This window comes from Capricornis sumatraensis, chromosome 7 (genome assembly GCF_032405125.1).
Source record: "Capricornis sumatraensis isolate serow.1 chromosome 7, serow.2, whole genome shotgun sequence".
NCBI classification, from domain to species: Eukaryota; Metazoa; Chordata; class Mammalia; order Artiodactyla; family Bovidae; genus Capricornis; species Capricornis sumatraensis.
In genome coordinates, this window is record NC_091075.1 from 5,265,536 (window position 1) to 5,337,624 (window position 72,089).

Sequence of the window (72,089 nt, forward strand, 5' to 3'; positions counted from 1 at the left end):
ATTTGCAATATTTTGGCATTCATTTATTACTGTGAAATAATAATAAATATGTATTTTGTCTCCTCCCTGGTTTCTGACTCAGACCTCCTTAATCCCTTGGAATTTCCTGCATAATAGAGACATCTTTTGTTCAAATGACACTATTTTTGGTGGGCTACTAGATAGCTTTGGGATGGGGCTGGGCACCAGAAAGACTATGACATAGTTAGCAATCATCTTCTGGGAGGGGGTATGAGAGGTGGAAACTGAACTGATGATTGATTATGCCTACATGAGGAAGTTCCATAAATTATCTCCATAAATCTGTAAATTCCCACATTTGAAGAGCTTCTGGGTTGGTGAACATGCCCACATGCTGAGAGGATGGTGCACCCCAACTCTAAGGGACAGATGCTCCCGCACTTGGGACCATCCTGGACCTTTTCCTATGTACATAATAATGCCTCTTCATCAGGATACTCATCTGTATCTTTATAACATCTTTGAAAATTAACCAATAACTATAAAGAGTGTCCCTAAGTTTTATTAGGCATTACTGAATGCTAACAAACTGAGGAAAAATCATAGTAACCCCAGATTCACAGTCCATTGACTGACAATTGGAGGCTTTTGACTGGTGTCTGAAGTGGGGGCAGCTTTGTGGGACTAGGTCCTGGCCTGCAGGATCTGCACTAATTCTAGGTTAGTGCAGAACTGAATAATTAGTGTCAGAATTGAATTGTAGGACACTCAACTTATGTCCCAAGAGTTGGAGAATTAGTAGCTGATGTGAAAGAAAACCCCACATTTTGGTGTCAAAATCTGTGGGTAGAGGAACAGATTTTTTTTAAATCACTACCTTCAAAAATATTTCTAGGGTAAATTTGAAAACTGTGCAGGACTCTGGCCACCATACCATGTGAAAAAGTTACTTCTTAAATTGTTTTCTGAATACCTAACTCCATGAAGTTCTGGGTTTTAACTCCTTGTGAATGTGTCTCATTTACATTGAACTGCATCTACAGCATGAGCCTGACTTATGAACAACTTATATGTAGTACAAGAAAATCATTAAAGCACTCAAGATTCTGTAGATCCAATATTGTCCTGCCTAGCCCTTGATATTCCACCCCTTAGTAAACTTATTTATACTAGAGAAAGAGAGAGAGATTTGAAACACCATAAATGAGAATTCATTCCCATTAAAGTCTTTATCATTTATGATTTAGAATGCACATAATCTGAATGCAGTGTTCCAAAGAATAGCAAGGAGAGTTAAGAAAGTCTTCCTCAGGGATCAATGCAAAGAAATAGAGGAAAACAACAGAATGAGAAAGACTAGAGATCTCCTCAAGAAAATTAGAGATACCAAGGGGATATTTCATGCAAAGATGGGCTCGATAAAGGACAGAAATGGTATGGACCTAACAGAAGCAGAAGATATTAAGAAGAGGTGGCAAGAATACACAGAAGAACTGTACAAAAAAGATCTTCACAACCCAGGTAATCACATGGTGTGATCACTCACTTAGAGCCAGACATCCTGGAATGTGAAGTCAAGTGGACCTCAGAAAGCATCACTATGAACAAAGCTAGTGGAGGTGATGGAATTCCAGTTGAGCTATTTCAAATCCTGGAAGATGGTGCTGTGAAAGTGCTGCACTCAATATACCAGCAAATTTAGAAAACTCAGCTGTGCCCACAGGGCTGGAAAAAGTCAGTTTTCATTCCAATCCCAAAGAAAGGCAATGCCAAAGAATGCTCAAACTTTACTGCACAATTGCGCTCATCTCACATGCTAGTCAGGTAATGCTCAAAACTCTCCAAGCCAGGCTTCAGCAATATGTGAACCGTGAACCTCCAGATGTTCAAGCTGGTTTTAGAAAAGGCAGAGGAACCAGAGATCAAATTGCCAACATCCGCTGGCATGGAAAAAGCAAGAGTTCCAGAAAAACATCTATTTCTGCTTTATTGACTATGCCAAAGCCTTTGACTGTGTGGATCACAATAAACTGTGGAAAATTTTGAAACAGATAGGAATACCAGACCACCTGACCTCCCTCTTGAGAAATCTGTATGCAGGTCAGGAAGCAACAGTTAGAACTGGACATGGAACAACAGACTGGTTCCAAATAGGAAAAGGAGTGTGTCAAGGCTGTATATTGTCACCATGCTTATTTAACTTATATGAGAGTACATCATGAGAAACACTGGGCTGGAAGAAGCACAAGCTGGAATCAAGATTGCCGGGAGAAATATCAGTAACCTCAGATATGCAGATGACACCACCCTTATGGCAGAAAGTGAAGAGGAACTAAAAAGTCTCTTGATGAAAGTGAAAGAGGAGGGTGAAAAAGTTGGCTTAAAGCTCAACATTCAGAAAACGAAGATTATGGTATCTGGTCCCATCACTTCATGGCAATTAGATGGGGAAACAGCAGAAACAGTGTCAGACTTTATTTTGGGGGGCTCCCAAATCACTGCAGATGGTGATTGCAGCCATGAAATTAAAAGACGCTTACTGCTTGGAAGGAAAGTTGTGATCAACCTAGATAGCATATTCAAAAGCAGAGACATTACTTTGCCAACAAAGGTCCATCTAGTCAAGGCTATGGTTTTTCCTGTGGCCGTGTATGGATGTGAGAGTTGGACTGTGAAGAAAGCTGAGTGCCGAAGAATTGCTGCTTCTGAACTGTGGTGTTGGAGAAGACTCTTGAGAGTCCCTTGGACTGCAAGGAGATTCAATCAGTCTATTCTAAAGGAGATCAGTCCTGGGTGTTCATTGGAAGGACTGATGCTAAAGCTGAAACTCCAGTACTTTGGCCACCTCATGCGAAGAGTTGACTCATTGGAAAAGACTCTGATACTGGGAGGGATTGAGGGCAGGAGGAGAAGGGGACGACCGAGGATGAGATTGCTGGATGGCATCACTGACTCAATGGACGTGAGTTTGAGTGAACTCCGGGAGTTGGTGATGGACAGGGAGGCCTGGCCTGCTGCAATTCATGGGGTCGCAAAGAGTCGGACATGACTGAGCGACTGAACTGAACTGAACTGAACTGATGCACATAATGGGGTTCCACATCTGATGCAAATAAATAGCTTCTATTGGACCTTCTGGCTCAGCTGGTAAAGAATCCACCAGCAATGTGGGAGACCTAGGTTTGTTCCCTGGGTTGGGAAGAACCCCTGGAGAAGGGAAAGGCTACCCACTCCAAAATTCTGCCTTGAAGAATTCAATGGTTTGTATAGTGAGTGGGATCGAAAAGAATCAGACACAGCTGAAAGCCTTTCACTTACTATTAGACCTGACCTTCCCACAGATAACAGTTATATATATATATTAGACAGCAAAAAAAAACAAAAAAAATTGATGACCCAGAGCTAACTTAAAGAGGCTTTCACCTGCCAAAGATGAAACTATTTGACCTTCTTCAATAATGACAGTAAAATCAATGAATCAGACCCCATCAAATGTGTTTAAATTCATGAGTTGATCACTTTTTGACAGTCAGTAAACAAAGAGATAGTATCAAACATTCATCTTGTTTCCTGAGAAAACTGTACCTTTGGTTATCAAAATAATACATATAAGAGAGTACCTTTTCATTAATCTATTTAACTAATACATGTAAAAGAAATGATAAAACTAAAATATCACTGTTATATAGCCCTTTACTTCCCTGGTGGCTCAGACGGTTAAGCATCTGTCTACAATGCAGGAGACCCGGGTTCGATTCCTGGGTCGGGAAGATGCCCTGGAGAAGGAAATGGCAACCCACTCCAGTACTATTGCCTAGAAAATCCCATGGACAGAGGAGCCTAGTAGGCTACACGTAGTCCATGGGGTTGCAAAGAGTTGGACACGACTGAACGACTTCACTTCACTTCACTTCATAGCCCTTTATATCCCTTTATGTAGTTGCTTCAATCGAGTCTGACTCTGCAAACCCACAGACTGTAGCCCACCAGGCTCCTCTGTCCATGGGATTCTCCAGGCAAGAATACTGGAGTGGGTTGCCATGCCCTCCTCCAGAGAATCTTCCGAACCTAGGGATCAAACTCATTTCTTGGGTTGCCTGCACTGCAGGGTGGATTCTTTACCACTGAGCCACCAGGAAGCCTTATATCCCTTTAAAGTATCTATCTATCTATATATAGTCAACATATACTATACTTTACAGTATATATATATGTATGTGTGTGTGTGCTGTATATATACATGTATATACTGTGTATATATATATATATATGTATATATACATATACACATATATGGTGTTAGGAATATATGTGTTATATATGTGATCTTAGGAAAAATGAATGCTTAATGTCCTTTCTACACATACACACATACCTGCCCCCCACACACATATTTAATGCCAATATAGGTATATGCTTGGAGAAGGAAATGGCAACCCACTCCAGCATTCTTGCCTGGAGAATCTCAGAGACAGAGGAGCCTAGTGGGCTGCCGTATATGGGGTCGCACAGAGTCGGACACGACTGAAGCGACTTAGCAGCAGCAGCAGCATAGGTACATGCACACATATATACGCTTTATGCATCTCCCTCTCTCTGTATATACATATATACACATTTGACCCTTGAACAACATGGGGGATAAGGGTGCCAATACCCACATAGTCAAAAGTCTGCATGTAAATTTGGCTTCTCCAAACTTAACTATTAATAGGCTGCTGTTGACTAGAAGTGCTACTGATGACATTATTAATTAGCACATATTTTGAATGTTAGACATATACTGTATTCTTACAATAATCTACAGAAAAGAAAATGTTATTAAGAAAATTATAAGGAAGAGAAAATACATCTACAGTACTGTATTGTGTTTATTGACACCATAAGTTTACATTGTCTGTTTACAAGATGAATTATCTGTCAATATTTTCTTGTGTGATACAAAACACTGTAGATATTGTATGTATGAGTAACACTAGACATCAAGAATGAAAAGATGATGTGAAAGAAATTCTTATGTATCTATAAGTATGAAGATTTACGTATTGATAATGAGGTAGCAGCAATATGATTGTTTTGTGGTGACCTAATGTAATCAATACAATCACTTCACACTAGCCATCAGTGAAGACTACACACTAATGAATAAATCATAAAATTTTATAGCATACAGTGTTATTAATATTCATTACAGCTTTTTAAAGCCTCATCTATGATGACAGTCTGATATGCAAACTTTCCAAATATGAAAGAGAGGCATATTATATAGTAATTCTTTGAAAGCAAAGTTCCACATTATTAATCTTATGTTAAATATCACTCACCTTATGCTTATATAAGGGTAGGTTACACACTTTAGTACCTCTTGCACACCATGTTCTACATGATACTTAGGCTATGATGATAATGACGACAGAAATGTCTCTTACAGTTCTTGCTGTACAGCTATTAGATTTTCACATGAAGGCACTCACACACACAAAAGAGGCATGAAGATTATTTACTAATCAGTAAATGGTGGTGGATCACCATAAAGGTCTTCATCCTCTTCATCTTGAGTAAGCTGAGGAGGAGGAGGAAGAGAAGGTGTTGGTCTTGCTGTCTCAGGGGTTGCAGAGGATATAGAAGGTGATGCAGATGTAACTTTGCAGAAATACATTGTAATCTATGTCTGATTTTTTGCTTTTGTCATTTCTCTAAATATATTTTTGTATTACTGTTTATCATGTTTGTTACACCAATTGTCTTACTGTGCATACTGTTCGTTGAACCCAGGGTAGGCAAGGGCGAGTTAAGAGGCTGGAAGGAGACTCGAGGAGCTGTAGGATCTGCAGACATTTTTATTCTCTTCTGGCTGACACAGAAACTGAGGCAGCAGATATACCACAACACAACATAGCTACATACAAACCCTCTCCTGGCTGACGCCGCAGTTGTAGCAGTAGACACGCTGTATTCTCTCCTCCCGTGGCTGACCCAGCGGACACAGCCCTGACACAGCAATAATGTCACCACTTTCTTAAGTGGAGCCCATATATCCATACCGGCCACAAAACCCGTGACCTAGTGCATACCTCGTGACGCACATGCTCAGTGCTATCTCAGCTGTTAGGACAAGTGATCTTAGCTGTTACATAACCATTATTTACAAAACGTGACGTGGAAGAGCCTGAATATGCCATCTTGGCTAATTTGCTCTCTCCCCACAATTTCTCTACAGATTCCAATCCTTTTGCTATTTGCTTTGTTTCATAGAAGGGTCCATGTCATAGAAGAAGTCAAAAGGAGTCTAGGATAATTAGAACCATTCTGACAGACTGTCTGATGCCAACTTGTTTCCTGGCACTGCCTCTTCCACATCCTCCTACTTCTTGTCTGGCACTGCTTTGCAAGCACTTATCTCTGTCAAGTCATCTTCTGTTAATTCCTCTGGCTTAATGTCTATTAGCTCTTGAATTTCTCAAAGATCCATATCTTGAAAGCCCTCCCTCTTATCTTTTTTTTTTTTTTCCATATTCATAGACTCTCTCATGACCTTGCTTGGCTCTATCAGAAATCCTGTAAAGTCATGAACAATATCTGGATATAGATTTCTCCAGCAGGAATTTGTTGTTTCAGACTCAGGGTGTTCATAGTCTTTACTATAACAACAATGGCATCTTCCATGGTGCAATCCTTCCTAGACTTCCACAATCTTCTATCAGAATTCTCTTCTGTAGTACTGAAAATCCTTTCCATAGATATCATAATAACCTTTACAGGTCATTATCACCCTCTGATCTATGTGTTTAAGGGCAAGTAGACAGCTTCGGTGCCTTCATTCTTGAACTCGTGCAGTTTTGGGTGGCCAGAGATGTTGCCCAATATCAAAAAAACTTTAAAAATCAGTCCCTTTTGCTCAAGAGATATTTTCTTACTTTAGAGACAAAACACCAATGGAACTACTTCAAAAAAAAAAAAGTGTTCTCATTGTCCTGCCCTTCTTGTTGTCCAGCCTGACGACTGCTGGCTGGTGTTTATTTTCTCCCTTCAAGGCTCAGGATTAGCAGCTTTATAAATAAGTACTGAACTGATCATAAATCTGACTTTGTTTGCACAAAACAGTAGAGTAAGCTTACACCTTCCTGCCTCCAACCCTTCTTTCTTCTCTTGCTTATTAACAAATATCTTTTATGGCAATTTTTCCAGAAAAGGATCATTTTATCTGCATTAAAAACCTGTTCAGGCAGATGCCCTTTCTTTTCAATTGTCTTAATGTTATTTTGGAACTCATCACTGACTCTTGGTGTGCAGAAGTTTCTTCTGTTCAGTTCAGCCAATCAGTCATGTGTGGCTCTTTGCGACCCCATGGATTGCAGCATGCCAGGCCTCCCTGTCCATCACCAACTCCCGGAGCTTGCTCAAACTCATGTCCATGTAGGCAGTGATGCCATCCAACCATCTCATCCTCTGTCATCCCCTTCTCCTGCCATCCATCTTTCCCAAGATCAGGGTCTTTTCCAATGAGTCAGTTCTTCACGTTGGGTGGCCAAATATTGGAGTTTCAGCTTCAGTTGGGATCTTGCTCCTGTTATCTTGACATTTTTAAAGGCAAACTTCTTTTCAAAAATTATCAAACCATCCTGTACGGGCATTAAATTATCCATCTTTGGATTGTTCATCTTTCTTTAGTTGTCATATAATGGCCTCATGTTAGTCTAGAGGTGTGAATTTCTTATAACAATCCTGTATCCACAAAAAAAGCTAATTTCATGGCTGCAGTCACTGTCTGTAGTGATTTTGGAGCCCAAGAAAATAAAACTTGTCACTGCTTCCACTTTTTTCTTATTTGTCATGAAGTGATGGGACCTGATGCCATGATCTTAGTCCTGTGATGTAGTCCACCGGCAAGGACCATCAAAGACTGCTGATAAAAGATATTCATTAATACCTAGAAGAGGTCTTGGTAGACATCAGGCATTCAATACATATCTGAACAGACTCATCTTCATATATGTTTCTTCATCATTTAGCCATTTTAGATGCTCTTTGTACATTTCCCTTTGGGCTTTTGCTCTTTGGGCTTCCCTGGTGGCTCAGAGGGTAAGGCATCTGCCTGCAATGCAGGAGACCTGGGTTAAGTCCCTGGGTTGTGAAGATCCACTGGAGAAGGAAATGGCAGCCCACTCGGTAGTCTTGCCTGGAAAATTCCATGGACAGAGGAGCCTGGTAGGTACAGTCCATGGGATCACAAAGAGTTGCTCATGACTGAACAACTTCACTTGTGCATTCCCCAGTTTTTTTTTTCCCCCACTTAGTGCTTTATTATGCATAATAATGGGCAACATACCTAGCAGGAAATTTTAAATAACAATTAAAATTTAATTTACCATCTCTTTTAATTGAATACTTTAAAATTATTGTTGAAATTTAGTGAGGGTGACCGTTTCTAACTTCATCTCCATTTATTTTAGCCATGCTTTCTTTGTGGAGGTGTTATAAACGAGGCAATCAAGTCAAACACCAGGAGAGAAAAGGAAAAAAAAAAAAAAATAACCAACTCTTGAGCAACTGAGAATAGACGGAACATAAATTGTTTAACTCACTAAGCAAGTCTCCATGGAGGAAATTATTATGCACAATGCCTCTAAAACCATAATCCTCCCCTTAATGACTTCTATCTACCAACATATTCAAACTTCTCATCTTTCAACTATTAAGAACATTCAGTCATTTCTGGTTAGGGAAGATAAATGGCTTCCTTTGAGTTCAATAGTTTAAGAGCGTCAATAGATTAAGATTAAATTAGTTAATCCTGTTTAACTAAACTCATCTATTTAGGAACCATAATATCTATGGTTTGACAATTATTGTACATTTGCTAAATAAGATACTCTGACAGGATAAACCCACCCTTATGGCAGAAAATGGAGAAGAACTAAAGAACCTCTTGATGAAAATGAAAGAGGAAAGTGAAAAAGTTGGCTTAAAGTTCAACATTCAGAAAACTAAGATCAGGCATTTGGTCCCATCACTTCATGGCAAATAGATGGGGAAACTGTGGAAACAGTGACAGAATTTATTTTCTTGGGCTCCAAAATCACTGCAGATGTTGACTTTAGCCATGAAATTAAAAGACGCTTTCTCCTTGAAAGAAAAGTTATGACCAACCTAGACAGCTTATTAAAAAGCAGAGACATAACTTTACCAACAAAGGTCCATCTAGAAAAAGCTATGGTTTTTCCAGTAGTCATGTATGGATGTGAGAGTTGGACTATAAAGAAAGCTGAGTGCCAAAGAATTGATGCTTTTGAATTGTGGTGTTGGAGAAGACTCTTGAGAGTCCCTTGGATTGCAAGGAGATCCAACCAGTCCATCCTAAAGGAAATCAGTCCTGAATATTCATTGGAAGGGCTGATGATGAAGCTGAAACTCCATTACTTTGGCCACCTGATGCGAAAAACTGACTCATTTGAAAAGATCCTGATGCTGGGAAAGATTGAAGGCAGGAGGAGAAGGGGATGACAGAGGATGAGATGGTCAGATGGCATCACTGACTCAATGGACATGAGTTTGAGTAAACTCTGGGAGTTGGTGATGGATAGGGAGGCCTGGTGTGCTGCAGTCCATATGGTTGCAAAGAAGGACACAATTGAGTGACTGAACTGAACTGAACAGGATAAAATACCTCCCTATGTTTTTATATTTGTCCTTAGCGGCAAGTTTTCCCCCTTTGGACACTAATGTTAAATTGATTGTGCTAATGAAAGTGAAAATAGCTATTTCTTTTAAATAAGAGGTCATTTTTAAACTGAGACTTTTTTGTGTTGGGTCTGAGGTAACACTATAGTCTTGAATTTAAGCATTTAAAAGGGAAAGTGTTTTTTTTAAAATTTTTTAAAGATTTTTTTAATGTAGACCATTTTTTTAAATCTTTATTGAATATGTTACAATATTGCCTCTGTTTTCTTGGCTTTTTTTTTGGTCACAAAGCACATGGGATTTTAGCTGCTTGACCAGGGGTTGAGCTCATACTCCCTCACTAGAAGGCAAAGTCTGCACCACCGGACCAATAGGGCAGTCCTGGGGGGAAGATTTTAAATCATAAAAGCTTTCTTTTCCAAAAACAAACCTTGATATTCTGTAGTTTTACCACATGCTATAGAGCAGAGAAAAATGAAGATTTTATTAGTAAGCGACATTCTTAGTAGGCAGAAAGAAGCAGAAGACCTTACAGTAAGAAGAAGAAGGAAAGAGAAAAGAAAAGTGAACCAAAGTTTTCTCTGCTATCATGTCAAAATTTAGGACACTCATATAACCCCAGACATATTAGAGGAAAGCTAAAAGCAGAGAGGCTTGTACCTAGTTTTGTGTTAGAAAATCTAGAAAGAAACTGAAAAGCAGATGTTTTTTGTCACAACATGAGATGACATAACAGTATGGATGGGGAGGCTTGTAGTGATTGGCAGAGAATGCCCTGGGAACCCCAAGCTGCCTCATTTCTAGGTGAGTTATGTGAGCAGTACATTCAGCATTATAGTAATCCAAGGCTATGCCCCAACCACTGATGCTGAAGAAGCTGAAGTAGGATGGTTCTGTGAAGACCTAAAATTCCATATAGAACTAACACCAAAAATAGGTGTCCTTTTCATTATAGGGGACTGGAATGCAAAAGGAGGAAGTCAAGAAGTTCCTGGAGGAACAGACAGGTTTGGCCTTGTAGAACAAAACAAATCAGGGCAAAGGCTAACAGAATTTTGCCAAGAGAGTGCTCTGATCATAAAATACACCCTCTTCCAACAACACAAGAGAGAGCTCTACACATGGGCATCACCAGAAGTCAATATTGAAATCAGATCGATTATATTCTTTGCAGCTGAAGATGGAGAAGCTCTATACAGTCAGGAAGAATAAGACTGGGAGCTGACTGTGGCTCAGATCATGAACTCCTCATTGCAAAATTCAGATTTAAATTGAAGAAAGTACAGAAAACCATTAGGAAGCATTACAACAAACAAGGGTAGTGGAGGTAATGGAATTCCAGCTGAGTTATTTAAAATCCTAGACGGTGATGCTGTTGAAACACTGGACTCAGTATGCCAGCAAATTTGGAAAAACTCAGCAGTGGCCACAGCACTACAAAAGGTCAGTTTTCATTCCAACCCCAAAGAAGGGCAACACTAAAGAATGATCAAACTACAGCACATTGTGCTCATTTCACATGCTAGCAAGATAATCCTTCAAGCTATGCTATAACCGTACATGAACTGAGAACTTCCAGATGTACAAATGGGACTTAGCAAAGGCAGAGAAGCCAGAAATCAATTGCCAACATCTGCTGGATCACAGAAAAAGCAAGAGAAATCCAAATAAACATTCTCTTTTGCTTCATTGATTGTGTTAAAGCCTTTGACTATGTGGATCACCACTGTGGAAAATTCTTAAAGAGATGGGAATATCAGACCACCTTCCCTTCCCTCCTCAGAAACCTGTATGCAGGTCAAAAAGCAACAGTTAGAAATATCAATAACCTCAGATAAGCAGATGATACCACCCTAGTGGCAAAAAGTAAAGAGGAACCTAGAACTTCCTGATGGTGAAAGAGTAAAGTGAAAAAGCTGACTTAAAACCCAACATTCAAAAAAGTACGATCATGGCATCAGTCCCATCACTTCATGGCAAATAGATGGGGAAACAATGGAAAAAGTGACAGACTTTATTTTCTTGGGCTCCAAAATCACTGCAGGTGGTGGCTGCAGCCCTGAAATTAAGAGATGCTTGCTCTTTGGAAGAAAAGCTATGACAAACCTAGACAGGGTATTAAAAAGCACAGACATTACTTTGCCAACAAAGGTCCATATAGTCAAAGCTATGGTTTTTGAAGAATTCATATACAGTTGTGAGAGTTGACCCATACAGAAGGCTGAGTGCCAAAGAATTGATGCTTTCAAACTGTGGTGCTGGTGAAGGTTCTTGCGAGTCCTTTGGACAGCAGGAGTTCTAACCAGTCAACCCTAAAGGAAATCAATCCTGAATATTCATTGGAAGGACTGATGCTGAAGCTGAACCACCAATACTTTGGACAATTGATACAAAGAGCTGACTCACTGGAAAAGCAAAACAAACACAACTCTTTCCCTGATGCTGGGAAAGATTGAGGGCAGCTGGAGAAGAGGTCAACAGAGGATGAGATGGTTGGATAGCATCATTGACTCAATGGACATGAGTTTGAGCAAACCCCAGGAGGTAGTGAAAGACAGGTAAGCCTGGCATGCAGCAGTCTATGGGGTTGCAAAGAGGTGGACATGACTTAGCAACTGAACAACAACAAGGAAAATGATAATAAATTGATAACTTGAGCAATCATCAATGATAGGAAATAAATATTTTCCTGTGGAGGTTCCAAAACTGTACACACTGTTGGCAATTAAATTTATGACTTAGGCCTATATCCAAGGGGGAATTCCCTAGTGACAGCAATAAAGAATCCACCTGCCAATGCAGGAGATGGGGTTCCATCCATGGGTTGGGAAGATTCCCTGGAGAACGAAATAGCAACTCATCCAGTATTCTTGTGTGGGAAATCCCATGGACAGAGGAGTATGCAGTCTCAGAGTCAGACAGGACTTAGTGACTAAACAAGAACAACAACATATATGTGTCATTTAGTTATGGTTTTCTGGGCATACTGAAAGTTTTCTGTATTTTCAGAAGTAAAATATTAAGAAATCTGTGAAGTAAAAGTGAAGACTAGACTAACAGATATTCCTCATATTTGAAATTAAATGTCTTAGGAAAAATAAGATTTTTTTTTACTTAAAATTTTGAACAAAAAATGCTGAGATGGTTAAATACAATTTTTATTTTAAGCAAGAACTTACAATTCATTGGTTTACAGACAAGCTGAAATAGAAGGTAATATAACTACTCTCTAAAATGAAATTACAGACTGGATTGACAATGACTTTACACAACTAAATGAATTTATCTTACATAACACATTAAAATCATCTTCTATATATTATGAACTGACATCCAAATCCACAGCTCTTATACATAAGTTCCGCATGTTAACAGAATTTGTTGATTTTTAAATACATAGTTACTATGAATATATTTTAGGTGATCACCACACTTTTTTTTCTCTTTAGTCAACACTGAGAATTATGACATATGCAGACAGTGTATAAGAGACCTTAAGTCAGCTTTGATTCCATTATTAAGAAATCCATACAGAATTGGATTAAGACAACAGGACATCATGCCTAGCAAGTGACATATGCAGTACACCAACTTGAAATGTCTGTTTGAGATCAGGTTATCATTAAAATCGGTCACCACGTGGAAAAGGTGTAGAGGCATCCAGCTCACCGCAAACACTAGTATCAAGATAGTCAGTCTGTAGAAAACACTTCGAGATCTCTTTTTAATTCTCATGATAGACTGGTTTACTCTCATTTCATGAACATCTGAGTTTTCTTCCGGTTTCACCTCAAAGCAGGTGGGCACCCCTGGTATGAACTTACTGGATGAAGGGAGTGGACTCTTCCTGGAGCCCGCGTGCTCCAGAAGCCTTCCGGGGCGGTTCTCCAGAGGCGGCCTGGCTGGGGCGGGCAGCACACAGGCCGTCTTCTTGCTGTACCGCCTTCTGTGCTTCCTGATGAAGGAGTAGCTCCACCTCTGGCTGCTGGGGAGCTTCACTTGGGGCCCACTCTTTTGGGAAGGATGGAGAGTTAAGTTGATCATCTCCTTTTCTTCCAGTTGGTTTTCTTTGTTGGACAATCCACAGCTTATACTCCTGCAGACGCTAGTATGACTTACAGTTAGACAAACTAAGGGCAGAATATACTGAACAAGCAATAAACAGATAGTGAAAGCAATTCGATATGCATCAGATGGCCATGACTCGACACATAGATACCTGTTGCTCAGCAATGCCGAGCCAAAGGTCTCCTGAAGTTCCACGAGGCTGTGAAACACTGGGAGAGGAGAACACATCGCAAAACCCAGTGTCCAGACAGTGGCGATCAGGAAATAGCCATGGTTAGCCGTTAAATGATTAGATACAGGATGTTTGATCATATGATACCTGACAATGGCGATGGATATTAAAATTAAAGTGGAAACCAGAACCGTCACACATTGAAGGAAAGGCATAATGTGACACATGACCCTGCCAAACATCCACTGATCCAGCAAGACCGAGGTCAGTGTGAAAGGTGAGCAAAACAGCACAACCAAGATATCAGAGAAGGCCAGGTTCCCTATGAGGAAGTTGACTGTAGTCTTCTGATTTCGCTTCCTCATGAGAGCCATCAAAATAAGTAGATTCCCCATGAAACCAAGAAGACTTACAAGCGTATAGAGTCCAATCAAAAAATACTGCAAGTCATCAACACTGCTTTTATAGTCATCCCAGACTGGGAAATCAGAGTTCTGAAGAGCAGCAGTATTGTTCTCACCAGCAAATGTTTTGTTATAATAATCCTTGAGCTCGGAATCCATATTATACTCCTGCTTGGAATAGAAAGATATTAGTTAGGAACCAAAAAAAAAAAAAAATCATGACAACTATAAATTAATCCTTTGAGAAGGAAACAAAATTTTACCATTTTCTCTTGTTACCTTATTAATTTACCAGGAAAGGTTAGTGAAGTCTTTACCTGGCACCAAGTACCATGCAAATATCAGCCATAACAATTATAGTAAGTTTAAATCTTTCATCATCATTTCTGTGATGTATTGACTCACGTTAAAACAGTAGACAAAAAAAATAGACCTTTTTTTTCACTTATGTAGGAAAAATGTAAGGGAAAGAAAAGGAAAATGTGGATAAGAACTTCAAGATATCTAATTATAATAGCTAATTAATACTTTGTCTAGTGGAGATACATGTTGTAGTCATATCTTAGACATTTCTTCCTATCCTACATCAATCAAGGTCAAACTTGAAAGTAACCTACCCTAAACTATTCCTTGATCTATTCAATTGGATGTGATCTCCTTTGAATCCCCAAATATTTCTGTTTATAGAATCTGAGACTATATGACACAATTTGCTTTGCACTGCAAGTATAATAAAAACCAGGTTATCTTATTTATGTATAAGCAATGGGAAAGCAGAAACTGTCCTTTACTCACTGTGATATCGACCATAAAACATGGCACAGTAACTTCATCATGGCACTGTTAAGTAAATATATGTGGGAAAATGAAAAATTCAAACCAGAGTCTAATATCCCAAATATATCAAGTTCATAAAATCTTCAGATTTGAGCTTCTCAAGTGTAGATACACTATCATAGGACCTACATGTACAGAGTAGGCAGTCAGTAAATGTTTACGTGAACACAATCTTGACAGCAAAATCATCCTGTGATAAATTCTCAGTTCTCTGAGACCTGAAGATTATGGTGAATTAAAGCACTGACCAGCTAGCTGCTGGTATATTTAAAAACAAAATTTACTTGTTTATTTTTTAACTTAAAAATTGAAAATATATTTCAGCCTTAAAAACATTGAATAAATTCATTTTGTTTAAGGAAGATATTATAGCATAAAGAAGTGATACTAATATGCTGCTGCTGTTGCTGTTGCTGTTGCTGCTAAGTCACATCAGTCATGTCCGACTCTGTGTGACCCCATAGATGGCAGCCCACCAGGCTCTCCCGTCCCTGGGAGTCTCCAGGCAAGAACACTGGAGTGGGTTGCCATTTCCTTCTCCAATGCATGAAAGTGAAAAGTGAAAGTGAAGTCGCTCAGTCATATCCGACTCTTAGCGACCCTATGGACTGTAGCCTACTAGGCTCTTCCGTCCATGGGATTCTCCAGGCAAGAGTACTGGAGTGGGTTGCCATTGCCTTCTCCAGATACTAATATAACATATCATAAATTTTGTCACCTCAGGGATATTAATAATATTAATACCACAATGATATTACTTATTTACTGTTACATATTACAGATTCTATATTATTGTCTAATGAAGTACACAATTGCCTATAATATATCAAGAAGAGGCAAAAGGAAAACCTTCTTCCCTTTAAAAACGCAAGTGCTTCCCATTTTTTTCTAAACAAGAATATCCTATAGAATACTCAGGATAGCAACAGTTAGTTAATTCTGATGAGTATACCTTGTAACAGAGATCCTGATATAGATAGATGTAGATAGATAGACAGATATATATATATATATATGGATATATATGGAGATACATATATCTTAACAAATCAGCGTAAGTTTATCAATCTATTTCTAGATCTACAGTTGGGTAATTATGTTAAAAACTATAAAAATACATATATATTTAAATTAATAGTAAACAATTATCTCCTATTTATAAGGGATATATAGATCCTGGGCCAATAAATTTCCAAAGGGCAAATCTTATTGTGCACATACATTTGTCGTAAATAACTTTTCAAGTATACATAGAGCAGTTTTCAAATAGCATGATATAAGCATTGTTGTACTATGAGAAACTTAAAAGTTTTTTTCACAACTTCTATAACAGATCCTACATTATTAAATTTCTGAAGGCCAGTTGCATTCCTTTAAAGTGAGACATCACTCAGTCATGTCCGACTCTTTGTCCATGGAATTCTCCAGGCCAGAATACTGGAGTGGGTTGTCTTCCCTTCTCCAGGGGATCTTCCCAACCCAGGGATCAAACCCAGGTCTCCCACATTGCAGGCAGATCCTTTACCAGACAAGCCACCAGGGAAGCCCCTTGTAAAGCTAAATGAATTCAAAAGTTCAGGATCTTATTCATTTATTCTCAGGTATTAATCAATAATTTACGCTGATATTGTCTCAAGTTGAAAAAGATAACTGGTAAGTACGATAATGACTCACCAGGCTTACTGAGTCATCCCACTCATCATATTCCCAGTCAATGGGCTTCCTGCCGCTCCCCTGGACAGGTCCATAAGCTTTTAATCAGAGCAGCCTGGATTGGCCTTCCTGCCTCATTTCCTGAGCTCCAGTGACCCCCTGGCTCCATCTGGCTTCTTCCCCATCCTATTTACACTATTTACACTCACAGTCTGTAAGGCTGCTTGTTGCCATGATTCCTTTATACTCAGCTGTTCTTCTCTGGATTCACTTTTTGAAAACAGTCCTTTTTAGCTGAACATCATTAGCTACTGATTGTCCCCCCTGTGACCCAAGGCAAAGACAGAAGAGAAACTGGACAGTATACTCCATAAGGGCTTTGTGTTTTCCGGGGACATGTACTTGTAGGGTAAAACATCTTGAGAGTCAAAATTACTGTCCCAAATGTGAAGGAAGAGGAGAAGCAGCACTACTGGTGATGACAGAAGAATGTGGCGTGAGTCTAAAATTCAGAGTGCCTCCAGTGCATGCTCAGGTCTCTCTGTGAGACTGATGGAGAAAAGGGAAAATGTCCTAATTATTTTCACGATTTTGATGATGCTTAATAGAGTATGTTGTACATAGTAGATGCTAAATAAATACGTAACTTAGTCAAATTACAAAAGTAGTTTAATTTTCTCAGCTTTAAAATAACAGAAATGAGTCACCCTGGGAACATGGACAAATGTAGCATAGAGTGTGACTATATGTGTATATATGTGTGCATGTGTGTGCTTAGTCATGTCTGACTCTTTGCAACCCCATGGACTGTAAACCACCAGACTCCTCTGCCCATGGAGTTTTCCAGGCAAGAATACTGGAGCAGGTTGCCATTTTCTCTTCCACAGAATCTTTCCCAACTCAGAGATGGAACCTGGGTCTCCTGCATTGCAGGCAGATTCTTTACCATCTGAGCCATGGTTCTAGTATATGTGTATATATAAACATACATGCATACATATATGTACATATGTATAAACATGTTATATATATACAATGTATACAATAATATATGTATATATTCATGTATTGAATATACACAGATATATTAATACATATTAATATATTGAATATTGAATGTCTATTTATATTCTATATTCATATATATTTAATATTCAATGTATGAATATATAGAATATTGAATATACATGCATATATGTATGTATGTCTATTTACATATACACATATATTAGAACCTTTGAAATTAGACAAGGTTTCAAAAGGCCCCCAAATGAAATGAAGAGTACCTACATAGGCAATTGTGATAATTTACCATGTTTCAACTAAAAATTATGATCAGGCCTCATTATAAAATGTGTCCACTTTATTTCACTTATAGTGTGTTTTTACAAACTGAAGGTTTGTGGCAACCCTGCATAGAACAAGTACATCAGCACCATTTCTCCAACAGCACATACTTACTTTGTGTCTCGGTGCCACATTCGGTAATTCTCTCAATAGTTCGAATTTTTCATGACTACTTGTTATTTTGACCTGTGGTCAGTGATTGTTGATGTACTATTGTAATTGTTTTGGGACACCATGAACTGTATCCATATAAGATGCGACTTAATCCACACACATTGTGTCTGTTTTGACTGCTCCACTATCTGTTCCCCCACCTCTCCCCCTCTCCTTAGGCCTCCCTACTCTCTGAGACACAACAATATTGAAATTAGGCCTGTTGTTAATTCTACAATGGCCTCTAAGCATTCAAGTGAAAGAAGAGTTTCAAGTCTTTCACTTTAAATCAAAAGCTAGAAAAAATTAAGCTTAGTAGGCAAGGCATGTCAAAAGCCCAGATAGGCTGAAAGCTATGTTTCTTATGACAAATAGTTAGCCAACTTGTGAATGCAAAGGAGTTCTTGAAGGAAATTAAAAGTGCTACTACAGTTAATACATGCTGCTGCTGCTAAGTTTCCTCAGTTGTGTCCAACTCTGTGCGACCCCATAGCGGCAGCCCACCAGGCTCCCCCGTCCCTGGGATTCTCGAGGCACGAAAGTTAATACATGAATGATTAATAAAGAAACTGCCTTATTGTAGATACAGAGGAAGCTTTAATGGTCTGGATAAAAGATCAAACCAGTGACATTCCCTTAAACCAAACCCTAATCCAGACCAAGGCTCTAACTCTCTCCAATTCTGTCAAGGCTAAGAGAGGTGAGGAAGCTGCAGAAGAGTCTAAAGCTAGCAGAGTTTGGTTCATGAGGTTTAAGAAAAGAAGCCTTCTCTATAACCTCAAAGTGCAAGGGGAAGCATCAAGTACTGATACAGAAGCTGCAGCAAGTAACCCAGATTTAGCTCATATATATAATGCAGGTGGTTACATTGAACAGGTTTTCAACGTAGACAAAACAGTCTTATATTGGACGAAGAGGCCCTCTAGGATTTCCATAGCTAGAGAGGACAAGTCAGTACCTGGCTCCAAAGCTTCAAAGGACAGGCTGACTCTCTTGTTAAGGGCTAATGCTCTAGTGACTTTAAATTGAGCCAATTAATGTTTATTATTCAGAGAATACTGGGGCCCTTAAGAATTCTGCTCAGTCTATTCTGTCAGTGCTTAATAAATGAAACAATAAAACATGTCTATTGAAAACATGGCCTACCAAAATTTTAAGCCTGCTGTTGAAATCTACTGCTCAGGAAAAAAAAAAAAGTTCCTATCAAAATATCACTGCACATTGACAATACAACTGGTCACCCAAAAGGCTGATGAGATGTAAGAGAATTCATGTTTTTTCCATGCCTGCTAACATGACATCCATTCTGCAGCCCACAGATCAAAGAGTAATTTCAACTTTCAAGTTTTATTACTTAAGATAGAATTTTGGAAAGCTATAGGTGCCATAGATAATGATTTCTCTGATGGATTTGGGCAAAATCAATTGAAAAACTTCTAAAAGGTATTCATCATTCTAGATACCATTAAGAATATTTGTGATTTATGAAAACAGTCAACATGTCAATATGAACAGGAGTTGGAAAGAAGTTGATTTCAAGCATCATGATGACTATGAGGAGTCAAGACTTCAGTGGAGGAGGTAACTGCACCTGTGGTGGAAACAGCAAGTGAAGCCTGAAGAACTAACTGAATTGTTATAATCTCATGATAAAACTTTAAGGGGTAAGGAGTTGTTTCTTATGAATGAGCAAAGAAAGTGGTTTCTCAAAATGGAATCTTCTCCCAGTGAAAATGCTGTGAAAGTTGTTGAAATGACAACAAAGGATTTAGAATATGACATAACTTTAGTTGATAAAACAGCAGGAGGGCTTGGGAGGACTGACTCCAACTTTGAAAGGAGTTCTACTGCAGGTAAAATACTATTGAATAGCATTGTTTGCTACAGAGAAATCACTCCTAAAAGATACGATTAATGGGACAAATTTCATACTTTAAAAAACTGTCACAGCCACCCCAAGCTTCTGCAACCATCACTCCCCTGATCAGTCAGCAGCCACCAACTCTGAGGTAAGACCCTTTACAGCAAAAAGAATCTATGACTCACTGAAGGCTCAGATGATAGCTTTTTTTTTTTAGCAATAATGGATTTTTAATTAAGGTATGTACATTGTTTTGGGGCTCCCCAGATGGTGCTAGAGGTAAAGACTTGCCTGCCAATGCAGGAGGCATAATAAGAGACACTGGGTTCGGAAGATCCCCTGGAGAAGGGCATGGCAACCCACTCCAGTATTCTCTGTCCATGGGATTTTATCCATGGAATTCTCCATGAGGCCCTTGGGATTCTGTTCATGGGATTCTCCGTGGGGTTTGGAGAATCCCATGGACAGAAGAGCCTGGTAGGCTATAGTCCATGGGCTTGCAAAAAGTCGGACACAACTGAAGCTACCTAGCATGCCTGCATGCACATTGTTTTATTAGACATAATATTATTGCATGCTTAATAGACTATAGCGTAAACATAAGTTTTATATACACTGGAAAATGAAACTCATGTGACTTGCCTTGTTGTAATGGTCTGGAACCAAGTCTGCAATATGTCTGAGGTTTGCTCCAAAATATCTTCATTGATAAAGGCTATCACATAAGAACACAAAACTGAAAAGGTAAAAAATATTTACAACATTTATACTTAAATGAAAAAGAAGGACATCAGATTGTATAGTTGGTGGCTGGTACAATTCTATTATAATATATGCACATAAATATTGAACTCATTAAATAAGGAAAAAACCACTATGTCATAAAAATGTCATCCTGAATATTAACTGGACATGACAAAACTGAAGGCAACACTTCTATCCTGCTCTAAAAGACACTAATTTACACATAATTTAAAAGGGAGGCCTTTTTTGTTAATGAATAGCTAAGAGAGATCAGTTGTTCCTATATTCATTCAACTAGCATTTATTGAACATCTAATATGCTAGGTGCTTTGCTAGGCTGTGGCAGAAGAAAGATAACTGATACAAAGTATGATGTGAAGAATATTCTGAGAGATAAATTAAAGGTCTCTGATGAGTTGTTGCAGACTACAATTGTCTCATACACCAAAGGCCCTCGATGGATGACGAATAAATGAAAGAAAGGCATTCTCCTGATGTCTTTTTTCACTACAGTTTGAACACGTATTTCTGGGGAATCCTATAAATATTTATTTGTACCTACTGATAGATTATCTTTTTTCCCTTATGGTTTCTCTCACCTCACATTCATTCATTCACCATTCACTTATTCATTTTATTTTGCTGTGACTATGTAGTTAAACTTTCTGTGCTCTTCCTGTAGCCCCACTCCACCCCAAGTACACACATAGCACCAAGGATCATGCTCGACGCTAAAGCAACCTTCTGTAAATTTTATCTTGGATGGATAACTTCTCACAACTAAATAATGGATATTGCAAATGAGAAGGGGCAAAGAGGGAATGTTAAACTTTCTTTCAAAATGTCTCCTTGTAGCCTGGGAACATTTTGCACATCAGGAAAATTCTCTCTAATAAGATTCAAGTCTTCTGTTTCTTTACTTGAAAAATTTATACCATAGGAATAACTTTAAAATGAAAGGTGAAAAAACATAGAGGGCTTCTCTCCTTAAACTTACCCCCTAATTTCTCTTACTTCCTGAAAAACACAACAAACAAGCCTATAATAGAAATGGAAATCTTTTTAATAACAATCTGCTTTTCAACAAGTGTTGTGATGAATGTGTACAATTTTATGCAGCAGAAATATTTTACAGATAATAAAAATAATATTAAATGTGAACTTTTCATCTTAGATCACTAGAAAAATTATGAAATAAAGAATGTTTTTAAAATGTAATATTATTTTTAGAAGAAATCCGATATTGACTATGTGAAACCTTTTGTGGTGCATAATTTTTGGTCACTTTTTTATACCTGGTTTTAACCCCCCTCCTCCACTCAGAATTCCCAGGCTGAAACATCAAACTTTTATCCTCAGTGTAACAAGTTAAAGAAACAAAAGTTCCTGGTCCAACTGTGGTGACGTTTTTTAAAAAGCAGTATCTTGTAAAGACACTGTAATTTTGTTATATTGTAATTGTTTATAAAAATTGATCTATATGTGACGCCAAGACTTATGGAAACTTGTGAATAGACTTTCAGTGTTTTAACAGATAGTTCTTAAAAAGAATGGGAGGAGCTGCATGGAACTGAGGACATAGAAGGACTGGGCTTATACATTTAAATAGGTCGCTTTGCTGTGATCTTTTCCTGTCTTATGGAAATACACATCTTTCTTCTCAAAAAGGTTACTAATCACACAAAAAAATAAAATATGTGCAATTGTTTCCCCTCTAGCAATGATAAAATATCACCTGTTGCCCACTTTGCTGTGATCCTGGGACAATGGCTATGTTTCACGTTCTCAAATATCCCCATGATCTACTTCTAAAGCCAGAATCTGGGAAATGTGAATTGTAAAGAAATACTGTTCCGGTCAGCTGATAAACACGCAGGCACAAGCCACCCTCTCTCCCCATTTCTAACATCAGTTTCTTTTCTCTTGAGAAATCTGAAATTTAAAATTGCATTTGGGAGGCAAATTTCGCTGAGTGCGCCTTAGGTGATTTCCACGGTCTCCCAGCAAAGGTCCGCAAACTCGAGGATGAATTCCCAGCCTCAGAACTGGAGGCTCTGGGACGTGTCGGGATACCTGCCCCCGGAGCTCAGACCCGGGCGCACCGCCGCGGGGTTCCGGGCGTCAGCGCGCGGCGCTGCAGATGTTCGGCGCCCCAGGCCCGCGCCTGGAGCCCCCCGGAACCCCAGCTCCGAATTTGCCGGGCTTCCCCGGGCTCGCCCTCTCCGGGCGCCGCGTCCTCCCTGCACCAGTGCTCGCAGGACCCTAGACACACTCTTCCCGCTCAGCTCTGCTCACCCACGCCCCGGCCACCGGACTCGCACGGAAGCGCCGCTGAATCCTTCCTTCTCCCTCCGCGCCCCAGAGGCGCCCGCTCCCAGTCCGGACCCCTGATTTCAAGCCCGACCCTACGGGCACCTCAGGGCGCCTCGGCTCCCGGGATCGCGGCTATTCCTGCTCCCGGCGGCGACAGGGACTGGGGCCGCCAGAGTAACGGACCGCTCCCGCCGAGCTCCCCGGCCCTGCTCCCCGAACCCGCTCGGGGCGCCCCCTACCTTCGGATCGGTGGGGGAGAGGAGGCAACTCGTCTCCCGGATAGGGCCCGCCAAGGCTGTGCAAGGAGGTGGGCTCGGGACCGCTGTGGGCGCAGCAGCGCCGTAGCTCGGGCTCCCCGGGAACCCTTCAAGGCCCAGGTTTTCTCCTTGCTCGAAAACAGAAAAATAATAAAAACCCAAAGCAAGCAGAGCGCCGGTCTTTCTCGCACCTTCCACAGTGAGGCGGGGAGGCGTCTGGGCGGGGGTCGCCTAACCTTCCCGGGCGCGGGGTTGCGAAGACACCCGGCGGAGCGGGGCCGGCTTCCTCCCCGCGCGGCGCGGGCGGCGCGTGGGCGCCAGGCGGGGAGGCTGCTGCCGAACCCTCGCTTCCACGGGCTGTGCCTGGCAGCTACAGACGACGGGGAGGGAAAGAGTTGTCATAGGTTAAAAAGACCAGACAAACAAAACTTGTCCTCCGTATCTGCTCAACGTGATTTCCGTCCTCAAGATGTCCAAATCTGTATCCATCCTGTAGGTTTGCCTTATTTTTGATTATCAGTTGTCAGGAGCCTGTGGTTTCTCTGTGTGAGAGGGTGTGTGTGTGGGGGGTGTGTGTGTGTGTGGGTGTGTGTGTGGGTGTGTGAGAGAGAGAGAGAGAGAGAGAGAGAGAAATTAGGGATGGACCGGTAATAAACCCCTGTGTCCCTATCCTTTGAAGTAAAAGTCTTTTCTTTTAGGCTACCTGAGTCTCTAAGGCTGCTTCAGAGCTAATAATTAGGAATGTGAAGATGTAGAAATAAAGAATAGCTGTTGGACTGGGGAACTGGTAACAATTTAGAATAAATGGACCACATGGTAGAATCATTAGGTCCCTGAAAGATACAGGCAAAGGGCTGACACATTCCCAGGTTGTTTTTATAGGAAGCAGATCCCCACCAGATGAAAATTTATGACCGTTAGAATATAGACGCTGGACTGTTTGAATCCAGAAGGTTGATGATGCTTGAAATTTAATATTGATGACAACCAGTTCCAAGAATCGTGCATAAGCTGGTCACTCACCCAGCAGCACTCCCTCTCACACTGCTTTTAAAACCCTTTCCCTGAAAGCCATCTGGGATTTGATTTTGAGCTGCCCATTCTGCCGTGCCTGGCACCTGCAATAAACACTGCAGGTTCCTTCACGGCAACCTAGTGTCAGTAGACTGGCTTTACTTGCGAGGGTGAGCAGAACCAAGTTTTATTGTGTAGCAGGAAGAGGGTCACAAAGAGGGTCTTTGCCCATAGCTAGGTCTGAGAAGGGGTGTGCTTATTAATGCACACTTTAAACCTGAAAGCTGCTATGTGACAGTCACAGTATCCCATGTCTAGTGATGAGTGCAATCCGGTGGGAATAGCACTCTCTAAACTGGAGAGCACTGTGTCCCCTGGGAGCAATGTTACTTGCAAATCTAATTTCTGGGGGCAGTAAATATTAACTACTACCCCAGAAGTCAGAGAAAAAAATTCCTGTGCCCCTTTTCTGCTGAATTTTAGTATTTGATATTCAAGGGACCTGTACAGACTGTTGTTGCAGCAGCCAGAGCCATCCAAGAGCTCACGTATATAAATGTCCTATTTCATTTGTCACTGTTTTAACACAACAGACATTCTGAGAACACCCATAGACTTGTGTGGTGGGTGAAAGGAAAGATGAAAGTGTCAAGAAGCTATGCCTGGGGAGAACAGAAAGCTTGGTTCTTAGACTTCCTTAACTCCAGCATCTATACTGTATACTGCCATACCTGCCATGTAAATTTCTACCCTTCTATCCTCTGTACAGTTACAATACACCCCTACTTCTGGGACACGTGGGCTTTAAAACAACTTCCAAAAGAGGCCCCTTGTAACTATTGTCTGGGAGGGGGGAATGTCCCCCCTCTCACTTTTGGAGTCCTTGTGGCTGGACTAATGATAAAATGGACACAAAGTATATTTACAGGAGAAAAAGAAGTATATTTTAATTCATTTGCATGGAGACCTTGTAGAAATGAGACCTCAGAACTGGCTAAACCAGGAAGCTTTTACACGTTTTAGACAAACAATAAATTTGTGAGAAATTGACAGGACAAGGGAGTTTAGGCTTTGGGTGCTTAATTAGTAAGGCATCTAAATAGAGTTTGTACTTGGAGCAGTAAATACAAGAAATAATGTGGTTTGTTTATACAGGCTCAGTCATGTCTGACTCTTTGTAACACCTGGACTGTAGCCTACCAGGCTCCTCTATCCAAGGAATTTTCCAAGCAAGAGTACTGGAGTGACCCAGGGATCGAACCCAGGTCTCCCACATTGCAGGCAGACGCTTTACCATCTGAGCCACCAGGGAAGCTTTATACAGGCTGCTCTGCCCAGATTTCCTGTCTCTGGTGATGAAGATATCTTTCTTCCTCCACAAGCAGGGAGAGGACCTGTCACAGGACAGATTATTTCTTGATTCCAGGGAGACAGAAGAGTCAGAGTGTCTCTCTCACACTGGTCTTTTTTTTTTTCAATAATTTTTTAAAAGTCTATTGAATCTTCTATAATATTGCTTCTGTTTTATGTTTTGGTTTTTTGACCAGGAGTCATGCAGGATCCTAGCTCCCCAACCAGGGATCAAACCTGCATCCCCTGCAGTGGAAGGCTACGTCTTAACTACTGGACCACTAGGGAAGTCCCACATCGGTCATTTAAGTAATTTAATTAGAGGTAACAAACATGCCATCTTGGCATATTTTGAGGTGGCCCACCATGAGCCCTAACTCTATCTTCCAAAAACAAATACAGCTGGTCTATGCAATAAGCTTTTGTATGTTAAAAAGAAAATTGTATTTTGTTCTTTCCACAAATTTCGGTTTTTTTCTTTTGATGATATGAATCTTTAGGTTGGAATTAATTATTAGAGAAAAAAAAAAGGACAGCATGTCTTTGAGATGCAGGTTGTGTTTAAGCCACCATTTCTGTTCTCACCACACGCACAAACATGCAAGCCTCAAAAAGAGAGTCAGAATTTCTGCTTTAAATACACATTTGCCATACATCATTAGAAATCCTTTCTTTTGAAAAGAATTGTCAATTTGTAAAATTTCAACAATTTGTTACATAAAGAAGATATGAAGATAACTGTGCTTTTATTTTCAAATTTCTCAGGAAGGATTCAAGATGAATCATTATAATTCTGTAGAGTATAATAGTGTAATTTTGTTTCTACTTGATGGAGTGTCATTCAAACAGAGGAAGTATCAACACTACCCCTGGGAATAGATATAGTAATGTCCACCTCTGTTCTATGTATTTTTCCCACTCACTATTTGCAAAATGCTCATTTGGGAAATTAAGTTGGGTTTTATGTGTGTTACAAAATTAAACTGGCCATTTTCCAGTTTTCATGGTTCTTTATCAGTTATGGAAGGAAGCATATCTATAAAGGTAAAAGTTAAAATTGCTCGGGAACTCCTGAGACAAATTATTGAATAATAAAACACTCCAGACAATGCCTGGGGTAACTTTTCTCTGAGGAACGTCTGTTGTTTTTATCAAAGTTATTGCTGCTTTTCAATAACAACTACCATTTGTGGAGACTAGTTACTGAAGTGCTTTGATATAATCTCAAATGATATGTGATCTCAAACATTAGTTATAGTGGGAGTAAATCAATGAAAGAAAATATTTTAGTTGTATTATTTTCTCTGAGAATTTTTGTTATATTCACTAAGGGTAAATGTTTCTTTGTCCACTGTTTCTATCATGATAAATTTAAATCTTTAATTCTTAAAAGGTATGGAAAGGGCCATTTCTGCGTATTAAACATATTTTTATGAGCTCACTGATGCATTGATTTCCTTGGAATCTAGTAGATTGTCATCTAATCAATATTCAGGACTTAAGGCAAGGAACTAACTTATAATTGTGAAATACATTCAATTTAACTAATGAAAGCTAGTTTTTTAAAAAAAGTTACTCCAAAGTATTTGCATGCACAGAGTCGATTTCTCAGGGAATTCAATTATAACTTTGAGGTGCTAAGAGGAAACTATAAACATTTCATAGTCTTCTGACAAGCACTGTGCTACTTAAGTAAGCAAAACTCTTTCTTTTTGATGCCCTAATAATTAAAGCACTAAATATAAATCAGTGACTGATGCCAGTTTTTTTCTCAAAGTAATTTTTCATGGTAAAAATACCTACATACTTACATGTGACAAACATTCATATAGTTATATAATCACATATCACCTATGTGTTTGTATGCTCATCATTTGTCAGAATACCTGGATTGTAGCTAGGTTTTATCCCAAATTAATCATGGTTTTAGACATACAATTTTATCTTTTTAGTCTTTACTTTTTTTTGTCTGTAAAACAAAATATTTTGACTAGCAGATCTGGAACTCCCTTTCTTTAGGCAGGAAGTTAGCTGAGAGCAAGGAGAGGTGCTCCTTCAGCTAAACATCTAATAGCCACCTAATCCCCACCCCCACCTAGCAATTTACTAACCCTGCCCTAACATACCCCCATCAGTATTCCAAAATAGTCAAGAGGCTGGAAAAATTCCCCACAGGCCTTCTGGCAGGACTTTCCCTACTCTGAGACATGCCCACACCTCACACTATCATGTACTAAAGCAACCTTCGGTGACCATTGGATTTATTAACTGCTCATAAATATTCCATGAATACACACATCTAGTTATAACAGACTGAGTTATGGGAAGGACATGCTACAGTAGAATTTCTTGTTATATAACCTGCAGCTGTCAATTAAGACTGTCAATGAACAACTCCCTGGATTAGGCAAATGGCCACTGCCTTTCAATCTCTGTACCCCAGCTCTTCAGGGCCATTGCCTCCCTTGGCAGGACCCACCTCTCTCTTGAGGTGTTCTTCTGTTCTTTCTTTCCTTATTGTCAGTAAACTTTCTTGCAACAGGTAAGAACTTAGGTTTTTTGCGTCCTTACGGAGAACCAGAGCCCATGGCGGAGGTCTCCACTATCACTTTGAACTCTGAATACCTATGCCATTAACAAGCACACGTTACAAGTATATGGGTAGAAGAATAGCTTATCTGGGTCTGCAGAAAAATTTGATGGCCATAAACATTATTTGTTTCCCCTTCACATTGGGTAAAGGGGAAGAAAAAGAAGAAAGAAATATTGTTGATACAATTTCCTATTATTTTTTGTACCTTCTCTACCCTGCAACTGGTAATAACTCTATAGTAATATTGAATTCATTCTTAAAAGTTGTGGTGTTTCTTAAAGCAAATTATTTTACGTCTAATTACATTATTTAAGACTTTTATTACAAAAAATATAAAAAATGAGAACATGGATTCCTTTAGAGACACAATATTCTATCAAAAAATTCACAAAAAGTCATCTATTCTTCCCTTTTGTAGGTTAAAACCCCTCACAAAAATGTTGATAAATATCACCTCAATATCATTTTAAGATAAATTTCCATTTCTTAGTGAATTTTTATGGCTAAACTATTAAATCTAGTTTTAAGTCTAAATATGGCTTTGCTATATTTAAGTGGAAATGAAAAGGAAATAGTTTATTTATTTTTGGTATGTCAGTTTGTTTTTAAGTCTTTAAAAAGGATGTTTAGAGAATGGTTCAAAGCATAAGCTCAGAATCAAAAGTGGATATGGTTGAATGCTCTTCAAAAATCTATCTGTTGCCACCTTCTTACTTTTATGTTCATGGATAATACAGCTTTTAAAAGTATATTATTCAGCAAGTAGAAAAATTTATGAGACATTCTCATTATTAGACATTATTTTCATTTTCAAAGTCAGCGAGGTCCATTACTCAAGCCTACACTGAATGGTGAAAGCAGAATTCAACATTTAGGAAAATCAAAAAGTTTAAGAAGAATCAAGAAGAGTCTATTAATCATATGTTAAAAAGGTATACATGAGTGATTCATATGTATAAAATGATAATAATCATCATAGGTGCAAATGCTAAAGATATTTTTTTAATGTTTGAGATGAACAAGTGGACTTGATTTGTGATGTTCATAATTTATATAGTCCTATCCTACTTCTCATTCTTCAACCCCTCAACAAAACTATTTTCAGTATCTTATGAAACACCAGATATTATTCTAGACTCTGAGCTTTAAGAAGTGAAAAAAATAAAAAATAAAATAAAAAAAGAAGAAGTGAAAAAGAAAAAGAGTTAGTGCCTTCCAGAGATTACAGTATAGCTGCAGATCTGTAGAATATATAACTGTCTGCAATATAGTGTGTTTGAAATAAACTCAGAGTGCAGTAGGAATAAAAATAGGAATATAAATACAAATTCAGCCCATGGGAGGAATCTGTAGAGATGGGAGATAGATCTAGGAGAGGGCTTTGTAGTTGAGAAGATACTTGAACTGAAGTTGAAACAATTGGTACAAGTTAAACCCGCAGATGGAGGGGGTGGGCAAAGTAAGGAATAGGGGAGAAGACACAGAGGTGATAAACAGCAATATTTGGAGACCTGAAGACAGCTCAGTTTAACCAAAGTTTGGGAAGTGGGTAGAGGATCACACTGAAAATGTTTGTTCAAAAGAACACTGTTCACACTTTTCTTGAAGGTTCTGGAGAGCAACTAGATGATTTCAGTTGAGCAGTTTTATCACTGAACTGCTGTGACAGCAGCTGGTGGCAAAAGGACAACTCAGTAGAGAATTAACTAGAGCTTGATGGATATAAAAGAACACATTTGAGAAATATCATGCTGTGAAATCAACAGCAATGTGTGACCAGTTGCCAACTGACCCATCACCCTTGAGGCCAGCTGAATCTAAGTGTGTGTAAGAAAGGGAAATGCTGGGAATGATCCCCAGGTTCTGGCTTGAGGGGCTGAGATGATAGCACGGGTTTGGATCACGTCCACTAGCTGTGCAGCAAGTTTGCCAAGGAAACCTGGGAGAGGTCTGCACTTCACATGGAGTACAAGAGAGTCGTTGATGGCAGAGGGTATGACTATGCTTCATTGTGAAAAAATATAGATTAAGAGCTCTGTTAAATGCGGGAATTTCAGAGCTGATCAAGGAAGAGACAGTAGCAGGAAAAGCATGGTGCACAAATTTTATTTGGCTATTCTTGAATAGGCTTGCATGACAGGGAAGTTTCTCTCAGCAAGACACCTCCCAGAGATAGCAGTATGGGCTACCACTTAGAAGGAGGATGGGACAAGGAAACGCCTGGGGAGAAGAAGAAAAGAGAGAGTGGTTTAGAGACATTTAGAAAATGCCACTCACCAGCAAGATGGGGAGACTTGGGTCAGAAAGCTCTGAAGGGCAGCATCAGATGAGTGTGTTTCATCGCTGCAGAATTTGTCATTCATGGTTAGCAGATGTTGAGTGCAGTTTCTCAAAGTATATAAAGTAGGTAGGCTCTAAATAGCTAAAAATATATTTATTTGGACTCTGTTAAAACAGTTAGATGTGTGAGAATTTGAGATTGGTGTGGTCTGGCATTAACAGTATGGGTACCATTTTAGGCTAATACTCAGTGGCCATCACTGGCTCATTGATATAACAGGATCCTAGGTAGAGAGGCACCTAAGAAGGAGATGGAAATGCAAATCCTGGGGAAGAAGGCTGACAAACAGCAAGTAAGAAAAGAGAACCACCTGAAGTGTAGTTAGTAAAGTCAAAGGAGAATAAAAAAGTTTGACCGTCCAGGGGTCAAAGGAGACAAATGCATCATAAAGAAAGTCTGAATTCTGTCCCCAGGTGTAGTCATTGGTGACACAGGCAAATGGGCCACTTGAGGCACAGTGAGAAGACTGGAGTGAAAGGCTTCATTCCTGGAGGAGTGGCCAAGACAGACACAGCAGCTAAAGAATCTCTGATAAGGGTGGACAAGGGCAAGGAGTCGTTTTTAAGTGTTGAGTCAAGAAAAGTGAGTTGTTGAACAAACTGGTGTTTTTGGTTATGTTTTTGTTGTGCAACAAGCGTCTCAGAACTTAATGGGAAAACAACAACTAATGGGATCTATGCTCATGGATGAAGTCCGTCAGCATCTCAGGAGAGGACAACAGCAGTAGCTTGTCTGTGACATGGTATTTGGGGCATCATCTGGGAAAATTCAGTGTGTTGGTATGACTTAATGCTTGGAGTCTGGAACAGCTAGGCTGGAAGACCCACTGCCAAAATGAAGGATGCGAAGGAAAATAAATACCCTGTGGTAAACAGCATAATTTCCTTCTTTTTATGGCTGAATAATATTGCCACCACATCTTTTTTATCCATTCTTCTGTCAATGGACATTTAGTTTGCTTTCATGTCCTGGCTATGGTAAATAGTGCTGCAATGAATATTGGGGTGCATGTATCTTTTTAAATTAATATTTTCTCCAGATACATGCCCAGGAGTGAGATTTCAGGATCATCTGGTCACTCTATTTTTACAACATGGATGGACCTAGAGATGACTATACTAAGTGAAGAAAGGCAGACAGAGACAGACAAATCTGATGATACCACTTATACATGAATCTTAAAATTTATGCAGATGAACTTATTTACAAATCAGAAATAGACTTACAGAAATAGAAAGTAAATTCATGGTTACCAAAGGGGAAAGAGGAGGTAGGGACGAATTAGAAGTTTGAGATTAACATATACACACTACTTGATATAAAATAGATAACCAACAGGGATCTACTGTATTGAACAAGGAACTATACTCAGTGTTTTGTGATAACCTATAAGGAAAAGAATCTCTCTCTATGACTCTTTGAGACCCCATGGACTGTAGCCCACCAGGCTCCTCTGTCCATGGGATTTCCCAGGCAAGAATACTGGAATGGGTTACATTTCCTTCTCTAGGAGATCTTCCCAACCCAGGGATGGAACCTGTGTCTCCTACCTCGCCTGCACTGGCAGGCAGGTTCTTTACTACTAGCGCCACCTGGGAAGCCCTCATAAGGAAAATAATCTGTTTCTTTCTCTCTTTATGTATATACACACATATAATTGAGGGCTTCCCTGATAGCTTAGTTGGTTAAGAATCCACCTGCACCCCAAGAGACCCCAGGTTGATGCCTGGATCAGGAGGATGCACTGGAGAAGGGATAGGCAACCCCTCCAGTATTTTTGGGCTTCCCTTGAGGCTCAGCTGGTAAAGAATCTGCCTGCAATGCGGGAGACCTGGCTTTGATCCCTGGGTTGGGAAGATCCCCTGGAGAAGGGAAGGCTACCCACTCCAGTATTCTGGCCTGCAGAATTCCATGGACTGTATAGTCCATGGGAGCACAAAGAGTCAGACACAACTCAGCGACTTTCACTTTCTTTTCTCCAACATATAACTGAATTACCTTGCTGTACACCTTAAAGTAACACAACATTGTAAATCAACTCTACTTCAATTAAAAAAATACTCTAGTGGCTTTTACTCCTTTCAGAAAGAAGGGGGAGTCCACTGAGGCTGAGGATATGAGGTAGGAGGCTGGAGGAGAGGGGTGGAGAATTGAAATAGTTTCTAAGAGGAGAGGAATTGGGAGTCCCCAGGCCTGAGAATTTCTGAGTAACAGTTAAGGCTCAACTGAGATTTTGAACTTCTTGTTGCAATACTCTGCACAGTTGACTTATTTCCAGCAATATACAATACTAGTGGAAAGTGGTAGCTATACAGTTTCCTAGGGTAACTTTGAAGGGTTGGGTTATACCACAGACCTTACTTGGATATAAAACTCATTCTATATTTATTGATATGTGTACCTGAGGAAAGAAAAGCTCTAGCTAAACCTTAAAGAAAGGGGTGAATGAGGAATAGTTACCCTACCAAAGTGATACCTGGGAACATTTCTTGCCACCTCTGTGCTCATTTGTCATATTATTTAAATGCATATAAATGAATCTTTCTCTTATTTGGGGGAAAAACTGCCCAATCTCAAGTTAGGAATTAGCCTTACTTCATGGGGTTAAGTTTGATCTTCTGATGTGCTGTGTTGAGAAGGGGTCTAATGCCAAGCCTGGGATTTCAGGGGTGGGGTGGGATGAACAGAGAACTTTGTCATGGATGATGGAAGGTCAGTGGTAGTGTTCATCCTGCCCTTCTCTCTAGCTATACCTACTCCTGTTTGAGATACGAAGGGAATGGTAGTAATTACAATAAAAAGTGATAATAGTACAATGACAGAGCTCTTTTCATTATACCATGTAATACATACATAGCATTACACTTTTGTAAAATAATATTACACGTTTGTTGAATGTTTAAAGAGTGTCTAACAGGATGAAATCTGCAGAAAAATGTTCAAATATTTACTAAGTAATTTTAAGATCATTGTCATATAGAATTTATTCTGACAGAATTTTATAACAAATGCTCTAAATTTGTAGCCTTCTTCCTTGAGTACATTCCCATTTCAAATCAAGAGCAAATCCATGACCAATACTTGGTTTCTTCTAGACTACGAAGATAATTGAATTGTCTATATACTTGCATACTAACATTTTAATTAAACCGTCACTTCTTTCTGTTAATTCTCTCAAAAAGATAGCTGAATAAAGTGATTGTACTGATCATTTGTACTAACCAATTTAGTCAAAATTCTTTACCTACTATATTTTATTGGTTCAAAGATGAGGACTTTAAAAAATATTTTAATATTATGAGATTTAATTACAATTGATTGTATGTCATTTCTTTACTAGAAGCATTGTTTCTTTCTTGGTGGTCCATAAACTAACATTGCAACTTACATTCTATGGCATCATAGATTCAAAGAAAAGCAGAAGGTAAGTCACAGAAAGAAGGAAAAATTGGCATCTAATAATTCATAGAATAATGAACTGATTCACCAACACACTTCATAGTAAGTTCTTTCCAAGTAGAATTTTCTTCTAATCAATATTACCTCCATTCTAATTTTCACAGGTAGTATTAATTCCTATCAAGATTTTTCTGTTGACACAACATTGTTAGTCAACTACACTTCAACAAAATTAAATAAAAAAATATTTTTCTGAATGATGTTGTGATAATTCTCATGTATCAAGACCTTACAACATTTCAGGAACCTTAACCTTTATAGCAGAAATTCATCTGGCAGCCAGTAAAGTAATTACAGTGGGTAAATTCCAGAGTAAATATAGTGACAGACTTTTATCTAGCCAAGGAGTGAATCATGGAATTTACAGCACCAGACCATAAAGCTCTTCCAATTTTTAAATGATAAAACTAAGATCTACAGAGGTTTAAGGTGTAGATCCTATGTTTCTGTTTAAATGGTAGAACAAGACTGTTGCGTGAGAGAACATGAGAATAAATCACTAATTTAATTCTCCCAGTCATGATTTATAGATCTGGCTGTTGTGAAATTTCACAAGATGCCAAAAATTTTCTCTCTCTAGCAAAGGTTAGGTTTTACCTAGCTTTAATCTCAAGGAGCAAAGTATGCAACTGACTGTTCACTTAATAGTAGACAGAAATGAAGATCTTTAACACTCATACTTTCTAATCTTTTTGAGAAATTGAGATTATTGTTTAACACATTTTCTGAGCAACTCATACTACTTTGCTTATTTCAGATCTTCTATAAGATTACATTATAAGAAGATCTTATACTGTGCTTATAAGTTTTTTATTTCACATATTGCAAAGAGTCTTTAGTAAATGATATTCCTAGAAAACTGTATAAATCTGTTTTCATTCAGAATTTCAAAACCTCCCTTTGTATCATAAAATTTGAAGTGGAAAAAAGTCTTTGAAACCAACAATTTTTCAAAGATTAGTATTTGACATTAATGTCTCAAGAATGCAGCTTTATAAATTGGCCTTGGTGGGGACACTTTATAAAAAATTAAGATGATTAAATACAATGGACATTGTAATTTGGGCATTCTTGCAGACATGCTTTTATTAGTATTCTTGGAAAATACAGAAAAGAAAGTGTCTAATGACTTCAAATTATATTCTTGAATCTAAAATATTTGCTGATATAGCAAATTGTTTACATAAAAATTCTTAGAGAATTAAATTATTTCATCTGTAATTCTTGCAGCAGAGTAAAAACAGCCAATTTGATGATGAGGAGCTGGGGTAAATTTGTTTCTATGAACAGAATGTGACTTAAGGGATGGAGTAAACAGGGAGTGTATACAGACCTAAACGAGTTATTTCTCTTTAAACAATTGAAACTCCTAAAGTGTCTTTTATTTTCATCCTTAGTTTAGAAAAAAGAAAGTATAAATACCATTTTACTATTCTTTAATCATTAGTGGGTTTTTTAAAAATATGATCATATGTATTGTTATATTTATTACCTGATGGTGGTATTTTGATTCTTGGTCATAATCCCTTTCTAACTTTATAAAAATACAGTGCTCAGTCATATATGACTGCGCCCCATGGACTGTAGCTCACCAGGCTCCTCTGTCCATGGAATTTTCCAGATAAGATACTAGAGCAGGTTGCCATTTCCTACTTCAGGGGATCTCAACCCAGGGATCTAACCCGTGTCTCTTTGCTCTCCTGCCTTGGCAGGCGAATTCTTTACCACTAGGGCCACTTGAGAAGTCCCCTTATAAAAATATACCTAATGACAAATATTTTAGAAATCTTTTTTGAGGGGGAGGAACTACAGAGATTATTTATATAAATAATGAGATATAATTTCTATTGAACTTTAAATAGTATTTCATCAGTCTAACAATTAGAAAGATAAAACATTTTCCAACAAAGTTTAAGTAATTCCATTTGTCTTGGAATTTTGTTCTGTTTGTAGTTTGAAAGAAGATTGCAATCGTAGTTGTTATAGCAATAAAGCTTGTATGTATCTCCTAGACCGTGATCTGTATCTTTATTAGGAAGACTTTTTATTATTTAAGTTTGATTTGGAAGAAGTTGTAGTCATCTACATCAATAAACCGTGTGTGTGAGAGAGAGAAACTTTGGCTTTTCCAAGTACACTGCTGCTGCTGCCGCTAAGTCTTTTCAGTCGTGTCCGACTCTGTGCGACCCCATAGACGGCAGCCCACCAGGCTTCCCCGTCCCTGGGATTCTCCAGGCAAGAACACTGGAGTGGGTTGCCATTTCCTTCTTCATCCAAGTACACTAGAACTACGTAAAACATCTGAGATCATTGTATCACAATTAGCCTGAATGATCAGGCACCAGGATGGCTTTGCTCCATCAATGCACTCTATGTACATTGTATTCTTTTATTCTTTCATAGCGTTCCGCACGGTAGTAGATTAAGTACCTAGGAAACGGCACTGACTCTTTCTGACCCGCAGGAAAATGTTCCATTCCTCATGCTCCCCGGAAGGAAAAGAGTAGCTCGATGGTGGGAACACATCTGACTCATTGCATTTTCCTAGCGGAAAAAAAGAAAGAAAAAAAGATAGAAAACCTTCAGAAAAGCCAGTCCATAATCTTATCTGAGATTTGCTATTTGTGCTTTTTTAAGGTCTTCTCTTTGTTCGCTGTTAAAACAAACTCCTGGTCTGGCGTAAGAAACAACCGAACATCACAACAGAGGCGAGAGATACAGGAGCGGCGCAGTCGGGATGTGCTTAGTGCCCGCTTCCCCGGAGCTGGGTTTCTCTCGGCTTCCCGCACAGCCTCGGCCGCGAGGTGGCACCGACCGCCAGCGACGGCGCGCGGGCGGGACCTCAGCCAGGCGCAGCGCCTCCCTGCCCGCCCCTCCGAGCGCCGAGCGCGCACCCCGTCCGGGGCGCGTGGACGGACAGTGCGCGCGGCTGTCCGCGTTGCCTCTCGAATTCTCCGGGAGCCTCCGGCGAGACCACGGAGAGGGTGCGGGGGGCTGCGGCGCACCCGGGCTGTCACGTGTCTGGGACTAGGTGGAGCTCAGTTTCAGGGGCGGCTCTTTCCTTCCCCACCGATCTTTAGGATTTGTGCCGGAGAAACACCCGCGATCTTTCCACTCCACTCCACTCCGTTCCCTTCCGCGACCGTCCTTTTCGCTTTAATAAACGGGCCAAAAGACGGATCCAGCAGAGAGGGTAAGTTTCAAGTGTACACTTTTGAAGGGACTGACTTTTGAGAAATCTCTCACTGATGAGGTGAAGGATGAGAGAGGAGGGAAAGGCTTTTGAGTCTCGAAATGGGGAGCTGCGGGCGCCCGGGCAGCCTTCCGTTCGGTCCCGCGCAGGCGGTAGCAAGATGCTCCATACCACCCGCCACCCGGGACCGCTGCGGTGTGGGGTGGACGTCGGTGACCCAGGTTCTGTATGGGATTCGAGTGCCCCTCCTCTGGCCATGGTGAGACTGCGTCCCCCTTCCTTCGCTGTCTTTGACATCTTTCGCGAGCCTCTGCGGGGCGGCTACGGTGGGCTTTTGCGAAGGAACGCGCCGCTGGGACAGCGGGAGGAGGAGGGCTTGCGGGTTCGCCTCGGCCCCGCGTTCTGCTCGTGTTGGCGGGGAGCCGCCCCGGGCCAGGTGGGCGCCCAGCGCGCCGCCTGGGTGGAGCCCTACCCCCCGGAGCCGGCCTCTTCTGTCTGACGCCGGGCACTGAGACACCCTGTTCCCTACTTCCGAGTTTCCAGCATCCAACTCTTGAGCTCCTTTTACACTGGTGGTGGTGGTGGTGGTGGTGGAGCGCCACTGGGTAGGAAATTGTGGATGAACTGGAGATGGGGGTGGCCAAAGTGGTCCATTGGTCTCCAGGTAGACTGGAGAGCGGAGAATGTTTTAAGGACTGATACCGGGTTGGATCTCTGGGTGGGTAAGATCGCCTGGGAAGGGAATGGCTGCTCACTCCAGTGTTCCTGCCTGGAGAATTCAATAGCCTGGGGAGCCTGGTGGGCTACAGTCCATGAGGTCGCTAAGAGTCGGATGGGACTGAGCAACTAGCACTTCCACTTTTCCCGTTGGGCCAGAGAGAACTGAGTCTGGGCTCCGCTTGTTTGTTTCCGGCCGTTGTGGATGTTTTCTGCTTCGCCAGTCTCATCGTTATTGGTAGAGACATCTCCAGACAAATGGATGACAAGTGTGTGTGTGTGTGTGTGTGTGTGTGTGTGTGTGTGTGTGTGTGTGTGAGGCGGAGAGGGAGGAAGTGGAAGTGTTAGGAATGAGGACAGTTTGGGGCAATTCACCTAGTTACACAATATGAAAAAGTGGGCGCGTAAGCGTGCCGACAGCAATTTTGATCTAACACATCCCATTTGTTCTTTGATAACTCAGGAAAATCTAGGGGAGGGGAAAGTGAGGGCATGTGTTTTGACGTTCCTTTATTTTTTCTTTTGTTCTTTTCTTGTTTTAAAGGGCTTTCAGATGTGCCTTCCCACCAAGATCCCAGGGAAAGCATAACTTGCCAGGTGGCACACGGGCAGGGGAAGCTCAGAGCTTTCCTGGCTCTGCCTGAACGCGAAACCCCAGAAACAGTGTTGCTTCCCCGGTGAGAGCAGAAAGCTGTCTGCCCGGTTGCGTTGCATACCGATGACCAAAGACCTACTGCTTTTCGGGGGGTGACTACTGCCTTATTAGTCTTTCCTTACTGTTATACGGCAGCTGTCTGTTGAGCAAGCCCTCCCGGAAGGGAAAAAAACCCAGAATTATGTAACTCACGTCCATGAACTAGCAATAACTTTGCTTATTAACAGAGTTAATTTGGTAAGTAACAAGGCTGATACTTCTTTTCCAAAGACTAGGGAGTTGAGCAGCCAGTTTTGAATAAATGATAAAATGTACCTGAAGCAGACCCAGAACAGCAAACCATGAAGGCCAGTACTCTAACTGTAATGGAGAAACATTTCCATTTGGAAGGGGGCTAATTTGCCAACTGGTGATATATGTAGTGTGTCTGTTTTGTCCCTAGGTGCACAACAGCTCTATTGAGATTTAACAACCATTCTTTTTTATTTTGCGGTGTCTTTAGGTACCTATTTCATTTTAGAGGTGTATATTGGAATAATAAATATTAAGTCATTTTCTTTTTCAAAGATGATGTATGTAAATTCTCAATATTGTTATTTTTTGACAATTATCATCCTTGAGATTATGTTTAGGTAGGCTGAAAATATACCTTTTATCTAATGCAGAACCGTTTTACACAAGTAGAATGACATGCACTTAGCAAAGGAGTCTTTTGAATACTCTAAAAAAATAGTTTTCATTTTCTATGTAGCTAAAGTGACTTCAACTTAATAAGAAAACTGCTATTCCTCAACGGGTATGTGTAGCAAATATAATTTCAAAGGATATAAATTTCAAATATAAATTCAAAGATAATGTCAAAGACTGGAGTTTCAGTAGATTTAACCTAAATTCATCTGCAAGAAAGCTTTGTAGCCCATAAACTGTAATAATTTAATAAGTGTTTGCATTAAGTCCCATATGTAGTGACTTTTGTCAAAGTCAAAATTAGATATAGATGTAAAATAGATAAAACTGTATTTTTCTTTGTTTTCACTACAAACATCTTGGTGCCTCCATTACCTGTTGCCTAGATTAATGCACTAGCCTCTTAATGAACCTACCTACTTCTCTCCTGTCTTAAGTCCTTGAAAACAGTTAGAGTTAGAATTTTAGAACACTATGATAGGACTTCACCTCTTTACCAGAGACTCTCCGGCGAGTCCTCCTCTTGTCTCAGTGACAAGTCAAAGACTGTCCCTGGAGTCACACTCTGCAGTCTGTTTCTCCTCTGCTTACCCTCCAACTACTGCCCCATAGTCCCTCCCTTGTTTGTTTCACTTCTCATCTACTGGCACCACACACACTCCAGTCGTAAGGATTTTGGCTGTGTTTTCCATGCGGGCTGCCTCCCTGAGGCGTCTGCCTGGCCCCCTCCCCCACTGCGGGGTCTTGGCTCATAGCCCTTTTCTCAGGCAGTCAGACGCCTTCCAAGCCACCCAGCAGCAATGCCCTCCCAACAATCCCAGGTCCCCTGCCTTGCTTCTTTCTTCTCCACTGCACTTACTACCATCTTGTCTACTGTCTCTTTTACTGATTTATTGTTTCATGTCTTTCTCTGTCCATAAGACTAGAAACCCAGTAGAAAGGTTACTGCTGTTTCCACGAAAACCACGTCAGACACAAAATTGTGTCTGATAAATATTTCTTGGATGAGTGAATTCTCTTTCAGAAACAATTCCTTTTTTAATTTTTCACGAAGTGGAACATCCCCCACACCTGACCTAGTAAAATGATTCTTTTAACTAGCATCCATTTTGCATGTAAAAGGACTATGATAGTGTAGACAAGGAAGTCACCTTGGAGTCCACATCAGCAAACAAAGAATGCTGGGCCATCAAGCCACCAGCCCCTGCAGCTGCCCTGAACTGTGTACCCTGAGGAAATTCACACAGGAAAGAAGAGGATACTGGCCCTGACAGTATTTCAGTGAGCCCAGACTCGTGTATAGAAATGCATTAAATTCATTAGCTTCAGGTGTCTTGTTTTCTTTAAATAACAGTAATATTTTGATGTTCCAACTACCTGATTTTTGTTGCAAAAACGCCTATATATGCTGGCTCCTCCCTTAGCTCTCTGGAGCAGTCCCGCAGAATGATTTGAGAGGGTGTCTACAGCGTGTGAGTCCTCAGTGTGTCCACCAAATAAAACATAATTCTCAGCTTTTAGGTCATGCATTTTTTCCAGTCAACAATAGAATTCAGCCATTGATGTTAGTATTAACTCACATAAAAGCTTTCCATCCAGGTGTCTACTACTTCATCAGCCATTTTTATTCTAAAGCTGATATTTGAAAGGTATTATGAAATACACATAATATCTACCTTCAAGAGATAATATTACAATTGAGAGGAGCCAATTAAGATTCAAGGGACTAGATCGTGCTTTGAAAGGTGGGTAGAATTTGGATGGATGATGAGCAGCAGCAGAGACAAAGATGCAGAAGGTATAATGGGCTGGTGCCCTTGGTAACTGTGAAGGGACTGGCCCTGCTGGGACAGGGCATGCCCTGTGGGGTTGTTAGACCAGGAGTGAGGGACAGGGTGGTGGTGTGCAGGTTTCAGGCCAGCCCAGGAAGCGCAGTGATCGCTGCGTCGCGTGCTTCACCGGGTCCTGTGTGCTGATGGGGCCGTGCGGAGTTAGAGGATGCAGTTTCCTGTCATGCAAGTTCTACCAGTAAAGGAAAAGTCAGATAACTGAGCCGTAATGTTAAATACCCTTCCAGCAACTTGACTCTGAAGTATGATGAGAAATTTTCTTGAATTCCTAAGAGAGTAGCATTGAAGAGTATACACTTTACTAGCTGTGTACAACAGCTAGTAGGAAGCTGCTGCATAGCACAGGGGGCTCAGCCTGCTGCTCTGTGACAATCTAGAGATGTGGATGGGGGCGTGGGAGGGAGGCTCAGAGGGAGACAATATATGCATACATATGACTGATTCACGCTCTTGTACAGCAGAAACCAGCACAACATTGGAAAGCAGTTATCCTCCAGTTAAAAATTCTTTTTCCTGAATTCTTAAGTTCAAAATTTCTAAATAATTTTTAGATTAACACTTGCTTCCTCTCTGTTCATTTTCAGACACTGATAGACACAGATATCCTCTCTCTTTGATATTCTTGAGAGAAAAGTGTGATACCAAGGAAGTTCAGCAGTCTTTCCAGGCTGCTGACAGAGGAGAGAGTTTCTATAACATTCACACTTGATATCATTCCACTGCCTTTCCTAGCCATGATACTTTCATTCTCATTACACGGTAGCAACCTTTATTTTATTCTTCAGTTTTATAAGTTGTTTTATAACAGACAGCACCTCATATTCTAGAAAGCAAAAGCACTCAAGGAAAGATTCAATAGTGGCACCACTTAAAAGGCAAAAGCATATTTTATTCATGAAATTTCTTATCTGCTTTTCAACGGAAGTAAATCTGCATGATTTTCTTTATTGTTCTCATGGAAGAAAGAAAAGCACTGCAATGCTCTTTCTTAACACAGGCACAATGGCTTGTTAATTAACATAAAAAACCCCATGTCGTTTATTTACTTAGTAATCTAAGGAATATCAGAGATTTTTTCTTTTTTTTTAAAGGCGTTTTTAAGGTCTACACGACTGTTGTCTGTGATTTGTTTTATTGGTAAGAAAAGAGTATTCCTATTACAAAATGCTGTGAAAGATCAAAAGTACAACTAAGATTTACATCTCAGCCTTGTATCTGTATACAGTCTAGTGGGGAGAGAAGATATTTACATGAACAAAACCTTAGAAATCCATAGAAAGCTTCTGACATGTTAATAAAATTATTGAATATTTAAGTCAGAAATAACTTCAGAGTTACCCCAGTTGAATCCCCTTACACACCATGAGAACTTTCCCAGACTTTCTAGTGCAATTACAAATTATGTGCGGGGAACAGTTTGCAGGCAGTTTGTGCCATTTGATTAAACTCTTGTTCCTCATAAAGATGTGAAATAGTTTTAATATAATCCATTTCCCTTGGTCCTGCTTCTAACTTGAGTGGACATAATATTCTGAACCAGAAGCCATGGACCAAATGCTGCCCGTTCAGATGGGAGAAGATGTGTGTATGATTCCTAGGAAGTCTTTTGGATTAAACATCTCTTGTTCTTTCAGCAGTCCTTCATAGGACAAAGTTTCTTGGTGGTTCACTGAATTGATCATTTTCTTAAGGTACTTGTACCAAATAGTCCTCTCTGAAGAGCAGTTCAGTGTATGATGGGGCTATTGCTATCAATACAATTTGATAAATTCTTTTTTAGAGTAAGAGAAAGAATTAGGTACAATTTTTTTTTTAATTTTCCTTTGTTAGTTTCATATCTGTTTCATATGTTCTAACCTGTGCATTGTTTTTTTAATATGTTAATATTCCTACAATGTTTAGGAATGTGCTGATGGTCCTTTAGGTAAAGCTTATAGGCAGGAGATTTATACATACTTTACTAATGCACAGACCACTGCATTTTCCTGAAACTCAATACATAAGTACATTCAGTTAAAAGTATTAGTAGTGTTTTCAAATTGTTTGCACCATTTCTACTATATTAAAAAAGATGTGTATATATAGAGAGAATACATTTTGTTTATTTCAGTGTCTTCACTTTAAATTGTACTATGAATGAGAACTTGTTGCGACTGCCCTCAATAAAATTAATAAAACAATGGTCATTTTCTCTTTACAGATTGTTCAGTTCAAGGGAATGAAGAATTCAGAATAATTTTGATAAATGGATTTTAATATAGAGAATAAAAATAAGTTGAGTCTTTGTCCATTTGTCTAAAGTCATCTATAACAGCCAAACCAGTCAAAATGAATTCAACATCATTTTCTCAGGTGGAAAATCATTCAATCTATTATAACTTTTCAGAGAAGAATTCCCGGTTTTTGGCTTTCGAAAATGATGATTGTCATCTGCCCTTGGCCATGATATTCACGTTAGCACTTGCTTACGGAGCTGTGATCATTCTTGGGGTCTCTGGAAACCTGGCTTTGATCATCATCATCTTGAAGCAAAAAGAGATGAGAAATGTCACCAACATCCTGATTGTGAACCTTTCCTTCTCAGACTTGCTTGTGGCTATCATGTGTCTTCCCTTCACATTTGTCTACACGCTGATGGACCATTGGGTTTTTGGTGAGGCAATGTGCAAGTTGAACCCCTTTGTGCAGTGCGTTTCCATTACTGTGTCCATCTTCTCTCTGGTCCTTATCGCCGTGGAACGGCATCAGCTGATTATCAATCCTCGGGGTTGGAGACCAAGTAATAGACATGCATACGTAGGGATTGCGGTCATCTGGGTCCTTGCTGTGGCTTCTTCTCTGCCCTTCCTGATCTATCAAGTATTGACAGATGAGCCCTTCCAAAATGTGACCCTTGATGCGTTCAAGGACAAATACGTCTGCTTTGATAAATTTCCATCAGACTCTCACCGGCTGTCTTATACCACTCTCCTCTTGGTGCTACAGTACTTTGGCCCGCTCTGTTTTATATTTATTTGCTACTTCAAGGTAGGAAAACCTTTTCCCCTTAGCATTTTCATTTTTACCTTCTTTCCGCAGGAGTACTCATTCAGTGAATGGTTCTATTTGAATTCTTTATTTTTTCCCTCTTGTAGATATACATACGCTTAAAAAGAAGAAACAGCATGATGGACAAGATGAGAGACAATAAGTACAGGTCCAGTGAAGCCAAAAGAATCAATGTCATGCTGCTGTCCATTGTGGTGGCGTTTGCTGTCTGCTGGCTGCCTCTCACCATCTTCAACACTGTGTTTGACTGGGACCATCAGATCATTGCTACCTGCAACCATAATCTGTTGTTCCTTCTCTGCCACCTCACAGCCATGATCTCCACTTGTGTCAACCCCATATTTTATGGCTTCCTGAACAAAAATTTCCAGAGAGACCTGCAGTTCTTCTTTAGCTTTTGTGATTTCCGGTCTCGGGATGACGACTATGAGACCATCGCCATGTCGACCATGCACACAGATGTTTCTAAAACATCTCTGAAGCAAGCAAGCCCAGTCGCACTTAAAAAGATCCACACTGATGATAATGAAAAAATCTGAACCTGCCATAGCATTTGGTCCCAAATGATTGACATCTGCTTAAAAACAAGCACAACCTGAATGGACTTTCATTACCTGTTCTCTTATGGAATGGGATTGAAATCATTTAAGGAAGACCAAGATTTTCCTGTGTTGCTTTTTATTGCTTTTGTAGCAGTTGTCATAATTATATCTGGAAAAAATGTGTGGGCTTTAGAAAATTTTGGCAATAGCCTTGACCAAACATCTTTGAAGTGCTTCTTTGTAAACTTATGCATAGAGTAGAAAGGCTTTTATATTGTATTTATTAGAAAGAAATTTCTTTAATATATTTGTATAAACTGACTTTAGAAGCTCTGTACCCGATGTTCTCCCTCCACTGAACCACCCTGGCTCAGTGAGATTGTTGGTAGATCGGACAGTCCTGCTTAGATGAGATTGTCAATAGGTTGGGCAGTCCTGTGCAGTATACACATCCCTTCAGCCTGTTACAGGTGACAGCTTGCAAAAGCAGCGTTCAAGATGTGAATGCCTACTCTGAGATCGTTCAGAAGTGACTTGCATTGTTTTTGAGATTTTAAGACAGGATTTAGTTTGCTCCTAATTGATTATCACTTCAGATGAAAAATGCATTTAAAAGTACTCAGTGGTGAATATCATGGGGCATTGGGTCATTCACAAGAATTAAGTGGGAAACCAGTCCCCTAACCTCAATACTATTTTGGTTTCTGACAACCAAAGGATTTCAGAGTATAACAAGTAAATTAGTATTGCTGCATAGAGTTGGAATATATTTATTTGAATGAATGGTCAAGAGGCTTCCGTTCTTCATGGACTGTTCAGTGTTTGTCAAGCCTTCTGGCACAAATAAATATATATGTAACTTTAAAGCATTTATTTCTAGCTTATATATGACCACAAAGTGTATTTTCTATACGTCAGTGCCTACATAGTTACTCATTTTTAATGTTCAATGGCCATATTTCAACGGGCACCAAGGTGTACAGAGTTGAAAGACTGTCTACCCTGCCTAGGAGGGGTAAATACCAGAAAACTGAGGTCATTTCCTGTAGCTCATGTTAACTTATGTGAACTGTGTGCTTTGTGGAGTCTTAACATCATGCACTGTGTACCAAGGCATTTTGTCACATTAATATATTGATACTCATTTCATGTACCCTGTAATCACGATTGAGCCTCACAATCATTGAAAGAGATATTTTAAAAAATAAGCATATCTTTGATGTATTATACAAAATATTAAATGTGTCTGATTTTAGAAGGGCAGACATTTTCTTTACTAAAATTGTTTCTCTGTTTTCTGAATAGTCTCTTTTATGTCTCTCTTTAGCTTCATTTTTTGTTTTTCTTTTTTGGTCCCTTGTCTTCCCTCCTGTGAAGCATCCTCTATCTGCTTGCCAATAAAGCATTTTCTACCTTGTGGTATAACCCTTGGTGGTCCAGCCTCTCTCCCTGGCTTTCTGAAGCTTAATGAAGACAGCGACTGTTTTATAAGATTCTGTGTCCCAGTGTATTTAGCAAAGTGCAAGCAAGTACACAGAAGGTTTTTAAAAATTTTTCTTAAAAATGAATAAATAATGGTCCAAATCCTTCTTTCTCATTTATTATTGAATTGACTTTACATGCTGAAATTTTATTGGACTCCTTCTCCTAAGTTCTTTTTTACCACAGAAGTGTTTTTTCTTTTATTATATCATTTTCATTTCTAAAATAACCAAAATGACAGTTTAGAAACTTGCATGATTTGTCTTGTAAGACAAATATCAGTCTTTGCATTGAATGTTAATATAAATTCAAATTATAGCCGAAGAATGAATTTTAGTTAACTGAAAACAATTCTAAAACCATCATTTAATGCATAATGAAAAATATCATCTTTCCTTACCAAAACCTGGAATTTGAAACTAACTGGTGTTTTCTGCCTTGGGGGACAAATGGGAGATTTTGTCTTTGTCTACTTAGGTGCTATGGAAACAAATAGCTGCTTGAGAACAGCCTGAATATGCAGGTGCTTTTTTGTCAGCACATTTGCTGAGATGCCATTTCTAGAATCTTCATTCAGCTGTATAGGCTGCTCATTCTTTAGCTTTTCATAAATAATGAACTAAATACCAAAATATTCTCTTTCATCCAAAGATGTCCATGAGCTAGTAGTAAAGTCTAAAATCAACCACAGATCCATTGTGATTCAAGAAGAAATAAACATTCATGTTAAACACAAACCATTGAGTTTTCTCGAACTCAAGAACAAAAATCAATTGCTGGTTTAGTACAAGAGCATAATTATAATGTAGCTTATATAAAATAGAAAGAAAATGATAATAGTGAGGGTTTCAAGCACTTAGCCTAATCAAGTAGTATATCAAGTACTTAAGTACGTGTGAGGTTGTGTGACTGGTGTGACCACTTCACAGAAGAGGCAACCAAAGCTCAAGCTGAAATATCTGAGCCCCACACACTGAGCAGCAGATGCAGCAGGAACCAGGCTAAGGTCTGGCCAGTGTTAACAGACCCATCAATGTGCTGAACTTTAGGAAGTGATTTCTCTTTCCCTCCTTACAAGTAACATTATTAAGGCATAACAATGACCTTCACCTTCTTTGTCATTTCAGTTGCAGAAAGGACTGACGTGGAAGAGGGGAGAGAATATGGCCATGGTGATTATTTGTATCCAGAATTCCCTTCTGAGAGAATTCCATTTAAAATAGAACTGGGTTATTCATACTACCTTTATTTCTTTACTGTTGACTGGATATTGTCATTCCCTTCTCTACTCCACAAATTTCCAAGGATATATACGTGCATGCACATTTTACCATACCTTCAAAATTCGATAACCAAGTAAATATTTATTTTGACAAAGTATTTTTCCATGAACAGTAAAAGTGGTAGAAGGAAGTAAATTTAAGCTGGGATCTCAGGGATAACTGGCCTTGTTGAGTGAGTTTAGAGGTAGTGCTAGGCCTTTTTTTTTTTTTTTTTTTTACAGCCAGGATTGCTTTCAGCAATCAGAGATTCTCCTAGAATGTAGTTTCTCAATGAAGCATGATTTCTTTCACAGTCTCCCTATTTTCTTCATCTGCTTCTCCATGTGGTCCATCAAACAACACATTACACTTAAGAATTGGAGCCCATGAGAATGAGAGCATAGCTTTCTAGGACAAATGGATAAGATTTCTCAAATTGCATTTAATGATTCCCTTATTAGTATATTTGTGTGTGTGTACATGCAACACATTGTATGGGTATGAATATATATATTAAACATATATTTCTACAATGGGCTTATTTTCATTGCTATTTTTAAATTTCTAATATAAATGATCACATACATAGCACTTATCACAAATCATTCTAATAATACCACTAATGCTTTCCTCACATATCTGAAGATACAGCTGAGGCATGGAGATATTATATAACTCATCTAATGTTGCTCAGCTGGTAAATGACAGCCAGGATTCTAATCCAGGCAACTTGGCTTCTGAAGAGGAGCCTTTGACCTGCATGGAGAAAGCTTCCCACATGCCAGACTCTGCACGATTCCCCCACCTCTGCATCCCCTGTCTTTCCATTCCTGACCTGTATTTCTAGTCCACAGTGACCCTAATCCTAAACAACATCAGCAAGGTTAAAGTTAGATATTTTCAAAGCCATCCTCTGAGAGCTAACGTAAATCCCTAATTATGGTGATTCAAGCCCAGGTGCAGAGCTGAGACACAGATCTCCCTCACCCAAGGATTATCAATACAGACCTGCTTTCATGTTCTCCAGGTCTTGCTCTCCTCCGCCCTCCTGATCTATACAACCCCTAGTCTTTCTGGTATCCCAGCTTGAGTCATCTTCTAGGATCATTTTACCAATAAGCATGTTGAGTTGAAGCCTGACATCATCATATAGGGTCTCATGAGTGGAGTCCTGTTACAAGGACTGTACCTACGTGGCTCCTTAATCTTGAATCCTCCCTGGGAGAGAATGTGAAGAACTGTCAATTAAAATTGTTGACCAAGGGTGAACAGCATTTTATTAAAACTGTTTTTTTAAATTAAATCTTCAGTATTTTATACTGAAGCAGTTTTTTGATGGAACTTTACAACTGCTCTTTCACTAAGCAGAATTACATCATGAACTGTGACTTTTGACATTTTTTTTAAAGCAATTATATTTTATTATACTTATTCTTTTGTCAAAAGTAGCATTGCCTAAAGTTCTGTTTGCTTATCATCAGAAATGAAAACTGTGAGGGTCATATGGATTTCTGGGCAATCGTTCTCTTTATTGTTTATTGAGATATTATTGGCATACTATAAAATCAACGATTTAGAAGTACTTTCCAGTGGTAATTTGTATATTCACAGAGTTGTCCAATCAACATCATTATATGATTCCAGTTTTTGTTCATCACTCCAAAAAGAAATCCTAACTTCTGGTCTCCAGTCTGGTAAGTAGAAGCTTAGAAATTGTCACCTTGTCCTAAGAAGTAAAAAACTGAGCAAACTGAAAACCAGAAATTCTCTTTAGATCCATCAGAGAAGTGAGGTCACTGAGCAGACTACTGGACCCAAATGAAGAGAGAAACAGATACAGAGAATCACAAGTTACTGGAGAAGAAACTTCTATGGAAGCAGTAGTAGGGCAAAAAACCTTGAACTCTAATGGAGACTTAGAGTGGACAGGCTTCCCTAGTAATGAACAGGGCTCAGCTGGAAAAGAATCTACCTGCAATGTGGAAGACCTGGGTTCAATCCCTGGGTTGGGAAGATCCCCTGGAGAAGGGAACAGCTAGCTACCCACTCCAGTATTCTGGCCTGGAGAATTCCACGGACTGTATAGTCCATGGGGTTGCAGAGTGAGATATGACTGAGCAACTTTCACTTTCATTTTTGAGTGGACAAATCTGAGAGTTAAAAACTCCAGTCATATGGGAGGGGAGAGGCACACTGTGTTGTTTACCATCAGGAGCCTAACTGCACTTTTACATTGAATATTGGAGAAAAATATCTTGTGCTTCTAGCAGGAGGTGAGGAAGAGGAACCATTTTAAAATATGCCAGAGCAATCTATACTTCAACAAGGCCTGCTCTTTAGGAGAATTATTTTATCAGATCCTAACCTGCTGGATTTTTATCAGAGTCTAACTGGCCTAGGGGAAGGGTAACACCCACTTCGAGTTACCTTTCCTCTCCCACAGTAGAGAAGGGATGTATCCAACACCAGCCAAATGTAAGCACCTACCTCTCCTGAGAGGGGCAAACAACCTGAGGAGAGCTTGTGAAGTTCACATTTCAGAGACTCACTCAAAGAGTGAGACCTAATCTTAGGACAGTTGAATACATCCCCTCTCCTCACAGTTTACCTCAACATCATTAAAGGCTGTTTACCAGTTACTTTTACCCATAACATCCAGTTAAGAAAAAATTACAAAGCACACTTGAAATCAAAAAACACAATTTGAAGAGACAGTGCAAGCAACAGAGTCAGACTCAGACATGGCAAGAATATTGATATTGTCAGACTGGCATTCAAATAACTTATTATGATGAATATGCTAAGGGATCTAATGAACAAAATAGAGATCATGCAAGAACAGATGGTCTATGTAAGCAGAGAGGTGGAAATTATAAGAAAGCTTAAAAAAGAATTGCCAGAGATCATTAACACTGTAAGAGAAGTGAAGAATACCTTTAAATGTTTCACTTCTAGACTGGACACTGAGGAAAGCATCTCTAACCTTGAGAGTAAGTCAATAGAAACATCCAACATTGAAAAGCAAAGAGAAAACAAGACAAAATAAGCAAGCAAACAAACAAAAATTCAGAATAGAATATCCAGGAAATGTGATTACAAAAGGTATAACCTGTGTATAATGGGAATATCAAAAACAGAATAAGAGAAAATGTAACAGAAGAAATATTTGGAACAATAATGAGGGAGAATTTCTTCAAAGTTAATGTCAGACACCAAACCACAGATCTGGGAAACATGAAGAACACCAAGGAGGATAAATGGCAAGAAACACACACACACATTCAATACTATACCTAAGTATATCATATTAAAATTAAAAGTTGAATATGAGATAGGTCATCGAAAAAATGGTATAGGTCATAAACTCAGATCTGTATAAATAAAGGAAGAACAGCAGAGAACAAGTAAGTTATTATAAAATAAAACCTTTTGTTTTTCTCATTCTAACATATAGTAGTCTGTTAAAAATAGTAATAGCAACAATACTAGCAATAATTATGTCTATATAAAATACAAAATCATTTACACAGTTGCAGTTATTATTTTGTCTACATGTGTAAACATACATGATTGAGTACATAGCAGTATATATCCTTATGCATGAACACGTTTATATATAAGTAAAGTGAGTGACAGCAATGTTACAAGGAACAAGAAGGAAGAATTAAGATTATTTTGTTATTATCACCACATCAACAAAAGATTTAAAAAAATGCATGATCATTTCAATAAATACAGGAAAAGTGTTTGATAAAATCCAACAAATATTCATGATAAAAATTCTTACCAAACTGAATATGGAAGGAACATATCTCAACACAATAATAGCCAATGCAATATTCAACAGTGAAAAGCTGAAAGCCTTCTTGCTAAAATCTGGAACAAGACAAGGATACCAACTCTTGTTGCTGCTGCTACTGCTGCTAAGTCGCTTCAGTTGTGTCCGACTCTGTGTGACCCCATAGACTGCAGCCCATCAGGCTCCCCGTCCCTGGGATTCTCCAGGCAAGAACACTGGAGTGGGTTGCCATTTCCTTCTCCACCAACTCTCGCTAGTTCTATTTAATATAGTACTGAAAGTGCTAGCTGAGCATTCAGATAAGAAAAAGAAATAATTATCCAACTTGGAATGAAAGAGGTAAAATTGTCATTATATACTGATGGCATGATATTCTAAAAGACTTCAGGCTTTAGAAAACCCGAAAAATTTCACACAAAACTACTAGAACTGATAAATGAATTCAGTAAAGTAACAGGATTCAAGATTAACATACAGAAATTGGTTGTATTACTTTATACCAACAATTAAATATCAGAAAGAGAAAGTAAAAAGAAGATTGCTACTATAAGATACTTGAACTACGTATAAAGTGGATAGTGCTATTTGAGTGTGGACTTGGATTAATTGTAAATGTGCATTACAAACTCTAGGGCAATCACTCAATAAAAGTTTTAAAATGTACTATAAATAATACGCTAAGAAAAAAGAGAAAATTGAGTCATACAGAATGCTCAATTAAATCCAGAAATGGCAGTAAAAGAGTGGAAGAATAAAATAAAGAATGAGAGAAACACGTAGAAAAGAGTAAAAAGTATAGTGTATATTAACTATATCAATAATCACTTTAAATGTCAGTGGTCTAAATATACCCATTAAAAAACAGAGATTGCCAGAACAGATCAAAAAAGAAAACAAGATCCAATTATATGTTGTCTACAAGAGACAGATTTTAAACAGAAAGATAATTTAGGTTAAAAGTAAGAGAATGGTAACAAAAAACAAATGGGCTAAAGACTTGAATAGACATTTCTCTGAAGAGAAAATACCAACTAAAAAAAATTAGCAATAAACACCTTAAAATATGCTTAATATTACTAATAATTAGGAAAATACAAACCAAACCTACAATAAATGGTGCCTAATATCATTAGGATGGGTACTATAAACTAATAATGATAATAAAGTGTTGGCAAGCAGGTAAAGAAATTGGAGCCCTTATGCACTGTTAGCGGGAATATAAATAGCTACTGTGGAAAACAGTGTGGTGGCTCCTAAACTTATTAGAAATAGAACTCCTATATTATCCAGTATCCCATTAGTGGATATATACTCAAAGCGATTGAAAACAGGATCTAAAAACAATTTGTACTCTTATGTTCATAGCAGAATTACTCACAATAGCTAAATCGTGGAAGCAGTGCAAGTGTCCATTGACAGATGAATAGATAAGCAAAATGTGCTATATACATATGTGTGTGTGTGTGTGTGTGTGTGTGTGTGTGTATAAAATGAACTATTATTCAGCCTTGTAAGGGAAGGAAATTCTGACATGTGCTATAATATGCATGAACCTTGAAGACATAATGCTAAGTGAAATGAAGCAGTCATAAAAGCACAAAGACTGTGTGATTCCACTCGTATGAGTTTAGAGTAATCAAAATCATAGACACAGAAAGTAGAATGGCGGTTCCCTGGGCTGGAGGAGGAGGCAATTGGAAATTATTGTTTAATCGGTATAGAATTTCAGTTTTGCCAGATGAAAAGAGTTCTGGTGATAGTGGTGATGATTGCACAATAGTATGAGTGTACTTAATGGCATTAAACTATACATGTAAAAGTGGCTCAGATAGTAAATTTTATATTATGTGTATTTTATCACAATAAAAAAGTGGAATAAAAGTAAAAGATGGAGAAGGTGTGTACCATAAATCATGCTGACACTAATCAAAAGAAAGCAGGCATAACTATATTAGTTTCAAAACAGAGCATACATAAGAGCAAGGAAAGTTATGAGGGCTATGGAGAGGCATTTCATAATAGTAACATGCATTATTATATAAAATAATACTATCTCCTAGAAGATCTAATGATCTTTGATGTTCACATACCTAACAGAGTATGTGAGGCAACAATGTATAGAACTCAAAGGAGAAACTATATATACTATTATAGTTGGATACTTATAGACTCTTCTGTGAGGAATGGATGGTATAGTAGGCAAAAAATCATTTAGAACTTCAGTGAACTCAACAGCACCATCAATCAACTGGATTAAATTGCCATCTATTGACTACTTTATCTAATAACAGCTGGCTACACATTCTTTACAGGCTCACATAGAACATTTACCAAAATATACCACATTCTTCGCTAAGAGTTGGATACGACTGAGCAACTTCACTTTCACTTTTCACTTTCATGCATTGAAGGAAATGGCAACCCACTCCAGTGCTCTTGCCTGGAGAATCCTAGGGACGGGGGAGCCTGGTGGGCTGCTGTCTTGTCTATGGAGTCACACAGAGTCGGACATGACTGAAGTGACTTAGCAGGCTATGCAAAAACAAGCAAAAAACCTTAGCAAATTTAAAACAACCAGAATTCATACAATGTCTGCTCTGAGATCAAAATGGAATTAAGCTAGACATCAATAGTAGAAACATAGCTGGAAAATCCCCTAATACTTGGAGGTTTAACAAAACGATTTGAAGTAACACACAAGTTAAATAAGAAATATCAAAAGAAAAAATACATGTATTGAAGTAAATGACAGTGAAAGTATAACTTATCAAAATTTTTGGAATGCAGTGAAAACAATGTTTATAGAAAAGATTATAACATTGAATGTATGTATTTAAAAAATAAGAAATATCTAAAATTAATAGTCTCTATGCACTAGGGTAATAAATCCAAAATAAGCATAAGAACAAAAAATTAAAATTGGAGCAGAAATCAATGAAATTGAAAACAGAGAATCAATAGGGAAAGTAAATGAAGCTGAAAGTTCATTCTTTGAAAAAATTAGTAAGGTTGATAAGACTATAGTCAGGCTAAGCAAGAAAAAAAGAGAGGATACAAATTACTAATGTTAGAAATAAAAGAGATTGAATAGCTACAGATCTTACAGACATTAAAAGGATAAAAAGGATATTATAAACAGCTCAGTTCCACACATTTGCTAACCTAGTTGAAATGGACAAATACTTGAAAGACACAATTAGTCAAAGCTCACAAAAGAATAGACAGTATGAATATATCTATTAAAGAAATTGATTCAACAGTTAAAAAACTTCCAAGACAGTAAGGACCAGGCACAGATGAATTCACTATTCTACTGAAAATTCAAGTTAGAAATTACACTAAATCTATGCAATGTCTTTCAGAAGATAGGAGCAGAGAGAATACCTTCTAATTAATTCTACAAAACTATTATTGCCAAATATCAAAATGAGACAAAGTCATTACAGGAAAAGAAAAGTACATATCAATAGATTTTGTGAAAATAGATTCAAAAATCCTAAAATGTTTTAGCAAATTGAATCAAGGTATAAAAAGAACATTTCACTAGAATCAACTGCGTTTTACCCCAAGTATCCAAGGCTGATTCAGTATTTAAAAATCAATTAATGTAATTCACCATATCAATAGGATAAAAAGATAGATATCATATCAATTGATATAGAAAAAGATATCTGACAATACCCAACACTTATTCACAATAAAAACTCATCAAATTAGGAATAGAGATTTCCTCAATTTAATAAAGAATATCTACATACAAATCTATAGTTAAAATCAAGCTTAATGAGAAACCTGAAGCCTTCTCATGTAGGTGTAGTACAAGACAAGGATGTTCCTTCTCATCATTTCTTTTTAACATAGTATTGGATAAGAAAGTGTTAGTTGCTCAGTCGTGTCCCACTCTTTGCAACACCATGGACTGTAGCCCACCAGGCCCTCTGTCCATGGAACTCTCCAGGCAAGAATTCTACAATGGGTAGCCATTTCCTGCTCTAGGGGCTCTCGTGACCCACGGATTAAACACGGGTCTCTTGCATCTCCTGCATGGCAGGCAGATTCTTTACTGTCTGAGCCACCAGAGGAGAACCATTTGAGCAGTATTGGAAGTCCTAGCTAAAGTGATAAGACAAGAAAAGGAAATTTAAGGCACTGATTCAGTTCAGTTCAGTTCAGTCTCTCAGTTGTGTCTGACTCTGTGACCCCATGGACTGCAGCATGCCAGGCCTCCCTGTCCATCACCAACTCCCAGAGTTCACCCAAACCCATGTGCTTTGTGTCGATGATGCCATCCAACCATCTCATCCTCTGTTGTTCCCTTCTCCTGCCCTCATTCTTTCCCAGCATCAGAGTCTTTTCCAATGAGTCAGCTCTTTGCATCGGGGTGGCCAAAATATTGGAGTTTCAGTTTCAACATCAGTCCTTCCAGTGAACACCCAGGACTGATCTCCTTTAGGATGGACTGGTTGGATCTCCTTGCAGTCCAAGGGACTCTCAAGAGTCTTCTCCAACACCACAGTTCAAAAGCATCAATTCTTTGGTGCTCAGCTTTCTTTATAGTCCAACTCTCACATCTCTACATGACTACTGGAAAAACCATAGCCTTGACTATACGGATCTTTGTTGGCAAAGTAATGTCTTTGCTTTTTAATATGCTGTCTAGGTTGGTCATAATTTTCCTTCCAAGGAGCAAGCGTCTTTTAATTTCATGGCTGTAATCACCATCTGCAGTGATTTTGGATGTATTTAACTTCAATCAAAAATTTTTGTTAGATTGTATTGTGACAGCTATAATACCAATATTAATTTTAAAAACCTTATCAAAAATGAGGAATTTTTGTGTGTTATGGTTTTTCAGTTGCTAAGTTGTGTTTGACTATTCGAAACCCCATGGACTGCAGCACACCTGGCCTCTCTGTCCTTTACTACCTCCCAGTGTCTGCTCATATTCATGTCAATTGAGTTGGCGATGCTATCTAATCATCTCATTCTCTTCTGCCCTCTTCTCCTTTTGCCTTCAATCCTTCCCAGTATCAGGGTCTTTTGTGATGAGTCAGCTCTTCTCATCAAGTGGCCAAAGTATTGGAGCTTCAGCTTCAACATCAGTCCTTCAATTAATATTTGGGGTTAATTTCCTTTACGATTGACTACTTTGATCTCCTTACAGTCCGAGGGACTCTCAAGAGTCTTCTCCAGCATCACAATTTGAAAGATCAGCTCTTTTTGGTCCAACTCTCACATCCATTAATGACTACTGGCAAAACCACAGCTTTGACTATACAGACCTTTGCTGTCAAAGTGATGTCTCTGTTTTTCAATACATTGTCTAGGTTGGTGATAGCTTTCCTTCCAAGGAGCAAGAGTTTTTTAATGTCATGGCTACAGTCACAATCTGCAGTGACTTTGGAGACCAAGAAAAGAAAAATCTGTCAACTGTTTCCACTTTTTCCCCTTCTGTTTGCCATAAAGTGATGGGACCACATGCTATGATCTTGGAAGTTTTTTGAATATTGAATTTTAAGCCAACTTTTCCACTCTCCTCTTTCACACTCATCAAGAGGCTTTTTCATCAAGTGAAAAGTTCCTCTTCATTTTCTGTCATTAGAGTGGTATCATCTGCAAATATAAGGCTGTTGATATTTCTCCCAGCAATCTCAATTCCAGGTTGTGATTCATCTATCCCAGGATTTTGCATGATGTATTCTGCATATAAATTAAATAAGTAGGGTGACAATATATAGCCTTGATGTTATCCTTTAAAAATTTTGAACCAGTCTGTTGTTCCATCTAATGTTCTAATTGTTGCTTCTTGACCCACATACAGATTTCTCAGGAGACAGGTAAGGTGGTCTGGTATTCCCATCTCTTTAATATTTTCCACAGTTTGTTGTGATCCACACTGTCAAATGCTTTAGCATAGTCAATGAAGCAGAAGTAGATGTTTTTTCCTGGAATTCTGTAACTTTTTCTATGAGCCATTGAATGTTGGCAATTTGATCTCTGGTTTCTCTGCCTCTTCTAAACCCCACTTGTATATCTGGAAGTTCTTGGTTCATGTACTGCTGAAGCTTAGCTCAAAGGATTTCAAATATAGCTTTACAACTGTGAGAAATGAGTGCCATGGTAAGATAGTGTGTACATTATTTGGCACTACTTTTCTTTGAGATTGAAATGAAAACTGACCTTTTCTAGTCTTGTGGCCACTGATGAGTTGTCCAAATTTGCTGGTATATTGAGTGCAGCGCTTTAACAGCATAATCTTTTAGGATTGTAAGCTCAGCTGGAATTCCTTCACCTCCACTAGCCGTGTTTGTAGTGATGCTTCCTAAGCAGATATCACACTCCAGGATGTCTGGCTTTAGGTGAGTGACCATACCATCATGGTTATCTCTGTAATTAAAACCTTGTTTGTATAGTTCTTCTGTATGTTCTTGCCACCTCTTTTTTATCACTTCTGTTAGGTCCTTGCTGTTTCTATCCTTTATTGTGCTAATCCTTGCATGAAATATTCCCTTGTTCAGTTCAGTTCAGTTGCTCAGTCGTGTCTGACTCTTTGTGACCCCATGGACTGCAACACACCAGGCCTCCCTGTCCATCACCAACTTCTGGAGTCCACCCAAACCCATGTCCATTGAGTTAGTGATGCCATCCAGCCATCTCATCCTCTGTCATCCCCTTCACCTCCTGCCTTCATTCTTTCCCAGCATCAGGGTATTTTCGAAAGAGTCAGCTCTTTGCATCAGGGTGGCCAAAGTATTGGAGTTGTAGCTTCAAAATCAGTCCTATCAATGAACAGCCAGAACTGATCTCCTTCAGGATGGACTGGTTGGATCTCCTTGCAGTCCAAAGGACTCTCAAGAGTCTTCTCCAACACCACAGTTCAAAGACATCAATTCTTTGGCACTCAGTTTTCTTTATAGTCCAACTCTCACATTCATACATGATCACTGGAAAAACCATAGCCTTGGCTAGATGGACCTTTGTGGACAAAGTAATGTCTCTGCTTTTTAATATGCTATCTAGGTTGGTCATAACTTTCCTTCCAAGGAGCAAGGGTCTTTTAATTTCATGGCTGCAGTCACCATCTACAGTGATTTTTGGTCCCCAGAAAAATAAAGTCAGCCACCGTTTCCACTGTTTCCCCATCTATTTCCCATGAAGTGATGGGACCAGATGCCATGACCTTAGTTTTCTGAATGTTGAGTTTTAAGCCAACTTTTTCACTCTCCTCTTTCACTTTCATCAAGAGACTCTTTAGTTCCTCTTCACTTTCTGCCATAAGGGTGGTATCATCTGCATATCTGAGGTTATTGATATTTCTCCCTGCAATCTTGATTCCAGCTTGTGCTTCTTCCAGCCCAATGTTTCTCATGATGTACTCTACATATAAGTTAAATAAGAAAGGTGACAATATTCAGCCTTTACATACTCCTTTTCCTATTTGGAACCAGTCTGTTATTCCACGTCCAGTTCTAACTGTTGCTTCCTGACCTGCATACAGATTTCTCAAGAGGCAGGTCAGGTGGTCTGGTATTCCCATCTCTTTCAGAATGTTCTGCAGTTTATTGTGATCCACACAGTCAAAGGCTTTGGCATAGTCAATAAAGCAGAAAGAGATGTTTTTCTAGAACTCACTTCCTTTTTCCATGATCCAGCTGATATTGGCAATTTGATCTCTGGTTCCTCTGCCTTTTCTAAAACCAGCTTGAACATCTGGAAGTTCACAGTTCACATATTGCTGAAGCCTGGCTTGGAGAATTTTGAGCATTACTTTACTAGCGTGTGAAATGAGTGCAATGGTGTGGTAGTATGAGCATTCTTTGGCTTGCCTTTCTTTGGGATTGGACTGAAAACTGGCCTTTTCCAGTCCTGTGGCCACTGCTGAGCATTCCCTTGATTTCTCAAATTTTCTTAAAGAGTTATCTAGTCTTTCCCATTTTTATTGTGGTCCTTGACTTCTTTACACTGTTCATTTAACAAGTCTCTTATCTTTCCTAGCTATTTACTTCTCTTCTTTCCTCAGCTGTATGTCATGCCTCCTCAGATAACCACTTTTCTTTCTTACATTTCTTTTCATTTGTGTTGGCTTTGATCACCACCTCCTTTACAGTGTTACAAATCTCTGTTTATAGAGCTTCACATACTCCCTCTACCTTTGAATCTATTGGTCACATGCACTGTATAATCATGAGGGATTTTATTTAGGTCATACTTAAATGGGCTAGTGTTTTTCCCTAGTTTCTTCAATCTAAGCCTGAATTTTACAATTAGGAGCTGATTAAACCACAGTCAGCTTCAGGTCTTGTTTTTGCTAACTGTATAGAGCTTCCATCTTTTGCTGCAAAGAATATAATCGATCTGATTTTGGTATTGACCATTTGGTGATGTCCATGTGTAGAGACATCTCTTCGTTGTTGGAAAAGAGTGTTTGCTATGACATGTGTGTTCTTTCGATGAAACTCTCTTATGTTTTGCCCTGCTTCATTTTGCACTCCAATGCCAAACTTGCCTGCTACTCCAGGTATCTCTTGACTTCCCACTTTTGCATTCCAATCCCCTATGATGAAAAGGGGATCCAATCCTGTTTGTATTCCAACCCCTTATATTAAAAAGCAGAGACGTTACTTTGTCAACACAGGTCTGTCCAGTCAAGGCTATGGTTTTTCCAGTTGTCTATGTATGGATATAAGAGTTGGACTATGAAGAAAGCTGAGCACTGAGGAATTGATGCTTTTGAACTGTGGTTTTGGAGAAGACTCTTGAGAGTTTCTTGGACTGCAGGGAGATCAAACCAGTTGATCCTAAAGGAAATTAGTCCTGAATATACATTGGAAGGACTGATGCTGAAGCTGAAACTCCAATACTTTGGCCACCTGATTCAAAGAGCTGAATCACTGAAAAAGACCCTGATTCTGGGAAAGATTGAAAGCAGGAGGAAAAGGGGATGATGGAAGGTGAGATTATTGGATGGCACCACCGACTCAATGCACATGAGTCTGAGCAAGCTCTGAGAGTTGGTGATGGACAGGGAAGCCTAGAATGCTGCAGTCCATGGGGTCACAAAGAGTTGGACACGACTGAGTGACTGAGCTGAACTGACTGATGATGAAAAGGACATTTTATTTTTGGTGTTAGTTCTAAAAGGTCTTAGGTCTTCATAGAGTCATTCAACTCCAGCTTCTTCCTCATCAGTGGTTGGGGCATAGACTTGTATTGCTGTGATATTGAATGGTTTACCTTGGAAATGAACCAAGGTCATTCTGTCATTTTTGAGATTGTACCCAAGTACTGTATTTCAGACTCTTTTGTTGACTCTCAGGACTATATTTCTTCTGAGGGATTCTTGCCCAGAGTAGCAGATATAAAGGTCACCTGAATTAATTTCACCCATTTCTGTCCATTTTAGTTCACTGATTCCTGAGACTTTGATGTGCACTCTTGCCATCTCTTGTTTGACCATATCCAATTTATCTGGATTCATGGACCTAACATTCCAGGTTCCTATGCAATAGTGTTATTTACAGCATTGGGCTTTAATTTCACTACCAGACACATCCACAACTCAGCATCATTTCTGCTGTGGGCAGCCACTTCATTCTTTATGGAGCTGTTAGTAATTCCCCTCCACTCTTCCCCAGTAGCATATTAGACATCTTCTGACCAGAGGTTCATCTTCCAGGGTCATATCTTTTTGCTTTTTCATACTGTTCATGGTGTTCTAGCAGCAAGTGTACTGGAGTGGTTTGCCGTTCCCTTCTCCAGTGGGTCATGTTTTGTCAGAACTCTCTACTATGACCCATCTGTCTTGGGTGGTACACAAGCCCCTGTGATCCGTGAAGGGAGAGTTTTGTGCAGCCACTTTAATACTGAAGATGGAAGAAAACTACAACATTTTTGCCATATTATAGTTTATTATTTCAAGAAATATAAAAATGCAAACTGAGACACCAAAAAATTTTATGTAGTATATAAAGATGGTGCTATGACTGATTGAACATGTCAAGAATGGTTTGTGAAGTTTCGTGCTGGTGATTTCTCATTGGACAATGCTCCATGGTCAAATAGACCAATTGAAGCTGATAGCGATCTAATCAAGACATTAACTGATACCAATCAGTTGGGAGATAGCTGACATACTCAAAATATCTAAATCAAGAGCTGAAATTAGCCCCAGCTTTGTTATGTTTATCACTTTGATGTTTGAGCTCCACATAAACAAAAAAAATGTTCTTCACTGCATGCGATTCTCTACTTAAATGTAATGAAAACATTCTGTTTTTAAAACGAATTGTGATGGAGGATGAAAAGTGGATACTGTACAATAACATGGAATGAAAGAGATCATGGGGTAAACAAAATGAACCACTACCACCAACTCCACCAAAGGCTGGCTTTCATTCAAAGAAGGTGATGTTGTTTATATTCTGGAATTGGAAAGGAGTCCTCTGGGAACCAAAGGGTTAGTTTCAACAAGTACTGCTCCCATTATACCAACTGAAGGCAGCACTTGACAAAAAGCATCCAGAATTAGTCAACAGCAAATGGATAATGTTCTATTAGGATACTGCAAGACCGCGTGTTTCTTTGACAGGCAGGCAAAAGCTATTATAGCTTGGCTGGAAAGTTCTGATTCATTCACTGTATTCACTAATCATTGCACCTTCAGATGTCCATTTATTTCAGTATTTGCAAAATTCCCTCAATGGAAAAACATTTAATTCCCTGGAATATTGTAAGAGAGACTGGGAACAGTTCTTTGCTCAAAAAAATAAAATGTTTTGGGAAGACGTAATCATGAATTGCCTGAAAAATGGCAGAAGGTAGTGGAACAAAGCAGACATAAAGTTCTTCAATAAAGTTTTTAGTGAATATGAATATGAAAATTGTGTCTTTTATTTTTACTTAAAAAACCAACGGAGCTTCTGGCCGAATCTATACCCTATATAGGCTTTCCAAGTGGTGCAGTGGTAAAGAATATGCCTGCCAGTGCAGAAGACATAAGAGAAGTGGTTTGGGAAAATTCCTTGGAGGAGGCAATGTCATCACATTCCAGAATTCTTGCTGGAATATTCTCATGGACTGAGGAGCCTGATGGGCTACAGTCAATGGGGTCACAAAGAATCAGACATAACTGACCATCTGAGCAGCAGCAGCATACCAGCAGTGAATAAGTAAAATTTGAAGTTAAAAACCCCATCCCCATTAGCAGTTGCTTTTTATGCCTTTATCCTCCTTCCTCTTTGGCAACCACTAGTTCAGTTTCTGGGCTTCCCTGGTGGCTGTAAATACGAATTGGTAATTCTGGGCATTTCTTTAATTGAAATTATCCAATATGTGGTGTTTTTTTGACTTGACTCACTGAGCATAATGTTTTCAAGGCTCATTCATGTTGCAACATATATTAATTTCTTGATATTTCTTTCTTATTGCAAATAATATTCCAATATTTGGATATACTATATTTTGTTTATGTATTCATATGTTGATGGACATTTGGGTTGTCTCTACTTCTTTGGTTACTATGAATAATGCTGTTACAGACATTCATGTATAAGTTTTTGTGTAGACATATGTTTCCATTTTACTTGGATATGTACCTAAAGGTGAAATAGTTAGATGATCTGTTAACTCCATGTTTATCTCTTTGAGAAACTACCAAACTGTTTTCCAAAGCAGCTGCACATTTTACATCCCTATACCAATGTATGAGTTTCCCAGTTTCTCCACTTTTATCTGTCATTTTGATCATTGTCATGTAAAGTTTGTAAAGTGATATCTCATTGTGATTTTGCTTTATATTTCCCTAATGACTAACATTGTTGAGCATCATTTCATGTGCTTAGTGAGGGTTTATCTTTCTATCCTGAAAGAATGTTTATCCAAGCCTTTGGCAGGTCTTTAAATTGAGTTCTATTTTTATTTTTGAGTTGTAAAATTTCTTTATATATTCTGGATACTAGTCTTTTATCAGGGATTTGCTTTGCAAATATTCTCTCTCATTCTGTGAGTTACTTTCTTAATTAAATAAAATCAACTGACATGAGTTACTTGAATTATCATCAAAATCTTATTTCATCTTAAGGGGAGAAACAGATACAGAAAGTCAGAAAAGAGAAAATATATGAGCACCTACTATGTTTCAAAAATTCTATATATGTTATCTCATTTGATCTTCACAAAATATCTTCAAAGCAGCCTCTTTTATCCTTATTTCACAGGTAAGGAAACTGAGGCTCAAAAAAATTAAATAACATTCTAAACTCACTTGAGTTCACAAAGAGCAATGCAGAGATATAATTGCATGTTTATCAATAACTCTAAGTTTTGTGCCAGTTCTAGTCTACCTGATTATCACCTAATTCTAAAAATTTCTAAACTTGATCAGAAAAAAATTATTCAGATGATTATCATTTGCACTTAATGAGAAAATTTTGTGCAATGCTTCAACTATTTCCAGTGAAAGTTTCAGTATTAACATTCATATGCATTCACTTGACATCCCCTAGACACAGCGTCACAGATCTACAGTCTTGTACTGAAGTCAGCCTTTGCATTTGCATCCTTTTTTAAAATTTTATTTATTTATTTATTTTACTTTACAATATTGTATTGGTTTTGCCATACATCAACATGAATCCGCCATGGGTGTACATGTGTTCCCAATCCTGGACCCCCCCTCTCACCTCCCTCCCCATACCCTTCCTCTAGGTCATCCCAGTGCACCAGCCCCAAGCATCCTGTATCCTGCATTGAACCTAGACTGGCGATTCATTACTTATATGATATTATACATGTTTCAATGACATTCTCCTAGAAACTAGAAAGTGTTCTAGTTTCATTCTTTTACAAGTGGTTGACTGGTGTTTCTAGCACCACTTGTTAAAAAGATTGTCTTTAATCCATTGTATACTCTTGCCTCCTTTGTCAAAGATAAAGTGTACATAGGTATGTGGATTTACCTCTGGGTTTTCTATTTTGTTCCATTGATCTATATTTCTGTCTTTGTGCCAGTACTATACTGTCTTGATGACTGTGGCTTTGTAATAGAGCCTGAAGTCAGGCAGGTTGATTCCTCCAGTTCCATTCTTCTTTCTCAAAATTGCTTTGGCTATTCGAGGTATTTTGTATTTCCATACAAGTTGTGAAATTATTTGTTCTAGCTCTGTGAAAAATACCCCTGGTAGCTTGACAGGGATTGCATTGAATCTGTAGATTGTTTTGGGTAGTATACTCATTTTCACCATATTGATTCTTCTGATCCATGAACATGGTATATTTCTCCATCTATTAGTGCCCTCTTTGATTTCTTTCACCAGTGTTTTATAGTTTTCTATATATAGGTCTTTAGTTTCTTTACGTAGGTATATTCCTAAGTATTTTATTCTTTTCATTGCAATGGTGAATGGAATTGTTTCCTAAATTTCTTTTTCTACTTTCTCATTATTAGTGTATAAGAATGCAAGGGATTTCTGTTTTTTTTTTTTTTTTTTTTTTTTTAATCCTGCAACTTTACTATATTCATTGATTAGCTCTAGTAATTTTCTAGTGGAGTCTTTAGGGTTTTCTATGTAGAGGATCATGTCATCTGCAAACAGTGAGAGTTTTACTTCTTCTTTTCCAATTTGGATTCCTTTTATTTCTTTTTTTTGCTCTGATTTCTGTGGCCAAAACTTTCAGAACTATGTTGAATAGTAGTGGTGAAAGTGGGCACCCTTGTCTTGTTCCTGACTTTAGGGGAAATGCTTTCAATTTTTCACCATTAAGGATAGTGTGCTGTGGGATTGTCATATATAGCTTTTATTATGTTGAGGTATGTTCCTTCTATTCCTGCTTTCTGGAGAGTTTTTATCATAAACGGATGTTGAATTTTGTCAAAGGCTTTCTCTGCATCTATTGAGATAATCATATGGCTTTTATTTTTCAATTTGTTAATGTGGTGTATTACATTGATTGATTTGCAGATATTGAAGAATCCTTGCATCCCTGGGATAAAGCCCATTTGGTCATGGTGTATGATCTTTTTAATGTGTTATTGGATTCTGATTGCATCTTATACTCCAAAGTGAGATAGAAGAGAAAGATTTGTTGATTAAAGCTGTGTCCCTACAGAATATTGCATTAAAATATGTATCTGATTCAGTCTTTTGCCACTTGCTTTATTTGTACATGATCTGTGATATTATGGGTAAATGGATAGATTGATGTCCATAAAGATGATAGGATTCAAACCTATATCCATATGATTGCAGCATTGATGGATTTTTCTTCCTTTCCATTCCTTTAAACCAGTGAACAATTACTTTGTTCAATACAATTTACTTATTTTTCCTGTGTTCCATGTAATCCACATGACTTGTTGAAAAATGAGTAACAGCAATCAAGCAAAATCTTGTACTTTTCCCAAAAGACAAGCAAATAAAAGGTGTGACTGACTTGTTTTTCTTGGTTTTGTTTTTATTTCTAAACTACATTTTACAGACTGTTGTGGTCCTCACTCGTTTATACATATATATATTCATCTTGAGCCTTATTATTCGATGACTTTTAAAAAAATTAATGAAATGACTGAGCATCCATATCAAACATCTTCTCTAGTTCTACAAGTTTTGTTTTGTCTCTTCCTTTTGAAACTCTTTTGGAGACTCCCCTATGTAATATCAAATAAAACTCTGATAATAATAGCTTCCAGATATGAAGCATTTATCTGTTGGGTGGTTATCATGATTTATCTCTAATTCCTACCTGAGGTTCGTGTTATTGTTCCCATTAAGACCCTTAGAGATTTCATGACCTAACAAAGGCCATGAGGTAGCAAGTGGTAAATTCTGATCTAAACACATCCAGCTCCAAAGCCTATGAACTAAGTTCTAGAACATAACAGTTTTCTTTTGGGGCATAGACTTTATCCCAAGGCCTAACAGAGGGCAGGCAACAACCACAGAAATATGGCTTATGCAAAACTTCCAAGTCATCTCCTGCTATTGTCATTATCTACTGAAACAAGTACCACATTTTTTAAAATAAATTATTTTATTTATTATTGTCATTAGAGCTGCACAATCAAGGTTGTCTTTTCACTGTCTGTGTTTTGTTAACATGAAATTAAACAGCAATTATAAGCAGAAGTTGGTTGCCTTGAGAACAATAATTGTATATTCAGTTTAACATAAATAAACGAATATTTGTCTTATGCAATTACATTATAAAAATTTTTAATTTCCAAAAGTGAAAATGATGTGTTCTGTTTGAGCTCAAAGGGGGAATGTTTCAGTACAACATCACTGCTTAAAGAAAAAGACAAGTGATCTGGGATGTTTCTCCACCGCAACACCTGTTATAAGCAGTGCTTTGATAATTAGGTACAAAAATTATACCAAAATCTTTTATAGTGTTGATTTATTTTATTAGCACCAAAGCAACTTAGATTTTATAGACACATGAGATGTGCATAAAAAGTAATCTTTGCATTCAAGGAGTAATTTCAATTGAAATTTAATTCAGTTAAAATATAAGATAGGCAACGATTTTTGTGCAGCAGTCTCTCTGGGCCTCTGCACTCTCATTTGTAAAATGAAGGGTTTAGACTAAATAATATCTAAGATAGATATGTGAAAAAGTGAAAATCTATCACTAAGTCATGTCCTACTCTTTGCAACCCCATCGACAACAGTCCATCAAGGTTCTCCGTGGGATTTCCCAGGCAAGAATACTGGAGTGGGTTGCCATTTGCTTCTCCCAGAGATCTTCCCAACCCATGGACTGAACACACATCTCCTGCTTGGCAGTGAATTCTTTACAACTGAGCCACCAGGGAAGCCCCAGGTTAGACATAAACTCAAAAATCATGTAATCCCATTTAAATAAACCTATGAATGGGTTAATAGAAAGGAGAGATCTGGTCAGGGACTGTTTGTAATACAATATACTGCCTATAACAAATCCTATAAGAGGAGGTATCCTGAAAAATAGAGAGACATAGTTTAGAGAAGTAAGAGAGACACCTGTGCTGCATATGAGCAGACTGTGAAAGATGAAGGGTGTGAGGCTGAAGCTGGCTTCAGGTGCCGTGGGCCTGATGAGGAGAATGCATTTTTTTGCAAAGTACACAACAATTTTAAAGGTCATTTACAGGATATTTTGCAACTGGGAACAGAATAAGACGTTTAGAAATATATCTGGATATGGATGAAGTTGCCAAGAGATAAGCAAGTTGACCAAACTATACTCAACATGGAACTCAGAATTGATGTGTCTTATACTAAGCATAGGGTCACAGAAGTCAGGGAATGTGGTGAGGCTTGGGAAAATTGAGAAAATTGATGGCAAGTATTAAAAGGAAGATATGATCTGTCTTTCCAATCAAAGGCTTGAAATTTGAAAATATTCACTTATAAAGTAGTAATACAAAATAACCAAAAAAATAACAATAGCAATTTAACAATTTCATCCTGAATGGAGGAAAATGGTTGTGGACAAAGAAATCCTTGTCATGAAGAAACTAGTAATAAAAGTTGTTTCATAAAGGCCACACCAATATTACCAACAGAGCATTTAGTGCCTCACAAGCCATAAATTAGATAATGTACTGTTTTACAGATGAAAAAGCTGCAGCTCTCAGACTACAGAGCAACCCCCAAAGTCACAGTTAATAATTTGCAAAAAGTAAATTTAATCCCACATCTGGGTGACTCCATAACATGTTTACCTAACCACTGGATTACTACTTCTCACTCACAGCCAAATGAAAGTTTTTTTAGAGTTACATACCTGGCTTTCAGCTTGAGCTCCTCTACACACAATGAGTCTCTTTCTTCTCAATCTCAAGATATTATCGTTAGTCTGTATTTAGTGCTGAATAAGAATACAAGAGAATTCACAAAAAGAAAGACAAATACCATACGATATCCTTATCTGTAGAATCTAAAATATGACACAAATGAACTTATCTATGAAACAGAAACACACAGGCATAGAGAATAGACCTGTGGCTGCCGAGGGGCTGGGGGGACAGAAGGGGTGGACTGAGAGTTAGAGATTAGCAGATGTAAGCTGGATGGCATCACTGAGTCGACGGACGTGAGTCTGAGTGAACTCGGGGAGTTGTTGATGGACAGGGAGGCCTGGCGTGCTGCGATTCATGGAGTCACAAAGAGTCAGACACGACTGAGCGACTGAACTGAGCTGAACTGAAGCTATCATGTATAGAAGGGATAAACAACTAGGCCCTACTTCACAGCGCAGGGAACTATATTCAGTCCCTGTCGTAAACCAGAATGGAAAGGAACATGAAGAAGAAATATATATGTATATATATAAGTAAAAAAACTGAATCACTTTGTTGTACACCAGAAGCTACCACAAGATTGTAAATCAACTCTATTTCAGTAAAATAAATTGAAAAAACAAGAATACAAGACAATTTTGAAAAAATTGAAATAGTTTTCAAGCAAATATTATCTTCCCTTTTAAGTATTTCTTTAGGGAAAGTTGCACCTGAACATAATTAAATAATGTTTTAAAACTTTAAAAATCACATCTCAAAATTAGAACTTATAATAGCCATGATTAATACTCTAAATATGTCAGTATAACTAGAGTGTATTAGAAAAAAATCACCCAAATAAGAAAAATAGTGGGAAAATAAAATCAGCTAAAATGCTAATAGCTGTATAATAGAGTTCACTTAATAGTTCTATTCACAATTTTCCATTTGAGGGAATCACAAAGCTGGCACTTTTAGTTTCTAAGTCATCTTAATGCTTCTTTTATTTATTTTTTATGCTTCCTGTAGTTTGGAAATAATATTCTCTTGCCAGATAGCTTTACCTGAACAGTTTGACACAGTAGTCTTGCCTGGAGACTGGGTGAGGAAGAAACAGCAGACTATGAAGTTAAAAATTTGTATCCAACCTTTGTTTAGCAAAATATATTCATCTCACTATCAGTTTATCAAAAGACTGGATCTCAGAAGAAGGTAGTAGCAGTTCAATACCATTCAACTGACATTTAATGAGTAGTCCCTCTGATGCCAGGTTTTGTGGAAGATGCTGGCAATAAAACAAGACTGTCCCTACTCTTGACAGGCATTGAATTCATGAGACATATACAGAAGTATATCTTTTTAAAATGTAACAGATGGTGAGCATAAACCCAGATGTATTGTCATGGTTTTCTGGAAAGCACTTAAGTCAAAATTGAAGGAAGCTTCTTGAAGACACTTGAACCAAGCCTCAAAAGTGAGTCAGGGCAACAGGAGCATAAATCTGTCTACTGTGTGACAGGAAGAATTACAAAGGATCTTTACTTGGCCAGGTTGTAGAGCATATAACAAAATTATCAGATTTATTTTTTGCTTTTTTTGCATATGTTATGCATAACTTACTCACTTGAAACAAAAATTATCTTTATCTAACAATAAGAAGAATTATTTTAGTGGAGAAAGGAGTTAACATTAATCAAAAGACAAACATAAATTAAGCATAAGCTGATGTTCACCGTACTGGAAAAATAACATATCCAAGAATCCTTTTTTTTTTGAATGTGCTAGTTCCAAGTCCAGTCATAGATGTGATGTTTCTTCCTTGGATACAGCTATCATCATGTGAGCAGCACTAGAACAGTGGTGGAGGATGAGCTAAGGCTGAAGATCTAATGCATAACATGGTGACTATAGCTGATAACGTTGCGGTGAATAATTAAACTTTGCTAAGAAAGGGGAGGTGATGGAATTCCAGCTGAGCTGTTTCAAGTCCTAAAACATGATGCCGTTAAAGTGCTGCACTCAATATGCCAGCAAATTTGGAAAACTCAGCAGTGGTGACAGGACTGGAAAACATCAGTTTTCATTCCAATCTCAAAGAAAGGCACTGCCAAAGAATGTTCAAACTACCACACAATTGCCTTCATCTCACGAACAGCAAAATAATGCTGAAAATTTTCTGAGTGAGGCTTCAACAGTATGTGAACTGAAAATTTCCAGATGTTCAAGCTGGATTTAGAAAAGGCAGAAGAACCAGAGATACCCGTTGGATCATAGGAGAAGCAAGAGAGTTCCAAAAAAAAAAAAGAGTCTACTTTTGCTTTATTGACTATGACAAAGTCTTTCACTGGGTGGATCACAACAAACTGGAAAATTCTTAAATAGATAGGAATATCAGACCACTTGATCCACCTCCTGAGAAATCTGTATGCAGGTCAAGAAGCAACAGTTAGAACTGGACATGAAACAATGGACTGATTCCAATCTGTGAAAGGAATACATCAAGACTGTGTACTGTCACCCTGTTTATTTAACTTATGTGTAGAGCACATCATGAGAAATGCTGGGCTGGATGAAGCAAAAGTTGGAATCAAGATTCCTGGGAGAAATATCAACCTCAGGTATGCACATAACACCACTCTTATGGCAGAAAGTGAAGAAGAACTAAAGAGCTTCTTGATGAAAGTGAAAGAAGAGAGGGGAAAAGCTGGCTTAAAACTCAACATTCAAAAAACTAACCTCATGGCATCCATTCCAGTCATTTCCTGGCAAATAGATGGGGAAACAATCGAAACAAGGACAGACTTTATTTTCTTCAGCTCCAAATTCACTGCAGATGGTGACTGCAGCCATGAAATTAAAATATGCTTGTTCCTTGGAAGAAAAGATATGACAAACCTAGACAGCCTATTAAAAAGCAGAGACATTACTTCGCCAACGAAGGCCCGTCTAGTCAAAGCTGTGGTTTTTCCAGTAGTCATTTATGAAGGTGACAGTTCGACCATCAAGGAAGCTGAGTGCCAAAAAAATGGATGCTTTTGAACTGTGGTGTTGCAGAAAATTCTTGCGAGTCCCTTGGACACCAAAGAAATCAAACTAGTCAATTCTGAAGGAAATCAATCCTGAATATTCATTGGAAGGGTAGATGCTGAAGCTGAAGCTGAAGCTCCAATACTTTGGCCACTTGACACAAAGAACTGACTCATTGGAAAAGACCCTGATGCTGGAAAAGATTAAGAGCAGGAGATGGGGATGACAGAGGATGAGATGGTTGGATGGAATCACCGACTCAATGGACATGAGTTTGAGCAAGCCTCAGGAGATGGTGAAGGACAGGGAATCCTGGCGTGCTATAGTCCATGGGTCACAAAGAGTCGGACACAACTGAGTGACTGAACTGAACTGAAGAAAGTGGAACTTAAGTGTTCTGACAAGAAAAAAGAAGGTTAAATACAGGAGGTGATGGACGTGTGAGTTAATCTTATGGGGGATCTTTTCACAATGTGTATATATATTAAACCATCACATTGAACAATTTAAATATCTTAAATTTTGTCGACTATACCTCAATAAAACTGGACGGGGACCCAAAGTGCTGCTATCCAGATATTAAATTAAAAATACTGTTAAGAGAAGGGAAAACTATAGAAAGATGGGCAAAATATTTAAACTTCACAAAAAAGGAAATTTAATTATTACTAAATAAATGAGGTATTCAGTGTCATTAGTAATCAGGAAAATGTGAGTGAAAAGTACAATAAAATATCATTACACAACCATAAGATTGACTAGTACAGGAGTGGTGTGAGTTGTATACACTCTGGCAGGACTGTAAACGGGTACAGCCACTTTGGAAAGCTATTTGAGATTAGCTAGTAAAGCTGAAAACC

General features: G+C 38.7%; 2 protein-coding genes and 1 pseudogene across 2 annotated transcripts; 2 read left to right on the forward strand and 1 right to left on the reverse strand.

Moving 5' to 3' along the window:
- Positions 1 to 13,104: 13,104 nt before the first annotated feature.
- Positions 13,105 to 14,469, reverse strand: NPY5R (neuropeptide Y receptor Y5). The gene has a single exon (XM_068975707.1). The coding sequence runs from the start codon at positions 14,443 to 14,445 to the stop codon at positions 13,105 to 13,107; it is 1,341 nt and encodes a 446-aa protein (XP_068831808.1). The 5' UTR covers positions 14,446 to 14,469.
- Positions 14,470 to 14,618: 149 nt separating this feature from the next.
- Positions 14,619 to 20,371, forward strand: LOC138082239 (tigger transposable element-derived protein 1-like; annotated as a pseudogene).
- A 23,267-nt stretch (positions 20,372 to 43,638) lies between these two features.
- On the forward strand, positions 43,639 to 44,897 carry NPY1R (neuropeptide Y receptor Y1). The gene is made up of 2 exons (XM_068975614.1): positions 43,639 to 44,337; positions 44,445 to 44,897. Exons 1-2 carry the CDS (start codon positions 43,639 to 43,641, stop codon positions 44,895 to 44,897), a joined length of 1,152 nt encoding a protein of 383 aa, XP_068831715.1.
- The last annotated feature ends 27,192 nt before the right edge of the window (positions 44,898 to 72,089 follow it).

Bases quoted from the DNA above. Each gene is read 5' to 3' on its own strand.
- NPY5R (XM_068975707.1), bottom strand. From the start codon at position 14,445: ATGGATTCCGAGCTCAAGGATTATTATAACAAAACATTTGCTGGTGAG.
- NPY1R (XM_068975614.1), top strand. From the start codon at position 43,639: ATGAATTCAACATCATTTTCTCAGGTGGAAAATCATTCAATCTATTAT. The intron at 44,338-44,444 runs GTAGGAAAACCT...TCCCTCTTGTAG, and splicing joins TATTTATTTGCTACTTCAAG to ATATACATACGCTTAAAAAG.